Consider the following 72,089-nt stretch of genomic DNA (forward strand, 5'->3'; position numbering starts at 1 on the left):
TGAAAGATTAGACTCATCAAGGCACATTAAACGTAAACTACATCCAGGAGAAAGAAAATCTCATTATAAAGGTGTTTCCTTTCCTTGTGAAAAAATTATGTTCTTTTGCTGTTAAAGTGCGTTCTTCCCTCCTTTTACCCCCCACCGGATAATTGCGCTGCTGTTATCTCTCTATAGAAAAATGGCTTCAGATCACACTACCTCCACCTTGTAGTTTAGAGAAGGATTGTGATGAGTTTTTCTTTTTCTTAGGGAGGGTACAATCTCCACAACATTCAGTGATGGCCTGCCCACAGCCCACAAACAAAAGACAGCCCTGAGAACCAGCAATGAGTTTCCAAAGTATCATGGGTAATGTAGTTTCCATTTCCCCCTAGCTACACACGTCAGATGTAACGTGCACCATTTGACTAAATTCTCATCCCTAGAAGGTAGATACATACAATCTTCCATGATATTGTTAGTGAGACGACAGGAGAAGCTTACATGTCGTTTAATATTCAGCACACAATATTTCCGGAATTCCTGTAGAGCCTCCAAACAAGAGCACACGTTGCACATGTTCCTTGACCTCAGCAACTTGGGCCTTTCTCAGTTAGTCACTGAGGTGGTTACTTTGCATAGTGGGGACTGACAGGGTTCCCTGGGTTCAAGGAAATGTTTTCTCTGACTACCAAAGATAATTACAAGGCACATTGTGAAGGTAATCTTTTGCAGATTATGTTAGTTTTACATGTGTATACTGGTGCCAGGACCAGGCCCTTTATCTTGTACAAGAAGCAGGGTCACATTTTTTTTTTTTTTTGACAATAATGGTCTGGTGATAAGATCACTTTAAAACCCCTGTCAAGTATTTTTATTTGTCGCCATCTATGCCCCATTGGGGAGATTTCCCTTTACTTCCTGTCCTGAAGATAGACCAGGAAGTGAAAGGGAAATCTCCCCAAAGTGAGGGAAATCTCCACTTAGACCGTTGGCAAGGGACTAACTGCCCCAATTGGAAGATTCCTCTTCTATTCCTGTTCTGGAGATGATACAAAATTGCTGGGACGGCTGGGTCACAGACAGAATTTAAAAACCTGACAGTGGTTTTAACCCCTCCCTACTTTAGTCAGAACTAACTGCTTTGTCCTCTTTTTTTTAAGGGGATACTGTTGCCCCTTAACAAAACTAAACTGCTGGCACCCTGTAAAAAAAGATAAATACTTTTCCAATGATTGGGAAGACAAATGTTCATTTTTTTCTGCTATCTGCTATCCAATACCTCTGGGTGTGTCAGATAGCATGTCCCCTATTGGGTACTATGGTTCTTCCTACTAGCTGCTATGTCACTACAAGACACAGCCACTGGCAGGGGGAGCCTCAGTAGACAGTGGAAACCCCTAACTGACACACACTAGGAAACACTTTAAGAACATAGATTTGCCTTCCCACCTGCCTGATAGGTGAATATTTATTTGCTTCTTTCCTTCCCCCAACTCTGAGTGTCTGTGAAAATTTAAGATCAGCAATGTTATGCGAAGTAATACCACCTATGTGGTTCACAGTTCACATCCAACCCTACTCAGGCCTTTTTGTACTGTGCGGAGTATAGCAGGAAGATAATGTAATGAAAAAGTACAGGTAAGTACACTATCAATATCATATTACATTTAATGATCTTCTAAATGAATATACTGTGTAGCCAGTAGAAGTGTTTCTAAAGGCTCAAGGTTTTTTACCTTCGTGCAGTGGGAGCCACTGGCTTCTGCTGCTGTCATTCACAGCCAGTGAACCAATGAGGAGTGAGAGGGGGCAGGGCCAAGGTACTGCTTTGTGTGTGAATGGACATGCAGAACAGTGGCACAAGAGCAAGCCTTTTTAGGTGCCCCCATTGCAAGCTGCTTGCTCTAAAGACACCTGGCAGCATGGAGGGGCCAGGAGTGCTAGCAGGGGTCCAGGGAAGAGGAGGATTGGAGCTACTCTGTGCAAAAGAGCAGGTAAGTATAATATGTTTGTTAGTTTAAAAAAATCCTTTAATATCACTTTAAGTCTTTATTTATATGTTCTTGAAGTCTCAGCTAAACAAGCTATATAAGTTGTAAACTCATGGGAATCATGAAACTTATAAAAAGTTTATACAGTGCCTTGAAAAAGTATTCATACCCCTTGAAATTTTACACATTTTGTCATGTTACAACCAAAAAAGTAAATGTATTATATTGGTATTTTATGTGATAGACCAACACACAGCGGCACATAATTGTGAAGTGGAATGAAAATAATAAATGGTTTTAATTTTTTTTTACAAATAAATATCTGAATAGTGTGACGTGCATTTGTATTCAGCCCCCTTTACTCTGGTACCCCTAACTAAAATCTAGTGGAACCAATTGCCTTTGGTCCACCTGTGTGTAATTTATTCTCAGTATAAATAAAGCTGTTCTGTGAAGGCCTCAGAGGTTTGTTAGAGAACCTTAGTGAACAAACAGCATCATGAAGGCCAAGGAACACACCAGACAGGTCGGGGATAAAGTTGTGGAGAAGTTTAAAGCAGGGTTAGGTTATAGAAAAATATCCCAAGCTTTGAACATCTCACAAACCACTGTTGAATCCATCATCCAAAAATAGAAAGAGTATGGCACAACTGCAAACCTACCGAGACATGGCTGTCCACCTAAACTGACAGGCCTGGCAAGGAGAGCATTAATCAGAGAAGCAGCCAAGAGTCCCATGGTAACTCTGGAGGAGCTGCAGAGATCCACAGCTCAGGTGGGAGAATCTGTCCACAGGACAACTATTTGTTGTGCACTCCACAAATCTGGCCTTTATGGAAGAGTAGCAAGAAGAAAGCCATTGTTGGAAGAAAGCCATAAGAGGTTCCATTTGCAGTTTCAAAGAAGCCATGTGGGGGACACAGCAAACATGTGGAAGAAGGTGCTCTGGTCAGATGAGACCACAATTAAACTTTTTGGCCTAAAAGCAAAACACCATGGGATTGATTTACTAAAGGCAAAAAGACTTTCCAAAGTGCAGTTGCCCTCTGCAAGTGCAGTTGCTCCAGAGCTTAGTAAATGAGGTAAAGCTTCACTTTGCAAAGAGTACCCAATCACATGCAAGGAAAATAAAAAAAACAGCATTTTTGCTTGCACATGATTGGATGATTGAAGCCAGCAGAGCTTCTGCCTACTGACAAAGCTCTGGAGCAACTGCACTCGCAGAGTGTAACTGCACTTTGCAAAGTGCACAGTTTTCTTGCCTTTAGTAAATTAACCCCTATGTGTGGCAGAAAACTAACACTGCACATCACCCTGTACACACCATCCCCACTGTGAAACATGGTGGTGGCAGCATCATGTTGTGAGAATTCTTTTCCTCAGCAGGGACAGGCAAGCTGGTCAGAGTTGATGGGAAGATGGATGGAGCCAAAACACAGGGCAATCTTATAAGAAAACCTGTTAGAGTCTGCAAAAGACTTGAGACTAGAGTGGAGGTTCACCTTCCAGCAGGACAACGACCCTAACATACAGCCAGAGCTACAATGGAATGGTTTAGATCAAAGCATATTCATATGTTGGAATGGCCCAGTCAAAGTCCAGAACTAAATCCAATTGAGAATCTGTGGCAAGACTTGAAAATTGCTGTTCACAGATGCCCTCTATCCAATCTGACAGAGCTTGAGCTATTTTGCAAAGAAAATGGGCAAAAAATGTCACTCTATAGATGTGCAAAGCTGGTAGAGACATCCCAAAAAGACTTGCATCTGTAATTGCAGCGAAAGGTGGCTCTACAAAGTATTGACTCAGGGAGGGTGCTGTATACAAATGCACGCCACTCTTTTCACATATTTATTTGTAAAAAATTTTGAAAACCATTTATCATTTTCCTTCCATTTGAGAATCATGTGCCACTTTGTTTTGGTCTATCACATAAAATCCCAATAAAATACATTTACATTTTTGGTTGTAATATGACAAAATGTGGAAAATTTCAATGGGCTATGAATACTTTTTCAAGGCACTGTATATGCAGTCCTAACGTGATAAACATCAGTTTTTTTAGTGTAAATAAGACTAAAAGCTGTATTTTCCTGACATTACCATGGTAAAATATGCTCTTAAAATAGTTTTTACATAATGTCAATGCATTTGATCCAATTTTCAAGAAGGAATTTACAGGCTGTTACCATGTTTGTACTGATTTTGCTTTAAATGCCTAGTCCGCTTTTTGCAAAAATGTAATAAGTGTACTTAAATAAATAAAATAAAAAAATGTGTATTTATTAAATGTGCATTATTTATCACGGATGCAATGCATATTGCATTGCTCCTTCATTGTTTACATCCCAGTCCCAGGTGTGTACACAGGTACAGACCTTCTGTTATGGGGCTGTGAGTAATCTGTGAGTCCCTCCGCCATGGTTACAGATCCCTGCCAATGGATGATGTGGCAGTGTGACCATGAACAACTATGATAAATTAAAAACAAAAGGCAAAACACTGCATGGAAACGTACCCTGTGATTCAGGGTGAGTGGGAGAAGGTTGGTTTGAGGGTGGAGGGCTAGGATATTCCAACATGTTTCATGTTACACCCTAGATATGGATTAAGATGAAATATAGTCAAAAGTATCACATATGCCTTTGAACAAAACTTTTTCCTTACACTGACTAATTAGGGAGATTTCTTAATTCTTAGAAGATTTACCCCCCTTCATGACCAGGTCATTCTTTTCTATAAGGCACTGCATTACTTTAACTGCCAATTGCGCAGTCATGCAACGCTGTACTCAAATTAAATTTATGTAATATTTTTCCCATTTTTCTTTTGGTGGTATTTGAGCACCACTGTGTTTTTTATTTTTCGCGCTATAAACAAAAAAAGACTGACAATTTTGAAAAAAAAAAACACAATATTTTTTTCTTTCTGCTATAAAACTTATCCAATAAAAAAATAAAAATCCAATTTATTCATAAATTTAAGCCAATGTGTATTCTGCTACGTGTTTTTGGTTAAAAAAATATACCAATAAGCGTATATTGATTGGTTTACGTGAACGTTATAGTGTCTACAAACTATGGGATATATTTATGGATTTTTTTTTTATACTAGTAATGGCGGTGATCAGCGACTTATAGCAGGACTGCGATATTGCAGTGAACAATCGGACACTAAATGACACTTTGCGGGAACCAGTGACACTAATACAGTGATCAGTGCTAAAAATATGCACTGCCACTGTACTAATGACACTGGGAAACAGTTAAACATCTAGGGCGATCAAAGGGTTAAATATGTGCCTAGCCTGTATTTTGTGTATTGTGTTAGGTGCTTTTACTCAGGCAAGAGATTCATTTTGTTCCCTGTTTTGAAGGAACACAAAATCCATTCCTTGCCCCCTGTCAGAACTGAGATCTTCCTTGTTGACAAAGGCAGATCTCTGTTCTGCGTGTATTACCGACTATCAGTGGGTGCCGGCGGGCATTTAGTTCTGGCACCTGCAGATCGGCTTCTGCCATGAATAATCACAGCAAAGGTGGCCCACCAGTGACGTGCACGCACCCCCTGCAGGCAGAAGTACAGAATCATATGTATATATACAGTATCTCACAAGAGTGAGTACACCCCTCACATTTTTGTAAATATTTTTTTATATCTTTTCATGTGACATCACTGAAGAAATGACACTTTGCTACAATGTAAAGTAGTGAGTATACAGCTTGTATAACAGTGTAAATTTGCTGTCCCCTCAAAATAACTAAACACACAGCCATTAATGACTAACCCACTGGCAACAAAAGTGAGTATCCCCCTAAGTGAAAATGAACAAATTGGGCCCAATTGGCGATTTTCCCTCCCCGGTGCCATGTGACTGTTAGTGTTACCGTTAGTGTTACAAGGTCTCAGGTGTGAATAGGGAGCAGGCGTGTTAAATTTGTTGTTAGTGCTCTCACTCTCTCATACTGGTCACTGGAAGTTCAACATGGCACCACATGGCAAAGAACTCTCTTAGGATCTGAAAAAAAAATGTTGTTCTACATAAAGATGGCCTAGGCTATAAGAAGATTGCCAAGACCCTGAAACTGAGCTGCAGCACAGTGGCCAAGACCATACAGCGGTTTAACATGACAGGTTCAACTCAGAACAGGCCTCGCCATGGTCGACCAAAGACGTTGAGTGCACATGCTTAGCGTCCTATACAGAGGTTTTCTTTGGGAAATAGACGTATGAGTGCTGCCAGCATTGCTGCAGAGGTTGAAGGGGTAGGGGATCAGCCTGGCAGTGCTCAGACCATAAGCCCCACACTGCATGGCTGTTCTCCCAGAAGGAAGCCTCTTCTAAAGATGATGCACAAGAAAGACCGTAAACAGTTTGCTGAAGACTAGCAGACTAAGCACATGGATTACTGGAACCATGTCCTGTGGTCTGATGAGACCAAGATAAACTTATTTGTGTTCAGATGGTGTCAAGTGTGTGTGGCAGCAACCAGGTAAGGAGTACAAAGACAAGTGTGTCTTGCCTACAGTCAAGCATGGTGGTGGGAGTGTCATGATCTGGGGCTGCATGAGTGCTGCCGGCACCGGGGAGCTACTGTTCATTGCGGGAACCATGAATGCAAAAATGTACTGTGACATACTGAAGCAGAGCATGATCCCCTCCCTTCGGAGACTGGGCCACAGGGCAGTATTCCAACATGATAACAACCCCAAACACACCTCCAAGATGACTACTGCTTTGCTAAAGAAGCTGACGGTAACGGTGATGGACTGGCCAAACATTTTCTAGACCTAAACCCTAATGAGCATCTGTGGGGCATTTTCAAACGGAAGGTTGAGGAGCGCAAGGTCTCTAACATCCACCATCTCCATGATGTCGTCATGGAGGAGTGGAAGAGGACTCCAGTGGCAACCTGTGAAGCTCTGGTGAAATCCTTGCTCAAAAGGATTAAGGCAGTGCTGGAAAATAATGGTGGCCACACAAAACATTTACACTTTGGGCTCAAATTTGGACATTTTTACTTTGGGGCTTACCCACTTTTGTTGCCAACGGTTTAGACATTAATGGCTGTGTGTTGAGTTATTTTGAGGGGACAGCAAATTTACACTGTTAAGGCCCGTACACACGCTTTGATTTTCGGACATCAATTGTGTTACGACGACCGATCGTCCGCAAATCTTACTGTTAGTACGGTGCTTTTCGACAGCCGATTTCACTTTTTCGTCAGACAAAAGCTGAATGTGCAGACTATAAAATTTTTGTCGGATGTGACCTCAATGTCTGATTTTCATTTCATTAGTATGGTTTTCGTACGAAAAAAATCGTAAGAGCAAGACTATGCATGCTCAGAAACGAAAGAACACATATTGAACATGTTATGTCACTTCTGACGTTGTATTCTGTCAAACTAAAATTCTCGTATTTTTATTAACCTCTTCACTTTCAACATGAGACTAGCATGCCACAAAAATTGGACGTTCTGTCCTTTGAAAATCAAAGTGTGTGTATGAGGCTTTATACAAGCTGTACACTCACTACTTTACATTGTAGAAAGTGTAATTTTTTTCAGTGTTGTCACATGAAAAGATATAATAAAATATTTACAAAAATGTGAGTGGTGCACTCACTTTTGTGAGATACTGTATGTGATTCTGCACAGGAGAGCCGCCCTGTAGCATGGGGCAGACGGCAAGTGGTTAAGACTTGTAAAGCCTTGTACACATGGTTCGATTGTTGTACGACTGAGCATCTGATTTTTGTCAAAAGCGTGTGTGCAGAATTTTGTCTAGCATACTAACTATCCACAAATTGCCGTTCGACAAACACGAACGTAGTGACATACTATGAGAGTATAAAGAGGAAGTTCATTTCTCAAGCACCACCCTTTGGGCCCCTTTAGTTTGGTGAGCGTTGATTCACACTTTTTTTTGTTAAGTTATTTTTTATTGGATGGTAGATAGCATCTCTAAATTTAATTTCCGTTACACCCCAGTATACCTTCCCCTGAAACGTTTCAAATCTTTAAAGGCCCTTTTAAAGCGCTTTGTGTGGGGTGCCAGCAGACACAAATTAGCGTGGCAGACTCTTAAGAATCCAACTGACCTGGGAGGCACGGCTCTCCCTGACCTCAATTTATATTACATCGCATCACAGTTGTCACAGCTATTCCACATAGATAAGACGGATGGTGAGAGATTCCTTGCTCTCCTAAGTCCAAAGTGGGCACAACACACCAAAGACCCGATATACGCGATAGCATCGGGCTCAGGAGGGGTTGAACAAGAGGAAAATAGGCAAACCACACTATATAATTAGAGGAAAATATGGGACTTGGCTTCCTCTAAACTCGAAATTCCACGACATAACGATTACACACCAATATGGCACAACAAAAATTTACCAGAATTTACCAAAATACAGGACACAAGTGTATGGTCCAAGCAGGGAGTATTTTATCTACATCACATCCTAAAAGATGGACACCTCAAAACCTTCAATTCGCTCAGAGAAGAATTTCCGATCCAAAACTGAATGTTTTTTAGATTTTTACAACTCGACACAATCTCAATTTCCTGAATCCGTCCCACACCCTACACCCAATGTTATTATGGCAGTGATTAAGAACACAGACCCTCACAAACTAATCTCGGCATTTTACAATATGCTATCCACCCCCATCTCCACCAAAATAGCATATGATCTGAAACCCAGATGAGAGAGAGAAGTGGGCCCAATAGAGGATGAGGAGTGGGAGGAGGCACTGGGGTCCTGCAAGGCAGTATCCCCCAAATTATCTGATCGACTATCACAGCTTTATATTCTACATAGGGCATACCTTACACCCCTTAGAGTGGCAAGATACAAACTCACTCAATCTACAACATGTCTGATGTGTGGACTAGAGACAGGCACATTTTTTCACTTGATCTGGTCATGCCCCAAGATACAAGGCTTATGGAAGCAAATCATTTCTGCATGATACCATGGGCTCACTCATAACATTAGACCCAAAACAATGCCTTCTTGGAATACTACCTGATACAATTGATAAATATACAAAAATATTTCTTCACTAGACACTATTTTCAGCTAGGAAAATTATAGTCAAAAAATGGATGAGACAAACACCTCCCAAGATAGTGGAATGGAAACTGGAAGTAAATAATACCTTGCCATACAAGAAGTGTATATATGTCAACAGAGGTTGCCCCAACAAATATAACAAGGTATGGGACCACTGGCTTCAAGAGTCTGATACCTGTGTGTAGTAAAACCATATCAATTTGAAATGAATACTCAGGCAAATACCTCTTTATATAGTCTTTATTTGTAATATATACATTCATAGAACATATCCACATGGCAAGTTTAATGTACCTGTTTTCTTACTTGTAATATGGATAATGTGAAATGTAACAGTTATCAAGTTTATATGTAAAAGTCAACATAACATGTATGCAACGTTTGATTAATAAAAAACTTTGTTCAACGGAAAAAAAAAAATTTAATTTCCGTTGTTTTTTTAAAAAAAATTGTGCAGAATATTACTTGGCTATGTGTTTTTCTTCAAATGACAGTTTGGGAGTAGGCAGTTACATTAAAACTAGGGATGGGCGAACGGTTCGGTACGAGCATAAGTTCGGGCTGAACTTTCATTGTTCAGTTGTTCGGCAAACAGCTGAACAAACGGGTCGTTCGACTATTTGTGCGGCCCCCTGAACCTACCACAATGCATTGCGGTGCTGAACAGTGCATTGCAAGCCCTTATTAGCTGAAGCAGTGAAAGCTTCAGCCAGTCAGGGCACAGAGCACCGTCAGAGTCATTTGATTGCGTTACTGCCAGTTTAACACCATTTACTTCTGTGTGCGTTACTGCCAGTTTAGCGCCATATTGTTTTGTGTGGGTTACTGCCAGTTTAATGCCATATAGTTTTGCGTGCGTTACTGCCAGTTTAACGCAATATAGTTCTGTATGCGTTACTGCCAGTTTAATGCCATATAGTTTTACTAGTATTACTGCCAGTTTAATGCCATATCATTTTGCGTGCATTACTACCAGTTTAGCGCCATATAGTTCTTTGTGCGTTACTGCCAGTTTAACGCCATATAGTTCTGCTTGCGTTACTGTCAGTTTAATGCCATATAGTTTTGCATGCGTTAGTGCCAGTTTAACGCCATATAGTTATGTGTGTGTTACTGACAGTTAACGCCATATAGTATTGTGCATTACTGCCAGTTTAATGCCATTTACTTCTGTGTGCGTTACTGCCAGTTTAACGCCATATAGTTCTGTGCGTCACTGTATGTTTGGTGCATTATATTGCAGTATATTATAGTGTATCCGTGGAGTGTAACTGTGTAGTGTGAGTACTCAAATTAAAGTGCACCAATCACCTCTTTACATTGATTAAACTGCATCTACGTACAGATTTCAACTTCTTCTTTACATTGGCTTATAAGCATCGCCCCCTCCCTCCCAATAATGTCTGGGAGGACAACAAGGAGTGGCAGACATTCCCTTGGCACTGTAAGGGGGCCAGCAACAAATGTGGCCACAGGCAAAGGTGGACATGGATGGTGGTCAGTCCTCAGGCAGGGCATAATTTCCTCTGTTTAGTGAGTTTGCCTGTGGTATCAAGACACAGCATGCAGAGGAGGTGGTGGACTGGCTTACTAAACCTTCCTCATCCTCCTCATCCTCTGTCATGCAAGCAGAGACAAGTGTGCAGTTCCCTGCAGTTGCCAGAGTGAATAAACATGCCCCATTGTCCACATCATTCCAGCCAGTGGCGGCTGGTCCTCAGAATTTTTTGGGGGGGCGCAAACAAACTGAAAAATTCGGGAAAAAAAAACCCATCAATTGCAGTCTCACTGTGCACATCAAAACGCAGCCACTGTGCACATGAAATGCAGTTCTCTAAATGGCTGAATTCAGATTGCGCAGGCACAGTTCAGCAAAACAGACTTTTTTTTTTTCCCCAAAGTGTTTTACTGACAGCCATTTGTGAGTTGTGGTTGGCCAGGCTGGCAAGGGAGCCAGAAGTACTCGCTGCTTGCTTCCCCGCAGAAATCGCAAATAGTGCGGGTAGCAGGGCCAGAATTGGTGATGACAGGCCAGGCTACTGCTGAGCAAGACGGGTACTCTTAGGCTCAGTTCACACTGCAGCGATACGGGAACCCTGCGAATCCAGTACGGGTTCCTGCATCGCATACAACTCGCAGGCAGTTCACACTACCCTTTGCGAACTGCTGGGGGTGTCAATACAATGTTAATGACACCTCTAGTAAAGTTTGCATATCGCAGTGCGAACTGTGAATTTGGACAGGAGTCGGATCACATGGGTGTGAACACCCATGTGATCCGATTCTGGTGCGGATCAAAAAATGGGTCCTGTGTGAGTTTGGTCCGAATGCGATTTCAGCCATACCATCTGTATGGCTGAATTTGCATCACACAGACATCACATGAGATTTGCACAGCAGTGCGGTGCGAATCACATGTGATGTCTGACATCGCAGCAGTGTGAACTGGCCCTAAATGTGCCCCCTCTTCTACTGTGGTGTTTGAGGGAGCTCAGGGAGATTCACAGCAACCAGGCATGCAGAGAAAGCAGGGACGGGAGGTGTGCAGTCTGTGAGGCTGAAAAGGAGCCATTGCAGTGACCTCTGTTATCAAGCCTAAGTAGAGGAAGGGGAGAGCATGGGGGAGGATCAGAGAGGCACCGTGCAGTGGTTAACATTACAGATAGTAGCTGGCTGGAGGGGACTTCATTATCAAGCACAGGGAAAGGAGGGGGGAGCACGTGGGAAGGATCAGAGGCATCTGTTTTGCGGCTGCAGGGCTAGTGTTTTGTCAGAGACAGGCTGGATCAGTGTGATAGCAAGTGTACTCACTGACACGGCTCTGCTACTTGCTGTTATCCCAAAGTTAGTGCGGGAGGGAGAGCCAGTGTGCAGATCAGACCAGAGGAGTTCTCTATGTTTGCTCCGGATCTTTTGTAACACAGGCAGGGGCTGGCTCAAAGCTCTCAGAGAGAAACCCCCATGCCAAAATACATCTCACAGCAAGAACACCACAAAACCTCCAGCAGGTTTAAAAAATGTTAATACAGATCCCCCCAGCACAGCAGCGGCACTTACCTTGCTGAATGCTGACTGTGTTGTCCTCTGTTGTCCTCTCCTCTCCTCTCCTCCTTGTCCTCTCCTCTCCGGCGGTGTCTCCTTCCAGAAGCGATGAAGAGATCCGCTCTTCATACTTCCTCTTATCTCTTTCCCATTGCGCCCGGGACAGAGACAACAGGAAGTGACATCAAACCGCAGATGTCAATCAAACCGCCCGGCCATAGTAATAGTGCCGGGCGGAAGCTACTCAGCGCTTCAGAAAGCGCCCTAAGGTGGGACAAACGGCCGCAAATGAAGCGCCACGTCTGCAATCTCGTGATTGCATTGACGTGGCGCTTCCCATAGTGCACTGTGTCCGGCGCTCTAACACAGTGCACTATGTTAAAGGACTTTTTTTTTTTTTCTTAAAGGGGCAGTTTAAAATTTTTTTTTTTTGTGACTACACAGAAGGGGGGGGGGCACCCTATTCCATCAAATTCTGCAGCTGTTATCTCCTGGCCCACTCCCCAAAGCTCAGCTGTCTGGGCCTTTTTCAGCACATCTGCAGCAGATTTCACTGTTGCTATCTGAAAACTGTGTCTCAGGCACATCAAACAAGGCAAAAACATCAACCACTTGGGTACCACATACTAAACAAGGCATTTAAAGTCCAACCACTCAGCCCATTGGCAAGAGCACCTAAAAGCCACACAAAAGGGGCACAAATCTGTCCCTCCTCCTCCTTCTTACCCACTTTAGTCTGCCCCTGTGATACCAAGTCATTACCTTTCAGCAGCCTCCACTGACAGGGATGATGGTATAGCACAGGGTGTCCCAGGTCCAAGCAGCACATTTGCAGCACACCACCAGCTGTAGACTGTAGCCGACAAATTTCTCTGCCCCATCTGCTGCTGCCACCCACATGCCCAGCGTCTGAATGCAAGCTTGTCAAAGCTGTTGGCTCTCCAACTTCTGCCTTTCAGCCTGGTGGATTCTGCCCCCTTCCGTGTATTTGCACAATGTGCTGTACCACAAAAGCAGGTTCCCAGTCGCTACTACTTTTCACATAAGCCTGTTCCATCTCTCTACCATCACATGGAAGGGAATGTTCTGGCATTGTTGGGCAAGGCAGACAGCTTATCCACCTTACTGCTGACATGTGGTCCAGCAAGCATGGGCAGGGACAATATATTTCGTACACACACACTGAGTAACGCTGCTTGCAACTCGAAAGGATTGAGGACAGGGCTCGGTGCTGCAGCTTGTTGTGCCCCCACATCTCCATACTGCTGGTGGTAATGATGCCAGACCTGTGAGCTCTACCCCCTCCTCCTCCGCAACCTCCATGCCCTCCTCTGCAGAATTGTCCTATGAATATCTGGTACCCTCTAATCGTTCAAAGGACTATTCCCAGAGTCAGGCTAAAGGGTGCCATGCAGTGCTTCAGCTGGGGTGTTTAGGGGACAAGAACCACACCGGAGCAGAGATTCTTGCAGCTCTGCAGGGACAAGCCCAGAGGTGGTTCACACCACGCCAGCTAGAGTCAGGAATGGTGGTGTCCAATAATGGCTCAAACCTCCTGTCCACCCTTAGACAGGGAGAGTCTAAGGAAGGTCTCAAAACTCACCCCGTCCCCACAGATAATTCAGAAGAAAAAATCTCTTGAGGACACATTAAAGAGGATTTTATTGAATGTTTTTCTACTCCAGTAGGTTACAGTGTCATGGAAAACATAGTTTTAAGTCTTCTGTTGGTCAAGAGAGGAGCGTTGGAGAAGGCGTCTGCCTAAGTGAGGCATTTCAGATTTTTTTTAGTCCTCGCCACCCAGGGCTGTCAGCTTCCACATCCCATCGGCAGCGTCTGCATCACATGGTGGACGATTACCTCGGGGCCAAAACAGAGATGGTGAGTTGTCCAGCTGATGATCCACTGACTTACTGGGTCGTGAGAATAGACCACTGGCCAGAACTTGCCCAGTATGCTATTGAGTTGTTGGGCTGCCCTGCATCCAGCGTGCTTTCATAATGGGTATTCAGTGCTGCAGGAGGTTTCTTTACTGATCATAGAATGTGTCTGTCCACAGACTCCGTGGACTGTTTGACATTTATAAAAATTAATCATTCCTGGATTACCAGCTATGAAGCCCTTGATGCCAATGTCACTGATTAAGTCTTTTTGGGATGGGGAATCTCTGCAGGACTTCGAGGCTGCCCAGCTTTGAGGGTGTTCAATCATTTCACCTGAAAAAATGTTTTTGGTATAGGTTTCATGGGCATAATTAACCCAAAGACCAATTTTCAGCACCTGTTTGACAGGTGCATATCATTGCAATTTTTTACAGCAAGGCCAATTCTTGCTTTCATCAAGAGTACCTCTATAGGGTTAAGGTGGGAAGGCGCCCCCGACACCCAAAGAGTAATTTTTCTGCACCTGTTTGACAGGTGCATATCATTGCAATTTTTTACAGCAAGGTCAATTCTTGCTTTCATCAAGAGTACCTCTATAGGGTTATGGTGGGAAGGCACCACGACACCCAAAGACCAATTTTTACGCACCCGTTACTTGTATCCAAAGTCAAAGTGACACCAGAATGTATCCAAAAAATCTCTAGTCTTGTTCCCAGTGCACTACATTGCGGCCTCATCATCCACACTGGATCCCCAACTGTTTCTGAGCAAAATAAAGGCAGCTTGCAGGGAAAATGTCTTTTTTTGTCTTTATAAATGCAATTATTGCTGCAGCAGATTCCAGACATGGTACAGATCTGCCACTTTACAGGTAGACTAAGGGGACCCCCCAGGCACTATATTGGAAGGAATTTTTCATTTTTATGCTTTCACTTTAAAAATCAAAAAATCACTACTCATTTTTATTGATACATGTCCCCCAGGGCAAGACCCGGACCCCTATAACCATTGTATGCCCAATTACTTGCATATAATCCTTCAAAATGGGCACTATCGATTTTTGACGCTCGGGTCCCATTGACTTTAATGGGGTTCGTTATTTGGGTCCGAACTTTCGCTTTGTTCGAAAGTTCTGGTGCAAACCAAACAGGGGTCCATTCGGCCCATCCTTATTAAAAACAAAACAATGGGAAATTAACAAGGCACAGCAACATAGTTGTATCTTTGATCTTAAAAACTCAGGGATAATGGTGTGGTAACTTCCCCAAAAAATCAAACAACAACCATAATGTTAATATTATTTATATCACTACAAAACAAATGCCTTTTAAAATACGTCTGGCATAACTACATCAGTATCACCAGCAAAGCAGCTTCATTATTATCCCATTAAAGAAGATGAGAATGTGTGCTGCATTTCGACATTTCATTAATTGCTGCGTCACGAATGTTAATTCTCGATTACGGACAGTAGTTTACAAGATCAAACTCTTCCCGGTCGTTCCTTGATTCTGATCATGCGTGTTTGTGCTTTTGACTTTTGTGTAATGATTTCTGTACTGACCATCCAAAAATCAGACGTTGAGTTCACATCCAACAAAAATTTTATAGTCTGTACATCCAGCTTTTGTCTGACGAAAAAGTGAAATCAGCTGTCGAAAGCACCGTACTAATGCCGCGTACAGATGATCGTAATTTCCGACAACCAGACCGTGGATTTATTTCCGACAGATGTCGGCTGAAACTTGTCTTGCATACACACAGTCGCACAAATGTTTGGGGAAATTCCGATCGGCAAGAACGTGCTGACGTACAACACGTACAATGGGACTAGAAAAAGGAAGTTCAGTAGCCAGTGCGCCACCCTTTGGTCTCCTTCTGCTAATCTCGTGTTAGTAGAAGTTTGGTGAGAGACGATTCACGCTTTTCAGCCTCGTGCTTTTCAGATCGTTACTGCCCTTCAGTTTGTGTTTGTGGGTTCGTATCTGTTTTGCAGTGCGTGTAGTCAGTTCGTATCTGGTTTTCAGTGCGTTCTTTTATAGTTCGTATCTGTTTTTCAGTGCGCTCTTGTCTGCTCGTTTCTGATTTTCAGGTCGCTCTTCTCAGGCCTTTCTGATTTTCAGTGCGTTCTGTTAGTTCGTTCTGACCAGCCGACCGTTTTATAGCCATGTTGCGGGTACATACTCATCGTAGAGTTCGTGCTGTGTGGGGGCTTGGTGTTGGGGTTCTTACTTTGACCCAAACCCAGTCCATGAACAGGGCGGGGAGGAGTTCATGGACGAAGAATTGGTTACTCCAGCGTGACTTCTCACACATACCTTTGTTGCGGGAGATCCGTGAAAATAATCCTGATGATTTCAGGAATTATCTCTGGATGAAGGACCCCATTTTTCACCATTTGTTGGCTTTTCTGTCCCCTTATATTACGAAGTAGGACACCTACATGCGGCAAGCCATCACCCTGGAACAAAGGCTAGTCGCCACCTTGCGGTACTTGCCAACGGGGAGAAGTCTGCATGACATAAAGTTCTCGACAGGCATCTCCCCCCCAGGCTCTAGGGATCATTATTCCAGAAACCTGTTCTGCCATTATTCAGGTCCTGCAGAAGGACTATATTAAGGTAAGTTTTCTCCTTTAACATCACATTCTATGTATTTAATGTTTGCTAATGTATTGTATTTATTTCATCATTCCATAATTACCATGATTGTAATATGCTGTGAATGTCCACTTTGTACTCATCCATGCTGGAAGTTTTTAAAGTTCCTTTTTTGTCCGTCATGCATATTTGCCTTCACTAACCTCACAGCATGCTATCCTGGGCCCATACACGCCTAGCCTAGTCACTTAACAATGTATTTTGTCAGCTCCATTGTAGTGCTTTACCCTAAACACCCCCTAAAATGTGTCCAAATGTTATTTTTGTCCTTAAATTCAGCCAGAGTGCCAGAGGCTTTTTTTTTGGGGTCCCAAACTCATGTAGAACCCTCCCTCCCCCCAACCGCTAAGTCAACCGATACCAATCCTCTATCTGCTGACTTTGCCAAAACCATACACACTATACCTACCTCTTTTGTAGTCAGATTTATGGATGAATTCTCCAAAGCATGTATTACAAGGGCCTGCCTGAATACTTTCAAATGGTACTGTTTAAAGTTTTGTTCTCCTATTATCTTGATAGGTAATTGCAGAATGTAAAATTTGCTTCAATTTGTACAGTGTGTATTTATATTTTTGTAATATGACACTTCTTGTCTGTCCAGTGGGCTGCCAATAGTCTAAGTAAGGAGGGGCTGGCCAAAGTAACACACATTATGTATGCATTCAGCTCTCAATGAAGTGGAGAGGGTTACCTGTCCAAAACATCTCCCCCCTAAAATTTTTAATTGGGCCATCAGAGGGGTTGAGGAATCTGATAAGTGGACCTTACATTTTTGTCTTTAAATATTCCTTAAAATAAATGTTATATTGATGTTGGCGAAGAATGTTTGTGTCTAATCTGCTTGCAATGTTATGTGCAAAGGTACTATTTTTTTTTCTTGTTTGACTCCACAGTTTCCTTCAACGCCACAGGAATGGCAGGCTGTGGCATCCCACTTTGCCCAGCAGTGGGACTTTCCCAACTGTGGAGGGGCAATTGATGGGAAACATGTCCACATCATGCCACCCCCCAACTTGGGGTCATACTATTACAACTAGAAGGGGTTTAATGTATAGTGATGTTGGCGGTGGTGTCATGGGGAAGAATGGCCGGATGTCGGATGGTGGCTTGGGATTGCCACCTGCAGAAGACAACCTGGCTGGTCTACCATTCGTCTTTGTCGCTGATGAAGCACTTGGGCTTGGTGAACACCTGATGCGGCCATTCACCATGAAAACCCTCACACTGGACCAAAGGGTTTTTAACTTCCGGCTGGCCAGAGCCAGAAGAGTGGTGGAGAATGCTTTTGGCATAATGGCATAATTACTGATGTCAATTCACATGGTGGAATATAAAATAAAACATATCTTACTTGTATGCTGCATTATGCACAACTTTCTAAGGAGAAATGCTTCAAGCTATGTGGCCTCAGTTGGGCCAGAGGCCGGATTGCCAGATCAGTCAACCCCAATGTAATGCATTAATGCTAAAAAAAACACATCCTTTTCAGCACCATGAATTATTAATTGTTTTGAGTCCCGAAAATGGCCTGATTGTGGCAAATTTTAGAGCACTGTGGGGGTTATTTACTAAAGGCAAATCCACTTTGTGCTACAAGTGCACTGCAAGTGGAACTGCACTGAGACTGCAATGAAAGTGCACTTGTAGTGCAAAGTGGATTTGCCTTTAGTAAATAACCCCCATTGTCACTGTAAACACCAACTTACTCCAAAAACTGGTATTGAGAATTGAAAGAAGAAGCCACACATTGTTGAGTATAAAATATTTTACTCTGTGCACATTCACATGTGCGTTAGAAAAGTGTTTTTGAACAAACCAACATATTTGTTGTATAAGATTTTTAGGTTTGACAGTACAAATAGCCTTTTTTGGATTAAACAGGCATGTTTAAAACCATAAAACATACACAGCTCAGGAACTTACACAGTTCAACTTTGACAAAGTGAAGGCAATATCAGACATTAGTATGTCTAAACTGTGTTGATGTAGATTTCCCTCCTGATCCCATGCCTAATGTCAACATGCCTAATGTCATCAATGGACGTGTTTCAGGGGTGCAACCTCTTCCTTTCATCTACTTTAGTTGTGAGGAAGGGGTTGCACCCACAAAACGCGTACATTGATATCCCCTGCTGGCAGATAGCACATGTTGACACACTGTGTGCATCTTCAAAATTTGGCTTTTAAAATACTTTAAAAGAAAAAATTACACAACAAAACAGTACAATTTTTGTGTGTTTTAGATTCTGCCTAAAACATCAATGATGTTCTTCATTTTTTTGAACATCATTGATGTTTTCCTTTATCAGCTCTAATTCATGATTGCACACCATGATCTCCCCGATGAGGATGTGTGCACTTGCACTGGTGAAATGAGATTCTTCTACCACAACATCCACATCACCTAAAAAATAAAAAAACACACCATGTATTATAAATATGCAGGCATACATCTAGTACCTGAAGCTGCGTTCTCAGACACTCACCTGTTGTGGTCACTATTTCACCCACTTCATAAACCTCTCCTTCCTCCACATCCTGAGGTTGAGGTGTGGTGACTTCCCCTTCTTTAGGAGGTTGGGGGTCCCTGGTGTCCTCTGATGTCCCGAGTCTTTTCTCCCCTATGTGAATTAAAATATAGGTATACTTAGCACACAGATATTTGAGGACAGAATTAGGAATATGAAACATTGCTTGGAAGTGTCGTACAATTTTCTGTTTTGGCAGAGTTCTGAGCTGAAGACATTATTTTTTTCCATTTCTAAAGCTAGAATACTTACCTGTTTTGTGCAAGTTTCACACATGGAGACACCCCTAGTATCCACTGGAGCATCTGTGTGGAACACCCTAAAAAGGGTGTTCTGGTGTCCCACACTAGTGCTCCTGCGTCCAGATGTGTAAACAGCTGCTGAGTGTCCTCTCCTTACACTGGATCAAGTTTGTATTTCATTCTAGTTACAAACCCATCGACAACAAACTTATTTTAATACAAACAGGCATGAACAAATGTAGTTAACCTGCATCTGCCAAAAACATCATATTAGTGGGCGAACAAACGATGTTTACTACGAACTATTACTATGCCCACTAACTTGAAACTTGTCATTTTAAACTGTACAACAGTAAAAAAGCACATGGAGCAGCACAAAAGTAATAATAATAATAGGAACACACAAAATACTTACTTTTTTGCAGCACTCTCTTGATTCTTCTGTACTGATCCTGCTCCCTCAATTTGAGGTCTGACCGTTTCCTCAGTTGATCCTTGGATCGCCGTACCCCAAAATTCTTCTGCAGACTTTTCACAAATTTAGCCATGATCTTGGCCTTTCTCACATTTGGGTTTGGGTAAGGTCCATGCTTCCGATCATAGTTGACCCTCTTCAAGATGTCCACCATCTCCACCATCTCTACAAAGGACATATTTGAGGCCTTAAATCTCCTCCGGGATCGGGACGTTTGTGGCGCTGGGCTTTCGTCGTCCTTCTCGTTGCTGCTCTCCTCTGCATGCACTTGCTCTTTCTTCGCCATGTGCACTCCCACTGCGCCGAAAGAGAAGGGGCCAGAAATATACTAGAAAGAAGGTCAGGGGCGGGCGGAGTTTCACGCATGCGCAGTGTATATAAAGCATAACATGCGTGCGTTGTATGTAGAATCTGTGAGCGGAGGATGGAGTAGCGTAAGCGCCAATCGTGCTAACGAAGGTACAATTTTAACTTGGGGCATCAGTGGCCTATATTGCTTATAGATTGAGGCCTATATTGGGACAAGATTAGGAAAGTTTAGCCTGACATTAGGGTTTGTCTTGTGTTGTGTCTTGCAGATAAAATGGATAGATTCAATGATCATGACTTCCTCCCCAACTTCATTGATAAATACAGGGAGCTGCCCTGTCTGTGGCAGGTGAAACACCCTTTTTATAATAATAAAATAAAGAGGAAGGCAGTGCTGGATCAATTGCTGGAATTGGTGAAGCCGGTGATTCCCACGACAACCATCCCCTATTTGATGTGTAAAATTGGTGGCCTGAGGAGCATATATAATAGGGAGCGCAAGAAGGTCCAGGATTCCATGAGATAAGCAGCAGCAGATGACATTTATGTACCCAGGCTGTGGTACTACGACAGACTGCGGTTTTTGTCAGACCAGACTGAAATCAGGCCATCACTCTCCACCCTTCCCTTCCACTCTTCCTTCCACATCAGATGAGGCTTCTGACATACAACCTTGGCCTTCCACCCAGGAGGATGTGGAGGAGCCCAGCTTGAGCCAGGTATAGCATTGTTCAGCATATTTCTCGTCCAAAAATTGAATGATGTTAACTAGATGTTAGTATTGATCACTAATTTTGGAATTAACAAAGTGGTTTACATATCAATAGACAATAGTAGCCAAAAATGATTGGGACAAGAATGAAAAATGCTGGTGTCAGAATGATAGTCTTTTCTGTTTGTTAACATTCAATTTGCAACAGTCATGAGCTCAAAATTGTGCGTGATTGATGACCAAAAAACTAAAACTATGTCCCATTTTCATACACAGGAAAGTCTCAGCCAGGAGGAGGCTGTAGAAAGTCTCAGCCAGGAGGAGGCCATTGAAAGTCTCAGCCAGGAGGAGGTGGGGGTAAATGACAGCCAGGAGGTGGCCGGGCCCAGTAGCCTGACCGAATCCCAGGTTCCTCCCTTCCGCCTTCCAACAAAAAGTACCAGGAAGGGGGGGAACGTGGAAGAGTCAGCGCTTTCTTTGACTCGGGAGGCTACTGCGGCCCTCAGAACCACCCCCAATATTCAAGAGGCCTATGCCTGCATGGTTGCCAGCAAAATGCAGGAAATGGAGGTGGGCCAAAGCCTCATTTGTGAGGAAGTGACTTATAAGGCTCTAAATAAGGGGTTGAGGGGCAAACTCACAAGGAAAACCCACCTGTGTGAGTTGGACCATCCTCCTCCACCTCCTGCCACAACTCCAACACCAGAGCCACAGCCTGGAAGCAAGCGTGGAAGCAAGCGTGGAAGGAAGACAAGAGAGTGATGGCCTGGGTTCAGTGAGGTTAAAAAATACAAGATAATAATGGTGTTGTGGTAACTTGACACATGAAATGACAAAAATTTTATGGAGATCACTAGAAAAAAAAATCAGGAGATCTTGACCAAAAAAGAAAGTAGATCACTAGAAAAAAAAATATAAACATTATTCTGGAGATCTGACGACAAAAAAAAAAAGATTATTCATGAGATCACAAGAAATAATAAACAAATCAGTTTGTCAGAACTCTGTGTGAATATCAGCAGCAAAACAACTTCATAATTCTAGCATTATAATGAAGAAGAGAATGTGCTGCATTAAAAGATTAAAAACTTTGCTGCATGACGAATGTGCTATCTCCATTACGAACGCTAGTTTTACCAGACCGAGAGCTTCCGTCTCGTAATTGATTCAGAGCATGCGTGGAATTTTGTGCGTCAGAATTGTCTACACACGCTCGGAATTTACGACGTGTTACGACGTGTGTAGACGGATTTTGTTGTCGGAAAATTTGAGATCCAGCTCTCAAATTCCGACAGAAAATGTCCGATGGAGCCTACACACGGTCGGAATTTCCGACAACAAGCTCACATCGAACATTTGTTGTTGGAAATTCCGATCGTGTGTACGCGGCATAACGATCCGAAAATCCACAGACAGTTCATCTTACAAATTTTCCCTTCTTATTTTCATATTGTGTGTACAAGGCTTTAGGACTGGCAAGCTTCAATATAATACATTTTTATTTTTGGGTTTAATACTGCTCTAATGACAATACCAGACACAGACAATTTTGCACAGCATCTGATAATAAAGTTCATCACTTTTAGTCCATTTAACAAGCATTTGCTCTGGGTCTGTCTTACTGTATTTTTGGAGTGTTTTATAAGCTTCATGTGATAGAGCTAGCGTGATTCTTATTTATTAACAATGTGCAGCATCTTTCACGAGCATGAAAGATGTACTCTGCTCAGATGCGGCTTGGGTCTTTTATAATAAAAAAGAAAAAGAAACAATCTATCAACCCATCCCTATTTCAGCATGTTGGCATATTCAATGTAACAAAAAATTTAGTGATGTAGATGTGGCACTGTAAGTGTGTATGTGGCAAAAAATAAGCATTGCATTTCCTGTCAGATGAATGCAGAAAAGATTAATACATTTTTGTAATACATTTTTTCAAACTAATTGTTCTCCACCACGCTTGTGTGTCAGAAGAAAAAGTGCCTCATTCAGATACTGTATGGGCTGAACTGCTGCAGCTTAGAGTAGGGGATAGGAAATGTATTTTATTAACCACTTAAGCCCCGGAAGTATTTGCCCCCTTAATGACCAGGCCATTTTTTGCCATACTGCGCTGCGTCGTTTTAAGTGACAATTACGTGGCCGTGCGATGCTGTACTCAAACAAAATTGACATCCTTTTTTTCCCACAAATAGAGCTTTCCTTTGGTGGTATTTGATCACCTCTGCGGTTTTTATTTTTTGCGCTATAAACAAAAAAAGAGTGACAATTTTGAAAAAAAAAGCAATATTTTTTACTTCTTGCTATAATAAATGTCCCCCCAAAAAATATAAAAAAACACATTTCTTCCTCAGTTCAGGCCGATATGTATTCTTCTACATATTTTTGGTAAAAAAAATTGCAATAAGCATATATTGATTGGTTTGTGCAAAAGTTATAGCATCTACAAAATAGGGGATATATTTATGGCATTTTTATTATTATTTTTTTTACTAGTGATGGCAGTGATCTGTGATTTTTAGCAGGACTACGATATTGCGGCGGACGGATCGGAGCCTTTTGACAATTTTTTGGGGACCATTGACATTTATACAGTGATTAGAACTAAAAATCGCCACTGATTACTGTATAAATGTAATTGACAGGGAATGGGTTAACACTAGAGGCGATCAAGGGGTTAAATGTGTGTCCAAGGTGTGATTCTAACTGTGGGGGGATGGGACTGCTTGGAGGAGGAGACCGATCTGCTGTTCATATTTAGTATGAACAGTAGATCTGTCTCCTCTCTCCTGACAGAACAGGGATCTGTCTGTTCACATTGACAGATCTCCATTTTGTCTCTCTCAGGAGCGATCATGGGTGCCTGGCGGACATCGCGGGCCGCTAGGCATGCGCATTGGCTCCATCGCCACATCGCATGCACCCCCTAGTGGTCTTTAAGTGGCCGGCGTACAGCGACGGCGATTTGCCCAGGGGAGCCAAGCTGCTGCAGTATAACTGCGGTGGCTGATCCTCCAGTGGTTAAAGTAGAACTAAAGGCAAAAATTTTGTGTCATCTTGGATAGAGTAAGGGAGGGTTATAAACCCTGTTAATTTATTTTTTTTTTTTGCCATATACATTATGTCCCATTGGGGAGATTTACCTTCCCTCCCCGTCCCATAGCTAAACCAGGAAGTGAGAGGAAATCCCTTCAAAGTGAGGAAATCTTAGGTTGTCACCTTTGGAAGATTTTCTCTTTATGCCTGTTCTGGTATAAAACACAAAATGTTTCACTTTTAGTGATAATAGGTAAACAGGGCAAATATAGAGGTTAAATCTCTCTAACGGGGTTGACAGACAGCAACAAAAACCTGCCATGGGTTCCAATCCAGTGGTGGCTGGTGCTCCATTTTTTTGGTGGGGGGGGGGGCGAACAACTCCCCCCTGCCAGGTCCGCACTTACCCCATCCAGGTCGCGGCTTCCCCGGCTTCTCCTCCTGGCTAATCCGGTCTTAAGATCCTCCTCCTGTCCTGATTTGCCAGGAGGAGAAGTCGTAAGACAATAGTGAACATTATGTTCACAAGTGGGTGGGTTCAGGGCGCAGTGCCTTTGGCCAATCATGGCTCGGGGGGCTAAGTTCATGAATGTCACATTCACTCTAATCCCCTTAGTGCATACATGTTAAGATTTTCTAAACAATAATAAAATAATATTTGATGTGGTTATTTAATATGCATTGAAGTTCAAGTGTAATATTGTAACATTACAGTTTTTACAATCTACTTTTAAAGTTGTTTCCTGTAGTTCAGACCATGCAAATAATTCTTCATGAGTCAGATCTTCACTTCTCCATGTTCTGCACTATGTTCTGTTGTCATGGTATTCTCTTCAATGACTGCTTGTGTCCCAGAATGGTTGAATGCTGCCCCCATTGGCTAAAAGGGAAATGGACATGTAAGCATAAAATAGCTTAAAAAGGAAGTTTTCAAATCAGCTTTGCGGAATACTAAAAGTCAAAAAGTCAAGAGATAGACTTAAAGGACCAGTACAATGAAAAATATTGTATTTGTATAAATGTATAAAGGTAATTGTAGTTATATATTCAGAATAAGAATTCTTCAAGGCTGTGTTCATGTCAATCATTTAATAATGTGTAAGCAAAAATCTAAAATTTTTTTTTTTTAATTTTTCTTGCACCTAAACAGAGTATCACCTAAACTTATTGAATGTACACGTTGCTAATTTACAAATCTTTAATCCTTTATTTGGTTAACCCTTTCCCTTTTTGTTTAAGCCATAATCACTACTTTTAAAGTAGATGTAATCCCTAATTGAATGGAATTTCGTTTAGCAAATCACTGTGTATCCTCAGCGATGCTTTTTCTATAATAAAACAATTGTTTTCACCTTTTTCTTCTATATAACTTTGTTGCATTTTGTGCTGCTGATTCTGTCTATAAATCAGTGCATGTACTCCAGTGATTGGTAGCATGGTGTTGTTCAGAGAAGGTTTTCTAATTGTGATAACAGTGGAAAATGTAAGAAAACAGAAGTGCAGCGTTCTAACAAAAATGTAAAACTATAAAATTCTGCATACATTGCTAAATAATCAAATAAAGCAACATTTAAAATAAATCATCATTACAGTGCATAATTCATTAACCATACATCAACAAAACCTTATATGAAGTGCAAGTTAGTGAGAACCACATTCATGGTGCAATATACAGACCATACACAAATTTGACACAAATAGTAAACCACTATAAAGTGCATTGCTAGTAATCACAAGCATTACAGTATCTCACAAAAGTGAGTACACCCCTCACATTTTTTTAAATATTTTATTACATCTTTTCATGTGACAACACTGAAAAAATGACACTTTGCTACAATGTAAAGTAGTGAGTGTACAACTTGTATAACAATGTACATTTGCTGTCCCCTCAAAATAACTCAACACACAGCCATTAATGTCTAAACCACTGGCAGCAAAAGTGAGTACACCCCTAAGTGAAAATGACCAAATTGGGCCCAAAGTGTCAATATTTTGTGTGGCCACCATTGTTTTCCAGCACTGCCTTAAACCTCTTGGACATGGAGTTCACCAGAGCTTCACAGGTTGCCACTGGAGTCCTCTTCCACTCCTCCATGACGACATCATGGAGCTGGTGGATGTTAGAGACCTTGCACTCCTCCACCTTCCGTTTGAAAATGCCCCACAGATGCTCAGTAGGGTTTAGGTCTAGAACATGTTTGGCCAGTCCATCACCGTTACCCTCAGCTTCTTTAGCAAGGCAGTAGTCATCTTGGAGGTGTGTTTGGGGCTTTTATCATGTGGGAATACTGTCCTGCAGCCCAGTATCCAAAGGGAGGGGTCATGCTCTGCTTCAGTATGTCACAGTACATGTTGGCATTCATGGTTCCCTCAATGAACTGAGGCTCCCCAGTGCCGGCAGCACTCATGCAGCTCCAGACCATGACACTCCCATCACCATGATTGACTGTAGGCAACACACACTTGTCTTTGTACTCCTGACCTGGTTGCCGCCACACACGCTTGACACCTTCTGAACCAAATACGTTATCTTGGTCTCATCAGACCACAGGACATGGTTCCAGTAATCCATGTGCTTAGTCTGCTTGTCTTCAGCAAACTGTTTGCGGGCTTCCTTGTGCATCATCTTTAGAAGAGGCTTCCTTCTGGGACGACAGCCATGCAGACCAATTTGATGCAGTATGCGGCATATGATCTGAGCACTGACAGGCTGACCCCCCCCATCAACCTCTGCAGCAATACTGGCAGCACTCATACATCTTTTTCCCAAAGACAACCCCAGGATATGACGCTGAGCACGTGCAATCAACTTCTTTGGTCAACCACGGTCTTGGCCACCGTGCTGCACGGTCTCGGGGTTTTGACAAACTTCTTATAGGCTAGGCCATCTTTATGTAGAGCAACAATTATTTTTTTCAGATCCTCAGAGAGTTCTTTGCCATGAGGTGCCATGTTGAACTTCCAGTGACTAGCATGAGAGAGTGAGAGCGATAACACCAAATTTAACAACCCTGCTCCCCATTCACAGCTGAGATCTTGTAACACTAACGAGTCACATGACACCGGAGGAAAAATGGCTAATTGAGCCCAATTTGGACATTTTCACTTAGGGGTGTACTCACTTTTGTTGCCAGCAGTTTAGACATTAATGGCTGTGAGTTAAGGTATTTTGAGGGAACAGCAAATTTACACTGTTATACAAGCTGTACACTCACTACTTTACATTGTAGCAAAGTGTCATTTCTTCAGTGTTGTCACATGAAAAGATATAATAAATTATTTACAAAAATGTGAGGGGTGTACTCACTTTTGTGAGATACTGTATATCCTCAATATAGGTGTAATGTTCTCCTCAAGTGCAATATATAAAAGGTTCTCCAAATCTAGTATATATATATGTGTGAAATTGTAGGCAAATTTCATCCCAAAAGAATGATGAAATTTATGTGATTCCTGAAAGACCCCCAACTCCTCAAACGTCACCAGATGTCACAGACCCCTTATACAATAAGTAGAATGTCATGTAACAGGTGTGACCCGAGCTGCGTGGACAGCAACAGAGGAACAAACACAGGTAAGATGAAAATATGTGATTTATTAAAGATAAATGAATGCAACCACCTCCTATATCACTCAGTGCACAACAACCAATACCAGACAATACTGCGGCCCAAAGATACCAGCAGGAAAAAGCTCTTCTGACAGCTCCAAAATGCCAGGAGACACCGGCTGGTGGACCTCAGTACTGCACGCCAAATGATCGATATTACCAGCGGAGGGGGCCTTTCCTGACATAGAACGTGCTCTTATTACTCCTTTATGGATACTCTAGGTCCCATAGCAGATGCAAGAAACAAGAAAGAGCTCTCATAGCTTAACTGCTTCCTATCTAGCCACAGTACATAAACAGCTGGTCGGGAAGAGCACCGATGCGGGTGGATGTACCCGTCCATTCTCCCACATCCACCGTCTGTGTGAGCTCCCTGGAAGCGCACAGTAGTGCAGTCTGTGCCCACTGATAACTGTACCAGGCCACTGTGGGTGGCCCTGGTACCTTGTGATTGCTGTAGCTACTCAGCAATCACATGAATAGTAGTAAACAAGGGGGTTGATTTACTAAAACTGGAGAGTGCAAAATCTGGTGCAGCTCTGCACAGAAAGCAATCAGTTTCCAGGTTTTATTTTCAAAGCTTAATTGAACAAGTTGAAGTTAGAGGCTTATTCACAGCCCTGTACCATATGATAGCTGTGGCCAATCACAGTATTTCTCAATGCCTACAGGAATGCAGCCAGAGAGCGTGAGAAATGATTGATGATGATTTTTTTCCTTTTTTCAGGCCCCTGTACATGGCACTCCTGGGGGCCGCCACACACCAGTAGGCTAGATGTGCTTGGCTTATAGGAACTGGGACTGCTATAGGTGATGTTACATTAAGCTATTTTTCCTGACCATTGGTATAGAGGCAACTATTACAGTACATTGGTTTTAACCCAATTGGTTGATTTGTGTGATACCTAAAATACAATGTCAGGTACATAATCAGTCCAGACACTGAAAAAGTCTCACACATGTGGTATCATCTTTTTCAGGAGGAGTAGTAGAATCTATTTTGGAGTGTTATTCTAATTTTCTTTCCGCATGTTCCAAAAATCTTTGGCAAAAAAATAAAGCTTCAAAAGACTCACCATGCCTCTTGAAAAATATTTTGAGGTGTTTGAGCTAGCAAAATGTGGACATTTTATTGGCGTTTCCACTTTCCTGGTGCTCCAGGGCCTCCAAAAATGTGATAGGTATTCAGCAAATTAGATGCCTAATTTATACCCCTGGAACACCTGAAAGTGCTCCTTGGATTTTGGGTGCCGCTTTGCATCTAGGTTGTGAAAAGGTCTCACACATGTGGCATCCCAATCCTCAGGAGGCATAGCAGAATGTGTTTTGGGGTGTAATTACAAGTATGCCCCTGCTATGTGTAAGAAATTACTTATTTAAAATGACAACTTTGTGTAAAAAAACCCCAAAATATATTTTTACATTGTATTTTAAAAATACAAATCTAATTTCTTAATTTTCCAAAAAATTGTGACCAAAAAAATTACAACTTCAAAAAACTCACCATGCCTCTTACCAGTGGCGTATCATCCATGTGTGCAGGGTGTGCAGTGCACACGGGCCCCCAAGTTCAGGGGGCCCACTGTGCCCTGTCACACTCTACACATATGGAGTAACACAAATTCAATGTGCACACATGCGGCTTCAGCGGCCGATGCCCAGTCTATAGATCCGGCTGCCGCTGTCCACACCCACTGTGGTGCCTGACCAGTGGCGGAGTGATCTGCAGCCTTGTGTGCAGCGCCAGGGTCTGGCAGCCGGGACGTGTCTTCAGACAAGGGGAAATCCTGCCCACTGCCCCACCATGCAGCACGACATGCCGCCCAGACTCTGGACTCTGAAGAGGGGTGGTCAGGAGAACACCATTGTAAGGGGAGAGTGGGGAGGAGTGTATGGCAGCCAGGGAGTGAGTGTCGGGGGTGGAATGCTGTGCAATCTCCTCATGCTGTGTTTGGAGGACTGATGGCATCACGCTCTGCTGGGACTTCTAGTGCCCTCTGTGGGGGCTGAGATATGACAGCCTATGCTGGGACTTGTAATACCATAGACTGGGGGGACTGAGGCAGTGGCAGTGCATCCATACGGGTACCGCCCCCTCTCTCCAGTCACCCCTCTATGACCAATAGATAGAGCATGAATCTATCCATGGCCGCCGCTGCCACCGCCTATTCAGCCACCCGACCTCTTTTCAGGCGCCTGAATTACAGTAGCGGGGGATGTTTTTGAAGCACCTGATTAGAGCCAGGCTTCAAAATAGGTGAAACCAGGTGTGTTCGAAAAGCGAAAGAATAATCACTTTCCTAACACTGCACCACCTCTCCACCAATCAGGTGCTCGTGTTACCCATCACCTGATTGGCTGAAACGACAGGCGCTGTGATTGGATGCCTATTAGGAGGAGAGGATGTGAGGAGACGCATGGAGGACACCGCTCGCTGCCGTCACCCGCTGCCCCACCGAGACAGGGTAAGTGCCGGGCAGACGGCGGGCGGGGGGGTCACAGTGGCGCCATTTGATGGCACAGTGGCAACATTGAATGGCACAGTGGCAGCATTTGATGGGCATAGTGACAGAGTTTGATGGGCACAGTGGCAGCCTTTGATGGGCACAGTGGCAGTGTTTGATGGGCACAGTGGCAGAGTTTGATAGGCACAGTGGCAGAGTTTGATGGGCACAGTGGCTGCAATTGATGGGCACTGTGGCTGCAAATGATGGGCACAGTGAGGTTGCAATTGATTTTTCTTTTTAGAGTTTTTCAGTTTGTTTGTGCACCCCCAAAAATTTTGAGCACCAGCCGCCACTGGACTGAGCAATCCTCAGTCCCCCACAGAGGGCACTACAAGTCCCAGCAGAGTGGGCTGCCATTCTTCAGCCCCCTGTAGTCTAGGGCACTATAAGTCCCAGCACATCAGGCTGCTCTTACAGAACAGGAGAAGGAGCTGGGGGAGGGGATTTGTACTGGGAAGGGAGAGAAGGAGGCACAGGTTTGAGATGGGGAGGATTTTTGCTGAGAGTGAGGATTTATCCAGGAAGGGGAAGATGGAGAGGATTTGTGCTGAGGGGGGGGGTTATGCTGGGAGGGGGAGGATTTTTTTTCTAAGAGGGGGGATTAATGCTGGGAGGGGAAGATGGGAGAGGATTTAGGCTGAGAGGGAGGATTTATGCTGGGAGGGGGAGATGGGAGAAGATTTGTGCTGAGAGGGGGGATTTATGCTGGGAGAGGGAGATGGGGGAGGATCCTTGCTAAGAGGGGGGATTTGTGCTGGAATAGGGGAGGTGGAGGCAAGGGTTTGTGCTGAGAATGGGATTTGTACTGGAAGGGGTTATATGAGGGTGAGGATTTGTGCTGAAAGGGGGCATATGAGGATTTTTGCTGCTGGGGGGAGATGGAGGGGGCGGGGGTCCGTGCTGAGAGGGGGATTGAGGGTAAGAGAATTTGTCAATGGAGGGGTTTTAGTTGGAATTATGTTGTAAGGGGGATATAGGGAGTGAGGATTTGTGCTGAGGGGGAGATTTGTGCTAGAAGGGGGCATATGAGGGTGTGGAGTTTGCCATGTTTGCCTTGGGCAATGGATGGTCTTGTCTCGGCATTGGCGCACTCTACAAATTGCAGGGGTGGAGCTGTAAAGAGAGAGAGCCATGTGCCGACGTGAGGACTGGGTTGGAAGCTACACCAGCCTGTACAGCCTGTACTGACACAGTGACGACTGTGAATGGCAGACTCGTGAGCACTTGGTGGCCCTGCTGAGTGGAGTGGCACACACACACATATGTGTTTCTTTGGTAAGAGAGCCCCCCAGCTAGCTCAGGTGTACATAGTGGCAGTGGGAGTACCTGGGTCCTAGTCTTGATGATTGGAGTCACTCAGCAGGTCCAGGACCCCGGTACTCCCTATTTAACATTACTACATTCTGAAATATGTAAGTCATCTCAGACTTCGCACGCCGCAGCTTCTCCTTTCACACTGCGGGGGGGGGCCCACTTTCGATCTCGCACACAGACCCACTGTTTCCATAATATGCCCCTGCCTCTTACTAAATACCCTTTACTACCTGCTTTCCAAAAAGGGGTAATTTGGGGGGATATTTGTACTGTCATAGCATTTTTGGACCTTCAGAAATGAGATAGGCAGTCGGTACATTAATACTGATCAATTTTGAAATATACAGTATATACTGTATGCCTTACTTTGAAGACTCTATAACTTTAACACAGACTAAATAGAATACACTGATTTGGGTTATTTTAACCAAAAAAAATAGCAGAATACATGTTGGCCTAAATTTATGAAGTAGTAAGTAGTAGCAGTTTATCTGCAAAATTGTACAACAGAAACTAAGAAAAACATGAGTTTTTAATGGATTTCCTATTTGCAAATAAAATATTTTAATGTTTTGTGGTTTCCTAGCCAAACAAAATTCATAAACATTTTCTCAAATATCAAGCAACATAAAAGAAAATCAAGACTGCCATCTTTTTATGTGTCTTTTTAGTGTGTCTAAAAAAGTTTGGTGAATGGTATCTGAAAACAAACAAAACAGAACATACAAACAAATTACCTTTACTGGCTTTCAAAATAAATCGCCATCCTTCACAACACACTTTTTTGAACGTCCAATCTGGAAATTGTCAGCAAAGGCCTCCTTGTCACACATTCTTGGATTGCTGCCATGTTCGCCTTTCATGACGCTCTTCAGGTAGGGAAACAGAAAGATGTACACAGGTGCCAGATCCGGGAGTACGGTGGATGATCAAGAAAAGGTACACCTTACTGAGCCAAGAATTCCAGATCAAATCTTTGCGGACAATGGTGTGCACAGTGTCCTTGCTAATGCCCAATTCCTTTGCCATCAATCGTAGAGTCAGTCGGCGATCTCGTGCCAGCATTTGTCCCACTTGCTCAAGCATGTCTGGGGTCCTGCTTGTCGACGGCTGACCCGAACGTGGCCCACCCTCAGTCATTTCCTTCCCATCGTGAAAGCGTTTGAACCAGTCATAAACACATTTTCTGCTCATGGCTTTCGTCCCATACACTTGCACCAACATTTCATGTGTCTCCATCGCTGTTTTCCCCAATTTGTAGCAGAATTTGATGTTCACTAGTTGCTTCATTGCACTGTGACCCTCCATTGTGACCCTACCTCTCACACTGACTATGTTTGACTGCCTGCAGCGTATTTACCGTGACGGTCATGTGTACTTCACGCTAGGTGTCACCTCTCGATGTGTCTGTGGATAGCCATGTGCATGTGTGCGCACCTGGCCCATGTTGCCATTGAGATATCGGACCATTCACCAAACTTTTTAGCAGTGGCGGCCCGTCCAATAGGGGCACCCGGGCTCCTCCCCCTCTCTTCAGGCCACCTTCTCTATGCAATGGATAGATTCATGCATAGCATAAATCTATCCGCGGCCACCCCGTATTCATCCATCCGGCCCCTTTCAGAGCACCAGGCGCATGAAGTACAGTGGCCGGGTTTTTTTTTTTTAAGCACCTGATTAGAGCTAGAGGCTCTAATAGGCTTCAAAATAGGGTCGCAGAGAATGCGAACGAAGCCCACCCAGGTGTGTTACAACAGCAAATGAAGATTCGCTGCTGAAACACTGATCCTCAATCCGGCCAATCAGAAGCGGGTGCGAGACCTGTTTTCTGATTGGCCGAAAAGAGAAGACTCCCGATTGGCCGCCGAGGAGGGGAGAGGAAATGGAAGCTGCTGCCACCGTCGCCGTGATGACCTGTGGAGAGTAGGAGAATGGGAGGCCACAGCCGCCAAGCAGGGGAAGCCTCCGGTGATCGGGTAAGTGCTACTAACCGACCAGGGTGGGGGGTGGGGTGTGTGTGTGAAATACTGTTTGCCACCCCCCCCAAAAAAAAAAATTTACACCGGCTGGCTCTGCTTTTTAGACATACCCTGTATAGTGTGAATTTTAGCATGTGTGGGAAACATCGCTCCAGCAGACAAATGGTTACAAGCTGGCTGTGTGTTTCCCACATATATACATGAACAGGAAAAACATATGAATTGTACAATATAGTAAAAATGTTCTTCCATTGTCATGAAATGTCACCTAATAGCTTCTACATCTGGTGGCATTGACTGATAGAAAAACAGTCACATACACTGTTAAGTCCTTGTGAAAGCCAACAATGGATAGTAAACGAATGATAGAGTCTTGGGAAAACCAATAATGTATTCAAATTCAGCCATAGTTTTCATATCTCTCCCAGAGATTTTTCAGACAAAAATTTGTAAGATTATAGTTAACAAACCAAATGCAAACACACGGTTGGAATGACCCAGCTGAGTATACACAAATTAATCAATTCCCACACTAGTTTCTATGACTAATGCCGCGTACACACGGTCGGACTTTTCGTCTACAAAAGTCCGACAGCCTGTCCGACAGACTTCCGGCGGACTTCCGGCGGACTTTCGGCGGACTTGCAGCAGACTTTCTAACGAACGGACTTGCCTACACACGACCACACAAAAGTCCGACGGATTCGTACGTGATGACGTACACCGGACTAAAATAAGGAAGTTCATAGCCAGTAGCCAATAGCTGCCCTAGCATGGGTTTTTGTCCGTCGGACTAGCACACAGACGAGCGGATTTCGGGGTCCGTCGTAGTTACGACGTAAAGATTTGAAGCATGTTTCAAATCTAAAGTCCGTCGGATTTGAGGCTGAAAAAGTCTGCTGAAAGTCCGGAGAAGCCCACACACGATCGGATTACCAGCCAGCTTTAGTCCGTCAGCGTCCGTTGGACTTTTGTAGATGAAAAGTCCGACCGTGTGTACGCGGCATTAGACTCACACCTTCTTAGCCTAGTGCTGAAGGATTCCATGTCCTGTGTTATCTGAAAGACTCATTCTTCTTCTTTCTACAGAAAGTGGAATAACAAGAAATGACTGGTCTCCTTAACTCTAAATAAGACTGGCTTTAAGTCCATCCCTGGACAAAGATCATTTCTGGGCAAAGTTGTTTTAGTTTTAGAATAGGGAATTTTTAAAATCCATGTCAGGTTTTTTGTGATTGTTTGTGTCATGTTGGTGAATTTTTTGAATACTTTGATACACTACAAAAAGACAGTGCAGATCTTTCCAAAATGTCCCCAAGGAAGAGTACACCACAATTACTTTTCCAGTGACAACAAAAATGTGTGGCTTTTCTCTTACAGACAAACAGCAACAAAAAACTGACAGCGTTTCTATCTATTCCCGACTTCATACAAAATGTAAAAATAATTGTACTTAGATACAGTTTAGGTACTTTAACCCTTTCACTGCCAGGTCCATACATCATACGGACCTGACAGTGGGGTTATCACACACAATCCAGTGTGTGAAACTGACAGGCAGACTCCTGGCTGTCAGGTGAGAGCATTCGGGCGGCTCCACTGAAGCCCGATCGCTCACACACACCCCCGGTTCCGGCGCCCCGCCGCCACACCCCGCCATGCTTTCCAGTATCCGCTTGCCCATCGGCGGGCCCGGGATCTCCATGGCGGTTGCCAAGGGGTGGAGGTGAAGGAGACACATCAGCTCTCCTCCCCTTCTTTGTGTGACCCGGAAAGTGAAGTCTAAGGCATCACTTCAAGGTTAAGCTCTTGGTGTCCACGGCTCGCTTAGCCAGGAAAGGATGTTTTGCAATACGATCTGTGGAGCACAGGGGAGATGTGCAGAGTCTTTTAGACTCTGCATGTCTCAGTAAAGAGAACCTGTCACCTAAAAATCATCACATAGGGGACATTTTGGCCCTTAGGTAATGGAAAAGAAGTAAAGTAAAAAACGTATTCTATTTTTTATAAATAAATAATGTCATACACAAGCACAAACAATCCCCCCAAAGAATTTGAGGCCCCCCACCTCCACGTATACGCACAAACGAAAACGCATATGTGGGGGCTCCTACACATGTAAACATTGACTGCAATACACATGTTACATATCTCCGCTGCTTTTACCCTTTGCTCAGCCGGTGCCCTTTTGATTCTCTTCTCATGTTCATAAGGGATCCTCAACTCCTTTGAGGAGCTGCCGGTGACTGCATTTCTCCTGACAATCCCCCAGCTGTACATCCTGTCTTCCCACTTCGTATACAACATCTGACTTCTCATGGATTTTATGAACTCTATTTGCCCACCCGCATTATGGAGTAGCGCTGATCACTTGCTAATCATAGCTTGTTTTTTATGTGTTGAACTCCTTAACGCTGGCCATTTGCAGTGATTCAATAGCATAGAGGTCGGCCTGTGCTGCTTCCTATTTGCATCTATGTTTTCTGCTTGGAGCATGCTCAATCACGTACCCCCTGGAACAGTGACCATTCTGTCACCAACAGCTCCCAGCCACCCAGTGACAACGGAGAACAGATAGGATGGGCTCCTGATCACATGATCACTTTGACAGCCAGCCACATGATTGGGAAGCCCATGTTATGCCTCTAAAATGAAAAGTATCGCCAAGGCTCTTTTGCCCATACTTCTCCTGTGGGTCACAGGTGTGCACTCAGTTCTGCACTCCTGTGACCTATATTCAACTGACATTGGGCTAAAGTCTGCTGCCAGCTGACAACACAGAGCCAGTCCAGGCTTTGCAGGGATCCCAACAATTATGTTGGGATCCACCCAGATGCCCGACCGGCAGCTGGCTCAGCCTCTCAGTATGTCGCTGAGGGCCTGAGCCAGCTGCTCCCACCCCTCCACACTCTGGGGCTCCAGTGAGTGCAGGAGGGGTAGAATACAGAGTAGTGGCTGACAGCCACCACTCTTTGGTCAGAACAGAGCCGAGAACTGATTCATTAATGGTCTTTGATCACTCAGTGTAGAGCTGACAGGGGACAGCTGATGCATTGGATTTATGCTGCAGGCATCTAGGTGAGGGTGTATGTTTATTTTTTTTATTCCCGCATGTGGCAGATCCAACCGGAACAGGGGCTTTTGGAGGGGACTGCAGGGTAACCTCTTACCTACTGACTATGGGCCTTGGCATTTGAGGGAGCCACGAGCATTCAGGAAGATGTCCTGTTATATAAAGCAAGATGACATGTTATTACCACATTTAGCAGTCAAGAAAGCCATGGTGGTCTATGCCAACTTGAAACTCAGTGAGAAGATGGATGTAAAAAGAAAGCTGGTTAATGAGACTTGGACAGCCCTGGCTATTCTTGAATGCTGGGGACTGTCTGCAGTGGAGAATACCTATGACTGCTAGTCATACTGATAAGACTTGTCTAGGTGCCTATCTTTTAATTGGATCACTGTTTAATTAGATCACTGTTAGCTGGATTGCTGCTTGAAGTTTACATTGTTCATCTAGTGACTGCCCCTATTTTTAAGTGTATAAAAAAACTGTATTTCTATTCAATAAAGTGATTCCTTTGGATTTTACCTCAACATCGTGTCTGTGTACGATGCTTGGGGTAAAGGGCTGGTATTAGCTATCAGTCTGCTGGAAGGTTTTGCAGGGTAAGGCACTCTTTGGCGGAGGCACCCAGTCGGGGTGCCACGCAGTCCGTCTCACCACACTTGTCTTTTAGGATCTCTCAAAGTACTGGCGGGAAGGGTTTACTCTGGCTATATTTTTTCTTTTCTGGTTCTATTTCTTAACCCACATTGAAATCCTAATATAAATTTTAAATGTAACCTTTTTTATTTTCATTACATACCATATATTGGTCCCAATAATGTCATCACTGGCTCTCTGTAGTTTTCTATGAAATGCAGGTCGATCATAGCTGGTAAGGACCAGCCGGGTGCTGTAAATAGCTTCCATAACACATTGCAGCACTCGGTACTACTCTCAAGAGCCAACAGCCATGATGTAAGCAGTGGACTGGCTCTTGGGGGGGGGGGGGAGTTATGGAAATATAAAAAGGCCCTGATGGGTAGATGTGAGTCTAAAGGAATTTCAGGGAAGCAGTTTCATTACAGGGGAGGATCATGTACAACTGTGCAAGACCGAAGATAAGGCTGGAGTCAGCTTTAAAATATAAAATTAACATAAAGCTGGTAGAGCAGGAATCAAAAAATTCCTGCACACACTTTAATGACCACTGTTTTTGTCAATTCTTCGGTATGTTAAGGAATGCCGCCAACCCATTCAAAATAATGGGCTGCCTAAAACACACCTTAACCCCGCATTGACGCGTTTTCAGGAAGCTTTCTTTTGGACATTTCAGAAACTCATGAACTCTGGAGCATTCTGTATGCAATCCTCAATGTGAGGTCCAAGAGTTTTAGCATGCGTCTCCCACATCCATTAATATCATGTAGACACTTCAACAGCCATTAGAGAAGTGCACACATTACGTTATATTTTGCATATCCGAATTTTACCAGTACCAAAGTCAGGGCTATCACAAACAACTATCCAAGGAAAACATATAGCCCAAAAATTGTGGGTATTTTCAATAACTGTGCCATTACCTCTTCCATCCGCATCAAAGGGTTTCATTCATCAAACCATTCTGTCACAGTTAGGGAAGTTGTTGATTTCCAATGTCTGAGTATTACAGCTTATACTGCTATGGGGAAACAATGCTTTGTTGAGGATATGGAACCAAGAATCATAGATAGGATGGTTATCTGAGGGGTCTTATGGACTACAATTGAGGTCAAGTGTGTATATGTGCTAAAGACTACACCCCAAAAGTGTTTTAACTAAGGACATTCCCACCAAATATGGGACAGGGTGAGATCAACAGTGCCAGCAGACATCAGGGACATAAGGGAACATTTTCTGTAATAGGTGATGACAGCATAACCATCTGAAATTTGAGATTGTGTTCCTGAGCTATGCTGGCTATGCAGAGTTTATGTGTTAAAATACAGGGCTTGGATTTATTCTCTTCTGAGAAAGTGCACTCAAGCTCTTTCACTTATTCTGAGAAATATGAAGGGGAATGAATAGTAAATAAGAGGAGGCCATATATAATTAATACTGAATGTGGTGAGTTCTGCAAAGACAAAGGGCATCAAAATGAAGAAGGGCTTGAATTATATCTCCAGGCTGGAATAAAAGTCATGAAGCTGAAAGTAGCCCAGCCATTGACCTAGGAAATATATATGTCCTTCAGTGATTTTAGGTGGGTTGCCTAAAAGAGGTGTTATCTATGTCATGTTATGTACAGTATGTATGTATGTATGTATGTAATATTAAGGCGAGGGGGAATACATGGGGGGGGGGAGTCCGGGAGTGTGATTTTTTTTTTTTTAATGAAATACTTTATAATAAAAGAGATATATATATATATATATATATATATATATATATATATATATATATATATATATATATATATGTCCATGTGAAAAGAAAGCACATCCCATGAACATTATTGATTTTTGTTCACTATAATTACTTAGAATCTTAGATCCTTATTCAAACAGTACATACGGATAGGGATGATATACTTGAATAAAAGCACAATGTAAATTTGCCTTTCAATTATTTACTCAACAAAATCAATTTTTGTAGGTGTATTGCAGAGCTGCCCACCAACCACTGACATTGACTTAGTCAATTTTTTTTTTACCAGGTATGTGTAGGTTTCCTAGCATCAACTGCTTATTTCAAATCCCCTCCACAACATTTCAACTGCGATGTAACAATAAGCCTCCATTGACTCTTATTGAGACATCTCTTTAGGGATTTGCTAGTGTTCTGATAATTTCAGGTTCAATTAGCTAGTGTCCTTCTGATCATTTCAGGTTTAACTAAAACGTTCGGACAAAATGCCTCATATTTTCATTAAACACACTTTGATACAAAGTAGAATTCATAGTTGACTTGATGACTGCAAGCTTTCAGGGTCCTGAAGCAGCAAAGCGAACCCCAAACCATAACAATTTCATCACCATACTTCACAGTTGGCTCTTCTTTTGAAATGCTGTATTTGCTTTGTACCATATGTCTATTGCTACTGTGGCCAGTAGTAATAGACGGCTTGTTGTTCCAGAAGATGGCTTGTTGTTCCAGAAGGCTTGTTGTTCCAGAAGACCTGGTCTTTGCCTATATATTCAATGGAAAACTGGAGTCTTATCTTTTTTTTTTCAGAGTACAAAATGCTTTTTTCCTGGCATATCTCCTAAGCAGGTTCAATTAATTTTCTTATTGCACGTGCATGCATTTTGGCAATGTTACAGGAATTACTTACAGATGATTCAATAAAATGTTGGGGTTCTTGGAGACTTTCTTTAGTATCAAACAGCCAGCCTGTGGGCTGCATTTGCTGCCCGGTGTTCTATAGAATAGTGCTCTCTGTCGAAAAATGCCAGCTCCGGACTGCGCATGCACTTCAATACACTGATCAATACACTGAACCCACCCCCGCAAGCGCGAGGCAGAGTCGGGGAATAGCATTGTCCCTCGGCGCTTTGCAGATCATTTCTCCCTCGCCACTCATCAGAGTGTCGGATAGTGCCACCTACGATCTGCGCATGCGTCTTCCCGCCGTCACAACAGCTGATCGGGAAATCAGCTGTTGTGCCATTCCATACTGCGTATGCGCAGCCCGAAGTGGGCATTTTTCCACAGAGGTCACTATTCGATAGAACACCGGCCAGTCCTGAGCAAATTAGCAGTTGTTTTAAATCTTCTAGATTATTTCCTTACAGTTGAATGATAAGTTGAAATCATTTGGCAATCATTTTTCACTGGGCCACTGATAAGGCAGTACAGCTGGTTCTTGGTTCTCCTATACTGAGCCCGCACACCTGCCAAGCAGGAAGGCTGGCTGTACTCTCTTATTGCTGACACCGATCCTCATGTGGCTCCCCCTGCAGCGCTGCTGGTTTCTCCTCCTCTCCCTTCCTGCAGCTGCGCTGGATTGGGATTGACTCTAGTATCTGAGCCCCTGCCACCGCTCTGATCACCCCTACCCCCTTGCTGTCTGGGCCCCCCTGTGTGGCCTTTCCCTCAAAGCACTGCAGGCTTCTTTCCTCTCCCTTCCACTAGCAGCCGCTGAGAGCACACAGGGGGATAACTTCAAAATAGAGAGCGGAGAGCTGGTAAATTTATGCATACTGCCTCCTCTCTGCCTGCTTTAACCTTGCACTATCGTGTTTGCAGGGCACTTGCACAGCAGCAATATTTACTTGAATGGGTCTTGTTCGATGGGAGTATAATTTGTGCCATACCTGCGAAGCATAGCATCATGGCATGGCATGTGTGCATCCCTATCCACTGACTCTGTCGCTAAAGGGGGTAACGGCTTGGTGGACGGGCCCCCCAACCTCACGTTTTTATTAAGCCGTAGGGTGCTCTGTCTGTGTGAATAAGTGGATTGTTCATACAGAGAGAGACATGTGTTCCTCTAATGGGATGCAGTGGCTGTTTGACAAGTGTGCAAGTGTGGGCGAGTGGTCCCAAATACACACTGTCTGTGCTTGGGGCTGTATACCTGCACCCACATGCCTGTCATTGTCAATTTAGGACCTGCAACTATGTTTGCATATGTTTACATTCCCATAGCATAGCATAACATAGACTGCTTACACACAGCTCCAGGCAGCTCTTGTCACATAAACAACCACTGATTCACGCTGTACAGGCCACAGCACCCATGTTGAATGAGCCCCAAGACCTCATTCTCACACAGAACTTTATTAACTCAATACAGTTTGATCTTTTAGATTTAGCAGAAATTTCATTTTTTTTGTGTCCAATAATAATAATTTTAGTGTATTTGTACCAAAATTATAATTTGATATTTTCCAGGGGGCGAGGGGGAGGGGTCAGGGTGTTGTCAGGTAGGCTGTAAGGCCCCTTTCACACGGGTGGACCGTTCAGGTTTTTTAGGCTGACTGGAATGGACGCTCCATACAGGTCTATGGAGCGAAAGATGGCAGCAGTGACATGTCCGCTGACATCCGAACGCTTCGATCCGCTAAATTGTGACAGAGGGAAACCCTATTTTTCCATCAGTCTGGCGGATCGGATCAGATGAAAACGGACTCCACTGTCTGTCTTCATTCAATCCCCCATAGAGGAGAGCGGCGCTCTGACAGGTCGGTCCCTGCACAGTGTGCAGAGACCGACCTGTCATCTGCCTGCTCAGCAGGGATCGACGGAGTGATCCCCCGCTGAGCAAAGCGGAGCCCGTACACGGACACGTCCGTGTGAAAGGGCCCTAAGGGCCCTGTGATTTCACAGCAGCAGCCCTAACTACACACATAACAAATGAATAACAAAAAGAACACCAACCTCTAGATTAGGGATGGGCCGAACGGACCCCTGTTCGGTTCGGACCAGAACTTCCGCACACCGCGAACGTTCGGACCCGAACCATGCACCCAATTAAAGTTTATGGGACCCGAATGTCAAATATAAAATGTGCCCATTTTAAAGGCTTAAATGCAAGTAATTAGGCATACAACAGTTATAGGGGTCCAGGTCCTGCCCTGGGGTACATGGATCAATAAAAAAAACCGTTTGTGAAAAACTTAATTTTTAAATGAGCAGTGATTTTTTGATTTTTAAAGTGAAAGCCTAAAAATTAAAAAATCCTTCCAATATAGTGCCAGGGGGGTCCCCTTAGTCTAACTGTAAAGTGGCAGATCTGTACCATGTCTAGAATCTGCTGCAGCAATAATTGAATTTATAAAGCCAAAAAAAATGTCATTTTTCCTGCAAGCTGCCTTTATTTTGCTCAGCAACAGCTGGGGAGCCAGTGTGTATGATGAGGCCACAATGTAGTGCACTAGGAACAAGATTAGAGATTTTTTGGATACATTCTGGTGTCACTTTGACTTTGGCTAGAAGTAACGGGTGCGTTAAAGTTGGTCTTTGGGTGTTGGTGGCGCCTTCCCACCATAACCCTGTAGAGATGATCTTGATGAAAGCAAGAATTTGCCTTGCTGTAAAAAATTGAAATGATATGGGGTGGCACAGTGGTGTAGTGGATAGCACTTTCGTCTAGCAGTAAGAAGGGTCATTGATTCGAATCCCAACCACGACACTACCTGCCTGGAGTTTGCATGTTCTCCCTCTGCGTGCATGGGTTTCCTCTGGTTTCCTCCCACACTCCAAAGACATGCTGGTAGGTTAATTGGATCCTGTCTAAATTGTCCCTAGTATATATGAATGCGAGTTAGGGACCTTAGATTGTAAGCCCCTTGAGGGTAGGGACTGATGTCAATGTACAATGTATATGTAAAGCGCTGTGTAAATTGACAGCACTATATAAGTAACTGAAATAAAAAATATTCATCTGTCAAACAGGTGCAGAAAAATTGGTCTTTGGGTGTCGGGGGTGCCTTCCCACTGTAACCTTATAGAGGTACTCTTGATGAAAGCAAGAATTGGCCTTGCTGTAAAAAATTGCAATGATATGCACCTGTCAAACAGGTGCAGAAAAATTACTCTTTGGGTGTCGGGGCGCCTTCCTACCGTAACCCTATATAGGTGCCCTTGATGAAGGCAAAAAAATTTGCAATGATATGCATCTGTCAGAAAAATTGGTCTTTGAGTGTTAATTGTGCCCATGAAACTTATACCAAAAACATTCTTCCAGGTTAAATGACTGAACACAAAGCTAGGCAGCCTGCTAGCCCCCTTACAGTGCCAAGGGAATGTCTGCCTCTCCTTGTTGTTCTGCCAGACATTATTGGGAGGGAGGGGGCGGTGCTTATAAGCAAATGTAAAGAAGAAGTTGAAATCTGTACATAGATGCACTTTAATCAAGGTAAAGAGGTGTTTGGTGCTCTTTAATTTGAGTACTCACACTACACAGACACACTCCGCGGATACAATATAATATACTGCAATATAATGCGCCAAACGTACAGTGATGCACAGAACTGTATGGTGTTAAACTGGCAGTAACGCACACAGAAGTAAATGGTGTTAAACTGGCAGTAACGCACAAAACTATATGGCATTAAACTTGTAGTAACGCACACAGAACTATATGGCGTTAAAGTGGCAGTAACGCACGCAAAACAATATGGCGTTAAACTGGAAGTAATGCATGCAAAACGATAATGCGTTAAACTGGCAGTAACGCACGCAAAACTATAGGGCGTTAAACAGGCAGTAATGCACGCAAAACTATATGGTGTTAAACTGTCAGTAACGCACGCAAAACTATATGGCGTTAAACTGGCAGTAACGCACGTAATACAATATGGCGTTAAACTGGCAGTAACGCACTCAAAACTGTATGGCGTTGAACTGGCAGTAACGCAATCAAATTGACGGTGTTCAACCGTCACTGCACTGAAGCTATCTGAACTGTCCCTACTCTAGCTATATACTAATGTCAAGATTACTGACACGGTCTCACTACACTACACTGAAACTATCTGAGCTGTCCCTACTCTAGCTGCACACTATGTAAAGCTGAATGATGGTCCTCCTCACTACACTCACACTATCCTTAGACTGACACTAAACTAATATTCTACACTGACAATTGAAGCAAACTAGCACAGTATAGCACACTAACTAATAGCACTGAACAGAGACCTATTCTATCTCTCTCCACACCAAAATCACACTGAAAATGGCTGCTATTGAAAGAATACTTTTATACTGTGGGGCGGGAATGAGCCATGATTGGATAAAGTCATGATGACAGTGTCCAATCATGACTCTGACAGTACTCTGTGCCCTGATTGGCTGAAGCTTTCACTGCTTCAGCCAATCAGGGCTTGCAATGCACTGTTCAACGCCACAATGCATTGTGGTCGGTTCGGGGGGCCGAACAAACTGTCGAACGACCCGTTTGGTCGGTTCGGGGGGCCGAACAAACTGTCGAACGACCCGTTTGTTCGGCTGTTCTCCGAATGTCCGAACAACAAAAGTTCGTCCGGAACTAATGCTCGGGCCGAACCGTCTGCCCATCCCTACTCTAGATATCTGAGGTTTAAATAGGAAAAGTTCCACTTCCATACTCCATAAGAAGATTCTAATTAAAACTTAATCCTCAACACCTAAATCTAAATGCATGACTTTAAAATAATAGCAAAACATAAGGGCGTTCATACTTTTTCCAAATGACAAATCTGCATTTCTATTAATTTAGATTAGGAAAATAATTATACCATGTAAATTTTATGTGTTATTTGCTTAAAATATAACTAAAGGCAAAATCTTTTTTTTTCTCGTTGGATAGAGTGCAGAGTGATTCAGTTTTTATTGCTGTCTGTGCTCCCGTTAAGGAGATTCACCTTCTCTATCGTGTATACCAATATCATTAATCACTTACGGACCGCCCGCTGTTATTATACGTCAGTACTTTGAAGAGAGGTATCTTTGTTATGGCAGCAGCTAGCTGCCATAACCCCGGTATCCTCCTTCAGCGGGCGGTCCGCTTTCAGATAAAAGTGGTCTCTGCGGCGGATTCGCTGCAAGATCACTTTTATCAGCGGCAGAAGAGGCCCCCCGTCATGCTCACGCGCCCTCTGCTGCTTACCAGAGGTGCCGGTAGTGGTGGAGGTGATCGAGTCCTATGTCCTGTTAGGGTATGGAGACGAGTGAGGGGAAGATGACCCCCACCTGTCTCCATACCATTGCAGGGTGGAAGCAACATCAAAACGTCACTTTCGCCCATAGCTCTTAACTGCTTGCCGCCCGACGCCCGTCATATGATGGCCAGACAGCGCGGCTTTCGTTCTGGGTGGGTGTCATATGACGTCCATCCCCGTACCTTCGGTGGCGGCTTCTCACGGAGACACCGCTGGCCACCAAGGGGGGTGAACAGCCATTGGGCATGGCTGTTTACCACGTGATCGGCCGTGATGAAGTTATGGCTGATCACAGGTGGTACCGCCCCACTTTGCATGGTGCATTTGAGCAATCGCAAGCGTGCTGCGTGTGCACTGCTTGTCACTGACGCTGGTAAACAGCCATTGGCCGGCGGCTGTTTGTCACGTTATCTGCTGTGATCCTTTCACAGCCGATCACTAAATGTCAACAAACTGCGGAAATTAGAAGGAGATTGCGGTAACATCTCGTTACCACTTACAGTGTACACCAATCACACTGATTGCCCCCCCAATAAAGAGGACCTGTCACCACCCATCAAAGTACCTGTCACAGTTCATCTGAGTACTTGTCAGTCCATATGAGTTCCTGTCATAGTTCATCTGAGTACCCAAGTACCTGTCACAGTCCATCAAAGTACCCGAGTACCTGTCACAGTCCATCAGAGTACCCGAGTACCTGTCACAGTCCATCGGAGTACCCAAGTACCTGTCACAGTCCATTGGAGTACCCAAGTACCTGTCACAGTCCATCCGAGTACCCGAGTACCTGTCACAGTCCATCTGAGTACCTGAGAACCTGTCACAGTCCATCAGAGTACTCGAATACCTGTCACCAGCCCATCAGAGTACCCGAATACCTGTCACCAGGCCATCAGAGTACCCGAGTACCTGTCACCAGCCCATCAAAGTAACCGAGTACCTGTCACCAGCCCATCAGAGTACCCGAGTACCTGTCTGCAGCTCATCAAGTTACCCGAGTACCTGTCTCCAGCCCATCAGAGTACCCGAGTACCTATCTGCAGCCCATCAGAGTACCGAGTACCTATTTGCAGCCCATGCCTCATAAAATATACGTTGGGGTGTTTGCTTTCCAAAATGGGGTCATTTTGTGGGTAATTCCACTGGGCTGGTGCTCAAGGACCTTCAAAAGTGTGATAGGTAGGAATGAAATGAGATGTGTAATTTATGCTCCTAGAACGCTTGAAGGTACTTCTTCAACGTTGGGCCTCTGTATGTGGCTAGGCTGTGTAAAAGTCTCACACATGTGGTATCGCCATACTAGCAGAATGTATTTTGGGGTGTAATTTTTGCTATATATATGCTATGTGTATATAAATATCTTATAAATCGACAACTTTGTGTAAAAAAAAATGCGTTTTCATTTTTTTTCCAAATTTTCCAAAAACTTCTGGAAAAAAAATGAACCATTCAAAAGACTCATTATGCCTCATAGACTATACGTTGGGGTGTTTGCTTTCCAAAATTGGGTCATTTTGTGGGCAATTCCATTGCCCTGGTGCTCCGGGGCCTTCAAAAGTGTAATAGGCGGTTGAGAAATTAGATGTGTCATTTATGCTCGTAGAACGCCTGAAGGTGCTACTTCAATGTTGGTCCTTTGTATGTGGCCAGGCTGTGTAAAAGTCTCACACATGTGGTATCGCCATACTCAGGAAGAGTAGCAGAATGTATTTTGGGGTGTAATTTGTTGTATACATATGCTGTGTGTGAGAAATAACCTGATAATATGACAATTTTGTAAAAAAAAAAATCTTAATCTTGCAAAGAATTGTGGGAAAAAATTACAACTTAAAAAAACTCACCATGCTACTTACTTAATACCTTGGAATGTCTACTTTCTAAAAAGGGGTCATTTGGGGGGTATTTGTACTTTCCTGACTTGTTAGTGTCTCAAGAAATGAGATACAACTGATGTACTGAAGGCCTGATCAGATGTGATCAATTTTCATTGATTTGCACCATAGTTTGTAGACTCTATAACCTTCACAAAGACCAAATAATATACACTAATTTGGGTTATTTTACTAAAGTTATGTCGCAGTATAAATTGTGGCCAAAATATATGAAGAAAAATTACTAATTAGCAAAAATGTATGACAGAAACAAAGAAAAAGGCATTTTTTTCACAAAATTTACGGTCTTTTTTTATTTATAGCAAAAAAAATAAAAAACCCACTAGTGATTAAATACCACAAAAAGAAAGCTCTATTTGTGTGAAAAAAGGATGCAAGTTTCATATGGGTACAGTGTTGCATGACTGAGTAATTGTCATTCAAACTGTGAGAGCGCTGGAAGCTGAAAATTGGTCTGGGCAGGAAGGGGGTATAAGTGCACTGTATTGAGGTGGTTAAAGAGAAATTTTTTATATTTTATTTTTTTCAAATGACATTTAATTTAATTTTATTTTTTATTACATTTTAGTGTAAATATGAGATCTGAGGTCTTTTTGACCCCAGATCTCATATTAAAACAAAAGGTAAAATAAGTAAGAAAAAAAAATGGTTTAAACACGCCCCTGCCGAGCTCGCGTGCAGAAGCGAACGCATACATGAGCAGCGCCCGCATATGGAAACGGTGTTCAAACCACACATGTGAGGTATCGCTTGATCGTTAGAGTGAAAGCAATAATTCTAGCCCTAGACCTCCTCTGTAACTCAAAACATGCAACCTGTAGAATTTTTTAAATGGCTCCTATGGAGATTTTTAAGGGTAAAGTTTGTCGCCATTTCACAAGCGGGTGCAATTTTGAAGCGTGACATGTTGGGTATCAATTTACTTGGCATAATATTATCTTTCACAATGAAAAAAAAATTGGGCTAACTTTACTTTTGTCTTATTTTTAATTCAAAAAAGTGTATTTTTTCCAAAAAAAATGCACTTGTAAGACCACTGCGCAAATACGGTGTGACAGAAAGTATTGCAACAACCACCATTTTATTCTCTAGGGTGTTAGAAAAAAATATATATAATGTTTGGGGGTTCTAAGTAATTTTCTAGCAAAAAAAACTGTTTTTAACTTGTAAACACCAAATCTCAGAAAGAGGCTCAGTTCTTAAGTGGTTAATAGTGAAACTAAACGAAAATCCCACATTTTTGGGTTGTCCCCACAAAAGTAATAGGGGGGAACTTTTCCAATGGGGACAATAGTTCTGGTGACCTGGGGGTCCCCAAATAATTCCCTTAACCCCCCGGAAGATTTGGCTGATCAATGACAAGTCCATTTTTTGTGATACAGCACTGCATCTCTTTAACTGACAATTGCGCGGTCGTGCGATACTGTACCCAAACAAAATTGATGTCCTTTTTTCCCACAAATTTCTTTTGGTGGTATTTGATCAACAGTTTTTATTTTTTTCGCTAAAAACAAAAGAAGAGTGACAATTTTTTAAAAAAAAACAATATCTTTAACTTTTTGCTATAATAAATATCCCAAATTTAAAAAAAAAAACAAATTTTTTCCTCGGTTTAGGCCGATATGTATTCTTCTACATATTTTTGGTAAAAAAATTGCAATAAGTGTATATTGATTGGTTTGCGCAAAAGTTATACTGTCTACAAAATAAGGGATATATTTATAGCATTTTTATTATTATAATTTTTTTTACTAGTAATGGCAGCGATCAGCGATTTTTTTCGGGACTGCGATATTGCGGCGGACAAATCGGACACTGTTGACATATTTTTGGGACCAGTGACATTTATATGCGATCAGTGCTATAAAAATGCACTGATTACTGTATAAATGACACTGGCAGAATGGGTTAACATGCTTGTGGCCAGTGGCCGTGCTTGTGGCCGGTGGCCGTGATGTGTGATGGCCACCCACGATCATGGGCACGAGAACCAGAATGGGGATGTGTGTATGTAAACACACAGATCTCCGTTCTGACAGGGGAGGAGAGACAGATCTGCTGATCCTAGTGATTAGGAACAGCGATCAGTCTCCTCCTCCAGTCCGTCCCATCCCCTCCACAGTTAGAAACACACATGAGAGAACATATTTAACACCTTGATCGTCCTCTATTGTTAACCCCTTCCCTGCCATTGACATTTACATAGTAATCAGTGCATTTTTATAGCACTGTATAAATGTCAATGGTCCCAAAAATGTGTCAAAAATGTCTGATCTGTCTGCTGCAATGTCGCAGTCCCACTAAAAATTGCAGATAGCCACCATTACTAGTAAAAAAAAAATAAAACTAATAAAAATGCCATAAATCTTTCCCCTATTTTGTAGCCGCTATAACTTTTGCGCAAACCAATCAATATACGCTTATTGCGATTTTTTTTTTTTTTTTTTACAAAAAATATCAAAAAGTAAGAAAAATATGATTTTTTTCAAAATTGTCGCTCTTTTTTGTTTATAGTGCAAAAAATAAATACCGCAGAGGTGATACTACCAAAAGAAAGCTCTATTTGTGGGGAAAATAGGACATTCATTTTGTTTGGGTACAACGTTGCATGACCGCGCAATTGTCAGTTAAAGCGACGCAGTGCTGTATCGCAAAAAATGGCCTGGTCATTAAGGGGGCAAATCCTTCCGGTCCTTAAGTGGTTAAATACACACCCATTTCAGTTTGCATATTGCAGTGTGAACTGACATTTCAGACAGGAATCGGATTGCATGGGTGTGAACACCCATGCGATCTAATTCTGGTGCAGCCCAAAAAGAGGGTGGTCCAAATGCGATGCAATTCAGCCATACTATCTGTATGGCTGAAATTGCATCGCACAGACATCGCATGTGATTTGCACTGCAGTGTAGTGCGAATTACATGCGATCTCGCACAGAGCACCAGTGTGAACCCAGCCTTAAACTATCCAAAAAAAAAAAAAAGTTTTGTCTATAGTTCTACTTTAAGTCTAGGTTCCCATCGATGCGGCTGTGTTTGATGCATTTTTCAGGCACGTTTTTCAGTGCATTTTGTGTTTTTGCATGCAGTTTTCATGCATTTTGCACTTTACGTTTTTTTTTGTCTCTTTAATTGCACTGTATAACACACTGTATATAGCTGGTTGCTAAGGAGGGGGCCAGGAAGCCGGCCACAGTGTCCTTAGCAACCAATGATGCGTCAGTTGTCAGCGGGGATCCCCACTGAAAGCTGAATGTAAAAGTAAAAAATTGTCCGGCAAATTTTAAAACGGCGTGGAGTTCCCTCCCAGGTCCATACCAGGCCCTTCAGGTCTAGTATAGATTTGGAGGGGACCCCCATGCCAAAATAAAAAAAGTCTTGGGGGGGCCCCCAAAATCCATACCAGACCCTTTGTAAGAGAAGTCTGGTCAACGAGCACACCTGCTGGTGTGCCCAAACAAAAATGTGGATTGGCGCATGCATGAGCGCAAGCAGGTGCTCATGTGCACACACGTGCACGTACTGGCACCAGACAGCCTAATTAAACTGAGCAATGACACCTACACGTGGCTGAGTGGTCTTTCAGCTTGTCCCGGTTACCTGTGCTTTGATCTGTTCCAGTTTATTTGTGTTTGAACCGGTTTCACCTGTACCTTCCTCTGGACATCCACCTGCCTACCTGTGACCTTGGCTTATGTTTGACTCTGCTCCTGTCTCAGGCTCCTGTACCTTGCTGCCCAATTGTGTACCCAACCTGGCTTGTATCCTGTCTTGGATCTAGTCTCAAGTTTCTTTGCCTGCTCTGCCCGGCTGTGAACGACCGCCTGGCTTATGTTTTGGCTACGCCTCTGGTTGCTGATCCAGCGACATGGAATTCCACTTCCCAGTGTCTATGATCTACGGCCATCAGGTTCCTGTCAAGCCTCAGCTGGTGCCACCTGCTATACCGGCCCTCGTGCCACTCTATGTCCTACACTCCCTGTGATCTCTATCAGGGGCGTTGGACAGGAAGTGCAAGAGAAGCCCTCTCTGCAGCCCAATCTCCACCAGGTACGTGACAGTACCACTCAGCCAGATATCAGAAATCTAGAGAGGGGCTTCTCCTCGGGAGGCGCTATGCCAGCAACTTGCCTCTCTTACCCAGGCAGTCAGCACCCTGCAAGAAAGCTACCTCCAGCTAGAGGGTAACATCCAGTCCATGAACTCTGCCTCAGTAACCTCTGAACCTGCTACAGCACCTGGCCACTTCACATCTGAACAGACCTTACCCGCATCCACAGGAACTATACCTCAACCAGAACCCCAAGTTCCTGCACCAGAGCGATTTTCAGGTGATCGGCACAAGTTCTGGGCCTTTAAGAACTCTTGTGAACTTTACTTTGCCCTGCAACAAAGAACTTTTTCACTTGAAACCACCAAGGTGGGTTTTGCCATATCCATGCTTCTCGGAGAACCAGTCATGGGCCCATCAGCTCCTGGAACGGAACAGCACAATCTCGGACTCCCTCTCTTCATTTTTCAAAGCAATGGCTCAGCTCTACGATGACCCCCACTGCAGAGTCTACCCTCCATACCCTACGGTAAGGTCACTGACCCGTTGAGGACTATGTTGCAGAATTCCGCCTGTGGGCCTCTGTTACGGGTTGGAATGGCAGCCCTACGGCATAAATTCCACCTTGGCCTGTCTGAAGGGCTCAAAGATGAACTTGCTCGAGTGGGGGCCCCCAGTTCCCTCGATAGCCTCATTGGTCTTGCTATCCAGCTTGATCATAGGTTCAGAGAAAGGAGAACAGAAAGAGCTGGCATAACTACTATACTCACGAATGCACGGGCAAAGCCCATGCAACTCTCCCCTGCGGGCGCTGGAAACTTCTTTGTAGAAAAAAGGACCATACCCTGTGTCCCTGTGTTGATTACCAGGTATTAAATAAAGTAACCGTCAAGAACAGATATCCTTTGCCCCTTTACTCACTAGTGAAGAAAAGCTGCGAAGACGCCAGAAAAACTTGTGTCTATATTGTGGGGTAGCAGGACATTACCTTCAAAACTGCCCTGTGAGGCGCACAAAGACCAAGACTGTTCCCTCTACTTATCTTGCTAACTGTTCTGTGGGAAAGGGATCTGCTCATATCACCCTGTTCCTGTCACTTCAGATCCCCGGAAAAAACATCCAAGTACCAGCGATCATCGATTCCGGAGCTTGCAGCTGCTTCATGGACAAGGACTTTTCCCAACACCATAAAGTCCCTTTGCAAGCAATGACGCACCAGTTATCCATCCATCTGGCCGATGGATCCCATCTCAGGTCTGGGCCTATAACGCACGAGACTTGCCCACTGCTGGCTGTATCTAAAACCGGTCACCAGGAATACTTACGCTTGGACATTATTCGTTCTCCTCTGTTTCCCGTTATCCTGGGCATCCCCTGGTTACAAGCCAATAATCCGCAGATAAACTGGGGATCAGAGGAAATTACTTTTCCATCCACCTACTGCCAGCAGTCCTGCCTTCGCCCCATCCCCCTGTTGGGGGTACATACGGACTCTCCTGTGTCACAGCTCATACCTGCAGCTTATCATGAATTCCTGGAGGTCTTTGATAAACAGAAAGCTGACATCAAGCCACCTCACCGTTCATATGATTGCCCAATTAAACTTTTGCCAGGCGCTGAAATACCTTTCAGGCGCATCTTTCCCCTCTCCAAACTGGAACTTAAAGCATTACGTCAGTATATTGATGAAAGCTTGGGGAAGGGCTTCATCTGGCCTTCCACGTCCCCTGCGGGCTCTGGAATCTTCTTTGTAGAAAAAAAGGACCATACCCTGCGTCCCTGTGTTGATTACCAGGTATTAAATAAAGTAACCGTCAAGAACAGATATCCTTTGCCCCTGGTTACTATTTCAATGTTTCAAAACATTTACGAGGCACATGTAACCTAGTGCAGATCCGCGAAGGGGATGAATGAAAGACGGCCTTCCGCACTAGATTCGGACATTATGAATACCTCGTTATCCCCTTTGGGTTGTGCAATGCTCCAGGTACATTCCAGCATTTCGTCAATAATATTTTCGGAGACTTCCTTGATCTATTCCTGATTGTATACCTAGACAACATCCTTATCTTTTCCAATTCCATCTCAGCACACCGTGAACACTTGAAAAAGGTTCTCGGCCCATTAAGAGACCATGGACTGTCTCTTAATGGGCCGAGAAATGTTAATTTGAAAAAGAAACAATCCAATTCTTGGGACTTATCATTTCCACTTCAGGCATCTCCATGGATCCCCGAAAAGTCAAATCTATCCTCGAATGGCCCACTCCTACAGACAGAACGAGCACACAGAGGTTCATAGGATTTGTCAACTTTTATCGCAAGTTTATTAAAAATTTCTCTGCCATCATCTCTCCTGTTACCCAGCTGACAAAACAGAATACCTGTTTTCAGTGGACACCTGCACCAAAAGCAGCATTTGATCAGTTAAAGACTCTGTTTACCACAGGACCGATTCTGCAACATCCAGATCCTGTATGGCCATACGTCCTCGAGGTGGATGCTTCGGAGAATGCCGTGGGTTCCATACTGTCACAGCACCAGGGAATAAGTCTCTGTTACAACCCATTGCCTTCTTTTCTGCAAAACTCAGCCCCGCAGAAGGAAATTACGATGTGGAGACCGGGAGTTTTTGGCCATAAAGACATCCCTAGAAGAATGGTGTTACTTGCTGGAAGGAGCAGCTCACCCTATTTTGATTTTTATTCATCACAAAAATCTCGAAGAACAGCCAAACGATTGAGACCTCATCATGCCAGGTGGGCACTATTCTTTTCCCGTTTCTTCTTCCATATCACCTACAGACCAGGTTCCAAGAATGGCAAGCCTGATGCGTTATCTCCCATTTACCCAGAAGAAGAAGAACATCACGAAGCAGACACAATCCTGCCTGACCAAAGTTTTCCGCTACTACACGTAGATCTGATCACCCAGCTGAAGGGATGTTTTACCACCAGGTGTTTGCTTCCAGGAACAAGAGGGGTTATTCCTGCACAACCAAAAGGTGTTTGTACCTCAGAGTCTGAGCCTCAAGATCCTTAGCCTCTGTCATGACCATCCCTTGGCAGGACATTTTGGGGTAACCAAGACAGTGGAACTAGTGATCCTTTTGGTGGCCAGGTTTAAGGTCCGATTGCAAGGATTATGTTGATACCTGTGGGGTCTGCACACAAAACAAGAATGATAAAACCAAATCCTGGAGTCAGTTAAGACCTTTACCTATTCCCAAGAGACCCTGTGAAATTATCTATATGGACTTTATCGTTTAGCTTCCGCCATCTGAAAGATTCACTACCATGTTTGTGATCGTTGACAGATTAACGAAGATGACCTATTTCGTTCCTATGTTAGGAACCCCCTCAGCAACAGAGACCGCTTGTACCTTCATCAAGGAAGTGGTTAGACTCCAAGGGGTACACGCCAAGATCCATCAAAATTCTTATTTAATAGACGAACATCCCAAGTGTTGCAAACAGTTCAAATGGTAGACCCATTTCACACACTAACTGGTGCGCTTATTCATTACAAAGAATTATTTGGCCATTCAATCCATCTACTTATTTATTAAATACGAGTCTCTCCTATAGATTACAGAAGGCATAGGGACTATATTAAACTTGGGCCGTATTTTTACCGCCCACATTGTTCCATATATATATAAACTTTTACTCTATCTATCTAGTTAGGATCGACCAGGTTACTGAGGTCATACGGAACGGATAACCAATGGTTGTCTTTGCCCCGTATGAACCATATACCCTCGATCGATTTGGTCTTTTTTGTCTCGTCCTATACTCCTCCTTTTTCCATATTTATACCTTGATAGCTTCCCCATGTTTGTGATCAATGTTTTTTTGTGGGGTTAGTTATAATAATACATATGTATTTACATATATATTTACAAAGGTTTAATGGAGTATAGGAAACATACATTTATTTTTAACCATTAAGATATAAATAGGTTATAATGTTTTTAAAATTGGTACGCTTCCTCTTTTCTATATACACATTTATATATACACTTTTTATACATATTCCATATGTACACACTGTTTCCTATTTTCTAATAGCACATGGAATGTCTATATTGGTATATCTTCATTACTACTATTCATTTTATCTTTAATAGATATCCAAATATGTGCAAGTTTTATGTCTATGTCTTTCTCTTTCTTATTAATGTTTATGTGAATCACATGTGGCTAAAAAGAAGTCTGCAATTTAATGATCTGTATCACCTGTTACTATACTAGATAGGTGTACATAAGGAAAGCAATGCTGACTTATCTTTGTAATGAATAAGCGCACCTGTTAGTGTGTGAAGCGCGTCTACCATTTGAACTGTTTGTAACACTTGGAATGTTTGTCTATTAACCACTTGAGCCCCGGACCATTATGCTGCCTAAGGACCAGAGGTCTTTTTCCAATTTGGCACTGCGTCGCTTTAACTGCTAATTGCGCGGTCATGCAATGCTGTACCCAAACAAAATTTGTGTCCTTTTCTTCCCACAAATAGAGCTTTCTTTTGATGGTATTTGATCACCTCTGCCGTTTTTATTTTTTGCGCTATAAACGGAAAAAGACCGAAAATTTTGAAAAAAAGCGATATTTTCTACTTTTTGTTATAAAAAAAATCCAATAAACTAAATTTTAGTCATACATTTAGGCCAAAATGTATTCGGCAACATGTCTTTGGTAAAAAAAATGTCAATAAGCGTATATTTATTGGTTTGCGCAAAAGTTATAGCGTCTATAAACTAGGGTACATTTTCTGTAATTTACACAGCTTTTAGTTTATGACTGCCTATGTCATTTCTTGAGGTGCTAAAATGGCAGGGCAGTACAAAACCCCCCCAAATGACCCCATTTTGGAAAGTAGACACCCCAAGGAAATTGCTGAGAGGCATGTTGAACCCATTGAATATTTTTTTTTTTTGTCCCAAGTGATTGAATAATGACAAAAAAAAAAAATAAATATTTACAAAAAGTTGTCACTAAATGATATATTGCTCACACAAGCCATGGGCCTATGTGGAATTGCACCCCAAAATACATTCAGCTGCTTCTCCTGAGTATGGGGATACCACATGTGTGGGACTTTTTGGGAGCTTAGCCGCGTACGGGGCCCCGAAAACCAAGCACCGCCTTCAGGATTTCTAAGGGTGTAAATTTTTTATTTCACTCTTCACTGCCTATCACAGTTTCGGAGGCCATGGAATGCCCAGGTGGCACAAAACCCCCCCAAATGACCCCATTTTGGAAAGTAGACACCCCAAGCTATTTGCTGAGAGGCATATTGAGTCCATGGAATATTTTATATTTTGACACAAGTTGCGGGAAAGTGACACTTTTTTTTTTTTTGCACAAAGTTGTCACTAAATGATATATTGCTCACACAGGCCATGGGCATATGTGGAATTGCACCCCAAAATACATTTAGCTGCTTCTCCTGAGTATGGGGATACCACATGTGTGGGACTTTTTGGGAGCCTAGCCGCGTACGGGGCCCCAAAATCCAATCACCGCCTTCAGGATTTCTAAGGATGAAAATTTTTGATTTCACTCTTCACTGCCTATCACAGTTTCGGAGGCCATGGAATGCCCAGGTGGCACAAAACCCCCCCAAATGACCCCATTTTGGAAAGTAGACACCCCAAGCTATTTGCTGAGAGGCATGGTGAGTATTTTGCAGCTCTCATTTGTTTTTGAAAATGAAGAAAGACAAGAAAAAACATTTTTTTTTCTTTTTTCAATTTTCAAAACTTTGTGACAAAAAGTGAGGTCTGCAAAATACTCACTATACCTCTCAGCAAATAGCTTTGGGTGTCTACTTTCCAAAATGGGGTCATTTGGGGGGGTTTTGTGCCACCTGGGCTTTCCATGGCCTCCGAAACTGTGATAGGCAGTGAAGAGTAAAATCAAAAATTCACGCCCTTAGAAAGCCTGAAGGCGGTGCTTGGTTTTCGGGGTCCCGTACGCGGCTAGGCTCCCAAAAAGTCTCACACATGTGGTATCCCCGTACTCAGGAGAAGCAGCAGAATGTATTTTGGGGTGTAATTTCACATATTCCCATGGAATGTTTGAGCAATATATCATTTAGTGACAACTTTGTGCAAAAAAAAAAAAATTTGTCTCTTTCCCGCAACTTGTGTCGCAATATAAAATATTCCATGGACTCGACATGCCTCTCAGCAAATAGCTTGGGGTGTCTACTTTCCAAAATGGGGTCATTTGGGGGGGTTTTGAACTGTCCTGGCATTTTACGCACAACATTTAGAAGCTTATGTCACACATCACTCACTCTTCTAACCACTTGAAGACAAAGCCCTTTCTGACACTCATTGTTTACATGAAAAAGTTATTTTTTTTTGCAAAAAAATTACTTTGAACCCCCAAACATTATATATTTTTTTTAAAGCAAATACCCTACAGATTAAAATGGTGGGTGTTTCATTTTTTTTTTCACACAGTATTTGCGCAGCAATTTTTAAAACGCATTTTTTGGGGAAAAAACACACTTTTTTAAATTTTAATGCACTAAAACACACTATATTGCCCAAATGTTTGATGACATAAAAAAGATGATCTTAGGCCGAGTACATGGATACCAAACATGACATGCTTTAAAATTGTGCACAAACGTGCAGTGGCAACAAAATAAATACATTTTTAAAAGCCTTTAAAAGCCTTTACAGGTTACCACTTTAGATTTACAGAGGAGGTCTACTGCAAAAATTACTGCCCTTGATCTGACCTTCGCGGCGATACCTCACATGCATGGTGCAATTGCTGTTTACGTTTGACGACAGACCACCGCTTGCGTTCGCCTTAGCGCGATAGCAGGGGGCGACAGGGGTGCTTTTTTTTTTTTTCTTTTCTTTATTATTTTTTTGCTTTTTTATCTTATTTTTAAACTGTTCCTTTCATTATTTTTTTTTTAATCATTTTTATTGTTATCTCGGGGAATGTAAATATCCCCTATGATAGCAATAGGTAGTGACAGGTACTCTTTTTTGAAAAAATTGGGGTCTATTAGACCCTAGATTTCTCCTCTGCCCTCAAAGCATCTGACGACACCAAGATCGGTGTGATAAAATGCTTCCCCAATTTCCCAATGGCGCTATTTACATCCGGTGAAATCTAAGTCATAAAATGCTCGTAGCTTCCAGTTTCTTAGGCCATAGAGATGTTTGGAGCCACTCTGGTCTCTGATCAGCTCTATGGTCAGCTGGCTGAATCACCGGCTGCATTCTCAGGTTCCCTGTTGAGACAGGAGAGCCAGAGAAAAACACGGAAGACGGGGGGGGGGGGGGGGGCATTCCCTCCCACGGCTTGTAAAAGCAGTCTAGAGGCTAATTAGCCGCTAGGATTGCTTTTACATGAAAGCCGACCGCTGGCTGAAAAGAGTGATACCAAGATGATACCTAAACCTGCAGGCATCATTCTGGTATAACCATTCAAAGTAGTAAATGGCGTACCTGAAGACAAAAAAATGGTTAACAATAAAGCACAGTAAACGGTAAAGTATAAAAAATTGCATACCTGAAAAGCAAACATGATAAAACATAATAACAATAAAACATTGCAGAATAAAATACAGTAAAAAAGAGCAGAACAATAGAGAATAGAGAGAGAGAGAACAATGAAACGACAACTATTTTTTTTTATTTTATATATTTTTTTTTTTTTACACTTTTTTTGTAACTAACTTTTATAACTGTAACCGGTTCCAGGTTCGGGTCTCTCAAAATGTGATGGCATCTTGGGAGACCCTGTGAAAGTGTGCCTAGTCTGTGCAATGCTGTACCCTACGCTAATACTCAACTAGTGAATGGTAGCGTTCAAAACATTCACAAATGCAAAGACCAGGATTGTCAGGACAGGAGGGACAATAATAGCGGGTGTCACGCCTATATCCGCGCTTGCTGCAGACACAACATCTTTTTTGGGGGGGTTCGTTGGGTAGGGGTACTCGGGAGGACATAAAGAAAATGCCTCTCATGAAGCCGACTGCATTTGGTTGGGGATGTGAATGGGGGAAGTACGGGCGCTGCAGAAGCGGTGGGTTCCCAATTAGGATTGGCGAATGCAGCAGGAAGGGCATTATGGGCACGACGGGCCTGTGTTTGTCTTTTTGGTGGCAGCGGGACACTACTTGTGCTTGCCACCTCACCAGCTTGAACTGCACTTATGGGACTCGCCACGTCACCAAGTGTTACTGCAGTGCTGGTTTGACTACGACCGGGGTGTACTAGGCCGCTGGCGCTTGCCAGTTCAATAAAAAGCTACCAAAAAAACTGTTAGCGATCGCAGGGATCAGGCCTGACTCTGCGAACGCTGCAGTTATGCGTTTAGTGTTTTGTAAGTGACAGTGATCGATCGATACTGCACTTGGGTGGGCTGGGCCGGGCGGAGGGGCAAAATGCAGGTGCTAGCAGGTATCTGGGCTGATCCCGCTAACACTGCGTTTTTGGGAACCCTAAACTGCTGGGGACGCCAGTATAGATCTGATCGGATCAGATATTGATCCGTTCAGATACTATACCACTAAGGGAGGCGTATGCTGCGTGCGTGGGTGTTAGCGGTACTGGCGCTAATCTGACGCTGCTTGGGGCTGGTGCTTGCCAGTTCACCAAAATACTACCAAAAAAACTGTTAGCGATCGCAGGGATTAGGCCTGACTCTGCGAACGCTGCAGTTATGCGTTTAGTGTTTTGTAAGTGTCAGTGATCGATCGATACTGCACTTGGGTGGGCTGGGCTGGGTCGGGCGGAGGGGCAAAACGCAGGTGCTAGCAGGTATCTGGGCTGATCCCGCTAACACTGCGTTTTTGGGAACCCTAAACTGCTGGGGACGCTAGTATAGATCTGATCGGACCAGATATTGATCCGTTCAGATACTATACCACTAAGGGAGCTGTACGGTGCGTGCGTGGGTGTTAGCGCTACTGGCGCTAACCTGACGCTGCCTGGGGCTGGTGCTTGCCAGTTCACCAAAATGCTACCAAAAAAACTGTTAGCGATCGCAGGGATCAGGCCTGACTCTGCGAACGCTGCAGTTATGCGTTTAGTGTTTTGTAAGTGACAGTGATCGATCAATACTACACTTGGGTGGGCTGGGCGGAGGGGCAAAACGCAGGTGCTGGCAGGTATCTGGGCTGATCCCGCTAACTCTGCGTTTTTGGGAACCCTAAACTGCTGGGGACTCTAGTATAGATCTGATCGGATCAGATATTGATCCGATCAGATACTATACCACTAAGGGAGGCGTATGTTGCGTGCGTGGGTGTTAGCGGTACTGGCGCTAATCTGACGCTGCCTGGGGCGACGCATATCACCGCCGGGCGATCAGGGGGCTAAACCTTTATTCGGTAATAAACGGCGGGTGCCCTGACACTATAAAAAATAAACAAACTAACCAGCGTCATCCGTAACAGTTATACGGTGATCAGTGGTGAAAGGGTTAACTAGGGGGCCATCAAGGGGTTAAAACATTTATTTGGTAGTATATGGGGGTCCCTGTCGCTATAAAACGCTGACGGCGAACCTAAATATTTAGGTCCCTAACTAACGTCACCAGTGACACTAATACAGCGATCAGAAAAATGATCGCTTAGCGACACTGGTGACAGGGGTTGATCAAGGGGTTAAAACTTTATTAGGGGGGGTTTGGGGGGTATCCTAGACCTACAGGGGGCTAATACTAACTGTCCCAACACTGTAACTGTCACAAACTGACACCAATGCAGTAATCAGAAAAAAAAAAACTGCTGGTGTCAGTTTGTGACAGGGGGGGGTAATTGAGGGGGGATCGGGGGGCGATCGGGGGGGGATCGGGGTGTTTTGTGTGCCTGGCATGTTCTACTGTGTGTGTGTAGTGTTGTGCACTCACATACCTGTCTTCTCTCCTCGGGCCGGAACGGAAATTACCGAGCCGAGGAGAGATGATTCGATTGGCCGGCGGCGATAGCGAGGGGGGGGCCACGAACGGATGGCCTCCCCCTCACCTCCGATCGCCGTGGGACAAAAGACGACCGCCTCAGGCACCACCCGCGGAAGGCAAATCACGTACATGTACGTGATTTTGCCTGTCCGTGCCACCTTGCCGACGTACATCGGCGTGAGGCGGTCGTCAAGTGGTTAAATAAGAATTTTGATGGATCTTGGAGTGCAGCCATTTCGTCAGTGTGGATCGTATGCGGAGGCGAGCCGAGGCGGGCACCTGTGATATCATTAGGCTTCCTGTCTCACCTGGAGCAGCGAGTTTTTTTGTTTGGATAGACCCCATGGGGTACCGAGCAGCATCACCTCCGATCGAGGGGTACAATTTACCTCCAGATTCTGGAAAGATCTTTGCGGGATACTGAAGATCAAAACTTGTTTCTCGTCAGCCTATCACCCACAGACTAATGGCCAAACAGAATGAAAAAATCAGACTCTAGAACAATACCTTCGGTGCTTCTCATCCTTTGCCCAAGATGACTGGGCATCACTTTTACCCCTGGCAGAATTTGCATACAATGATGCAGTTCACTCGGCTAAAGGACAACCCCCGTTTTTTGAAAATTATGGGTACTTCTCAGTCTTCCTACCAAACATCTTGCCTGATTCCTCGGTTCCTGCAGTGCAAGAAAGTATAAGTGCTCTTCAGTCTAACAACAAGGTATTGCAAGATTCCATTTCTAAAGCACAACAAGGCAATAATAAATTATTTGACAGAAAAAGAAGAGGAGATCTAAAACTTCAAGTAGGAGACAAGGTCTGGTTATCCACTGCCAATTTAAAATTGTCATGTCCATCCAAGAAGCTCGGACCTAGATATATCGGTTCATTCCTATGAACTTTTACTCCCAGAGACTTACAAATTTCACCCTGTCCTTCACCACAAAGTTAGACCCATTCCCTGGTTGAAATGTTTAATTTTTTTTTACATTCAGCTGTCAGCGGGGAACCCCACTGACAGCTGATGACTCATCGTTTGCTAAGGAGGTGGCAGCCCACTTCCTGGCCCCCTGCTTAGCAACCAGCTATATAAAGTAAAATAAGAACCGGAACACACATCAAAAATCGTTGCGTTTCTGGTGCGTATCCTTGCTAAAAACTGCAAAGTTAGACCCATTCCCTGGTCGTGAGTCAGATCCACCAGCACCTGCAATAAATCGATGGCAACGAGGAGTATGAGGTCGAGACAATTGTGGATTGTAGAAAGAGAAGGGACACTATCCAGTTTTTAATTGAATGGAAAGGCTACGGACCAGAAAACAACTCTTGGGAACCAGAATCCAATCTGCATGCCAAGAGATCGATACGGGCATTCTTCCAGGCTCACCCCCAAAAGAGGTTACAAATGGAGGTTGCCCATTGGGGGGTAATGTAAGAGAAGTCCGGTCAAACGCGCATTGGTGTGCAGTGTGCACAAAGAGAAACATGTATTGGCGCATTCAGCTTACAGCGGGGAACCTCACTGACAGCTGATGACTCATCGTTTGCTAAGGATGCTGCAGCCGCATTCCCAGCCCCCTGCATAGAAACCAGCTATATACAGTAGTAAAATAAGACCCGCAAAACACATCAAAAATCTATTAGCCGCAAATCGTGGGAAAAAAGTCCCTGACCTTTTCCAAAAACGCACCGGCTGCAAAACGCATAGATGTGAACTAGTACCATAGAAAACCATGTTAAATGGACTGTTGTACATTTCTGTAAACTGCAAAATGCACAAAAAAAGCATAGGTGTGAACGTAGGTTTAGTATACCACTCTTATCTGTAGACACTGTTTGAATGAAGGTCTGTTCAATTATGTTAAAAACTTTAAGGATTTTCATGGGTGTACTTACTATATACTTTCACATTATTGTTTGTGTATATATATATATATATATATACATATATATATATATATATATATATATATATATATATATATATATATATATATATATATATATATATTAATTATACATGTAGAGAATAGTTGGCCACTATGGGTTAAAATCTCAGGTGTTCTAGTAAGTGATATTGGCAATTACAGTTTAATTATATGGTTTCCATTTGCTGGAGTTATTTTGGTGGTGCCTATTGTTTCCTACACAGATTTATAAAAACATATACGGTATTCCTGTATGTGTGGTAAAATGCAGGATATTTGCAGAGGTTAAAGCTCCGTTTGCTTCATTAGAAATGTCATAGCAGTTTTTCAAAGGTTAGACAGGTGAGGTTTTGTAACAAATTAATTCCATTATGTGCTTTTCACATTATACTGAATCTCTGTTATTAATTATTGTTCAACACTTTCCAAACACGGCGGGAAACATGTATTAATGCATCTGCGTCTTAAATCATTTGTTCAAATGTGTAATTTTCATGCAAATATGTTAGCATTCTTTTTGAAACCAGTGACACTGCAACTGTTTTTTACGATTGTGCCTCAACTGTGGCCACTTACTTAGTAAGGTAATTCAACCTCACATCTGTCACTGAACTTACAAGTGCCAAGGAGTTCATTTTCACTGCCACTAATTTACTACCCACAATATGTACAAGTTATATATCTGGCCCTTAATTGCATTTAAAATAAAACAAGTGACAGATTAACAGCCCCTAACACAGAGCCAGTTCTCATAAATGGCTCCCAGAATGTGTTCCCAATTTAGTTAGTACAATACATTGCAGTTTTAGGGAAAATGGTTATTTTCTTCTTTACTAGTAAACTGAAAAAAAGAAAAAACAGCATGAAAGAGGAAGACGATGGACTGGCTTGGACTTTATGATGTGGCTTGTTAAACAATGCAAATACAGTAGGTAAATACTTGGTTAGCGGATGAATAAACTGTGTCATTAAGTTCCAAATAGCCCAGTCTAGTAATAAAACCAAAGCTAATGGGCATTGCTATCCAAGTAATTACCATAGCGGAATTGTAAAAATATCACTCATGGGCAATGAAAGGATTAGAACATGTCCCAGGATGCTTGTTCTGATGGCTAGATCAATGGGTTGCCTAAAATAGGGAACAATCTATTAAAGCCCAACTCCAGCCAAACCTTTTTATTTTTTGGTTGTGGAAAGGGTGAAGAATGCTTAGAAACTGTGTTGGGTTTTATTGTTGTCTGTGACTCTACTTTACACAAGTTATAACTCTTACCTCTTCTTCTAAAACACTATTTTGTTGTTGCTTCATTCCCCATTTTCTGTCCCTGTGACACCCTGTTTTAGGAGTGAGGAGAATTCTTTCCAGCAGGAACACAGACTCAAATAAAATCCTGGCACAAGTTCTATTTTCTCCATGCTCTGTCCAAAACATGGTCTTTAAAGTGTTACTAAACCCAGAACCCGCATTCACTATATCTGGTCTCCCACAGTACACAGAACATGGAAATGCAACTCTAAAGGTAAATCCGCTTTGCACTGCTAGTGCACTTGGAAGTGCAGTTGCTCTAAATCTAAGGGGTAGATTTTAAATGAGGGGAAGCTCTGCTGATTTTATCATCCAATCCTGTGCAAGCTAAAATGCTGTTTTTTATTTTCCTTGCATGTCCCCCTCAGATCTACAGCGACTTTACTTCCAAGTGCATTTGCAGTGCAAAGTGGATTTTCCTTTAGTAAATAACCCCTATAAACTGATAAATACATTTTCATATCAGCAGTATTTAGCAGGCTTGTGACTTCTGTCAGTTTCTAGTAAAGCTTGTGGGAGGAGCTTTCATTCTCCCCTGATCCTCTGTCTGGACAGTGCTGATTGGCCCTGTGATGATCACATGCACCCTCTCAATAAAAAATAAACTCTCTAGCAATACACACCAAACTGAGAATATGCAGGCCACCCCCTTGCTCTATAAATATCAGGTTTAACACTTTAACCAATTTTCCTATATTTTAAGTACTACATTAATTATAATAAAAATAATTATTTAATAGATTTAAAGTATAACTAAATGCAAAACTTTTGTTTCAGTTTTATATATAGTGGAGAGGGGTTTGAGCTTCTGTCAGGTTTTGATTGCTGTTTGTGCCCCTGTTAGCTCCAGTTCACACCGGAGCGACTTTTTCATGCGAGTTGACAGATCCAATCGCATGACAAGTCGCACCCTATTGTTGGCAATGACAGTGTTTAAATCAGTGCGATGCCGACTTTGTGGTGCCGCATTGATTTGAAAAAGTCGCTCCTGCACTATTTTTGCTGATTTCAGGTGCGACTTGCAAAGACGTGTGCATGAAGCCGCACAGATGTCTTCCAAGGCGCACTTGAAGTCGCGCTAATAAGCGGCTTTGAAATTGTGCATTTTCAGATGAAGTTGCACAATTTCAAAGCAGTATTCAATTTAAACGAGGGCTTATTGAAAGTCACCCTCTCTATTTGTCCTGTTTACTGTGATCAACGAATGTAAAAGAAAATCCCAAATTTTGGGTTATCACGACAATAGGAATAGAGGGGAAATCTTACGGGGGGGGGGCATTATTTCTAGTAACCCTGCTGACAATCAGGAATTCCCTTGCTTTGGATAGATTTCCACTTCCTGTTTTGGCTATAGGACAGGAAGTGAAGGAAAATGTCCCAATGGGTGCCAAAAAAAAAAAAAAAAAAACTGATATGAGTTATAGCCCCCCCACCTTAATCTAAAATGATAAAAGAAAAGTTATGCCTTTAGCTCTACTTTAAGAAAGTGCTTGTCTGTGCAGGCATGATCTGACCACTCTCACAGGAGTGGAAGATAGCTATGGGGACCTACAAGCTTGGTCAGGAGGGGAGGCAAAGCAGGGAGAGGGGGCTGTGTTTGGATGGTATTAGCAATCAGGGTCAGGGAACATCCAGAGACATGAGATATCTATGGGTTTCCACAGGCCCTAGTCAGACAGCTAGTAAGCACCTACAATATCTGGGCGGAGCGACATGCTGACATCATCGCATGGTCGAATTCCCAGAAGTGCGGGTGCTATGTTCGTGTTTGGCCGGCGAAGAATATATTGTATAGTGCTATGATCGTCACCTTGATTTATGTGCGATTTTATTTATAATAAATTCAGTAGTAAGGTTTTACACTATTGGAGCGTTTCTTTTTATGTCCTGATGATAAACTTTAAGAGATGATGCTGACAACTATTTTATAAGCATCTACCTCTGAGGAGAACCTTTGGAAATGCTCTCTGATGATCCAAGCTGGGCTGTTCATTCTAAGCTCTGATAACCTTTCTTTAATTAGAGGGTCATATATAGTAGTGTTAGGCGAATGGTTTGGGCTGAGCAGAAGTTCGGGCCTGAACATCGCCTGTTCACCCATTCGGCGAACACCACCGAACGCCCTACAATGCACTGCATAGTGCATTCTAGGGCTCTAATTGGATGAAGCCTGTGGTCCAGTACAAGGCTTTGCCAATTAGGGCACAGAGAACTGTCAGAGCCCTGATTGGACAAAGTGATGATGACTTTGTCGAATCACGGCTCAGTGCTCGAAGTCCCACCCCACACTATAAAATATTCCTTCCCATAGGAACCTTTTGACATTTTGCAGTGTGTTGGAGTGGAGATAGATGGAGCAGAGCTCAATTTGCTACTAACGAGTTAGTGTGTTCACTTATTGTGACTCTGAGTGTAGAGTGTAATGCCCCGTACACACGGTCGGACTTTGTTCGGACATTCCGACAACAAAATCCTAGGATTTTTTCCGACAGATGTTGGCTCAAACTTGTTTTGCCTACACACGGTCGCACAAAGTTGTCGGAATTTCCGATCGACAACCACGCGGTCACGTACACCACGTACGTCGAGACTAGAAAAGGCCGGTTCAGAACCAAGCGCGGCACCCTTTGGGCTCCTTTTGCTAATCTCGTGTTAGTAAAAGTTTGGTGAGAGACGATTCGCGCTTTTTCAGACTCGTGGCTTTCAGATCGTTTTCTGCCGTTCAGTTTGTGCTTGTGGGTTTGTATCTGCTCTTCAGTGTGTGCAGCAAGTTCCGCGTGACTTTAAGTAGTCATTGTATTCTTGTTCGTTCGTTACTGGTTTTCAGGTCGCTCTTCACAGGCCTTGCTGTTCTTCAGTGCGTTCTGTTACTTCGTTCTGAGCAGCCGACTGTTTTCTAGCCATGTTTCGTATGCGTACTCCTCGTAGAGTTCGTGCTGTGCGGGGGCTTGGTGTTGGGGTCCTGACCTTGACACAAGTCCAGTCCATGAACAGGGTGAGGAGGAGTTCATGGACCAAGAATTGGTTGCTTCAGCGTGACCAGTTCTGTCATATGCCTTTGCTCCATGAGATCCGTGAGAATAATCCTGATGATTTCAGGAACTTTCTCAGGATGACGGACCCCGTATTTCACCGTTTGTTGGCTTCGCTGACCCCCTATATTAGCAGGCAGGATACCTGCATGAGGCAAGCCATCACTCCGGAGCAGAGGTTGGTCGCTACCTTGCGGTATTTGGCCACAGGGAGAAGCCTGCAGGACCTCAAGTTCTCAACAGGCATCTCCCCCCAGGCTCTGGGGATCATTATCCCAGAGACCTGTTCTGCCATCATACAGGTCCTGCAGAAGGAGTATATGAAGGTAAGATTTTTATCCTTTTATATCACATTTTATTGTATTGAATGTTTGCTAATATATTGTATTTCTTCCCTCATTCCCTAATTACCATGATTGTAATATGCTGTGAATGTCCCCTTTGTTCTCATGCATGCTGGATTTTTATGTAATTATTATTTTATGTCCTTCATACATATTTGCCCTTCAATAACCTCCCCAGCATGGTGTCTCCTGGCCTATATTCACCTCATGTAGTCACTTAACAATGTATTTTATCAGCTCCATAGTAGTGCTTTACCCCAAACACCCCCTAAAATGTTTGGAAATGTTATTTTTGATTTAAATTCAGGCAGAGTGCCAGAGGGTTTTTTTTGTGGTGTCCCCAAATTTTTTGTAACCCTCCCTCCCCCAACTGCTAAGTCAGCTGATCCCAATTCTCTATCCTCAATCAACTATCTGCTGACTTTGCTAAACCCATACACACTATACCCACCTCTTTACTGGTCAGATTTATGGATGAATTCCCCAAAGCATGTAGTGCAAGGGCCTGCCTGTATACTTTCCAATGGTACTGTTTAAAGTTTTTGTATCCTATTATTATCTTGATAGGTAATATCAGAATGTTCAAATGTGCTCAAATGTGTACATTTGAGCACTTCTTACCTGTCCAGTGGTCTGCCAATAGTGTAACTAAGGAGGGGCTGTTCCAAGTAATACCCTGTATTTAGGCATTCATCTCTCAATGAAGTGAAGAGGGTTACCAGTCCAAGAGTCCCCCCCCTATAATGTTAGAAATGGCCCATGAGAGGGGGGGAGGGGGAATATGATAGGTGTACCTTATACTTTGTTGTTGTTAAATTCCCCTTAGTAAATGCTATCTGGAAGTTGCCCCATAATGTTTGTGTATAATCTGCTTGCCATGTATCTTTGAAAAAATAGTAATGTTTATTGTTTTTTCCTCAACAGTTTCCTTCAACGCCACAGGAATGGCAGACTGTGGCCTCCCACTTTGCCCAGCGGTGGGACTTTCCTAACTGCGGAGGGGCAATTGATGGGAAACACGTCCACATCGTCCCACCACCCAACTCGGGGTCGTACTATTATAATTACAAGGGGTTTAATAGTATAGTGATGTTGGCGGTGGTGTCGGCTAATTACGAGTTCTTGTATGTGGACGTGGGGAAGAATGGCCGGATGTCCGATGGTGGAGTCATCGCCCAGACGGAGTTCTACAGGCGTCTCCAGAATGGCAGCTTGGACTTGCCAGCTCCAGAGGACAATGTGGAAGGACTCCCATTTGTGTTCGTTGCTGATGAAGCATTTGCGCTGGGGGACCACCTGATGCGGCCATTCCCGATGAGGACCCTCACCCCGGAACAGAGGGTTTTTAATTACCGGCTGGCCAGAGCCCGAAGAGTGGTGGAGAACACATTTGGAATCCTGGCCAGCCAGTTCCGATTATTTCTGACACCCATCCATATGGCGGAGTATAAACTGAACCATATAATACTTGCCTGCTGTGTTCTCCTTAATTTTTTAAGAAAACATTCAGCCAACTATGCTGGCTCAGTTGGGCCTGAGGCCGGAATCCCAAATCCATCAACACTGATGGCGCTTGAAAGTGGCCGTCCTGGCTTGCCCTCCCTGAATGCTCGTGATGTCCGGTTACGCTACCTGGAGTTCTTTGCGGATAGGGGGGCTATCAATATGCCAGACAATCTGTGACACCTTTTTCAAATAAAAAACAACCAAAAGAAATTCTTTGTGGACATTTACTGCTTGTGTTTGTTTTAACTGACCCTGACAGAAATGTGTTGAGTGCAGAAAATGTCGTGATTGGGTAACCTTATAAAAAACACTGTTGGCTGGTACTTCCTAAATGCAAAAACACATTTCACTACAAGTGCACTTGCAACTGCACTGAACCTGCACTTGTAGTGCAAAGTGTATTTGCCCTTAGGAAATAACCCCCATTTTTGCATAAAACAGCAATTACATCACCCCAAAAGTGTTGTAGTGTTGAGACAATAATCCACACATTCTTGAGTAAGGCACTTTTTTATACCTGCTCAATCACATGTGCATTTACCAAAGGTTTTTAAAACAAACCAACATGTTTGTTGTATAACAATGTTTGCAGTAGCATTCTCAAAAATCAAAATATCCATTTCAGATAAAACAGGCCTGTGTAAAACCAACAAGAAAGCCAAAAAACTTGAACTTGCAAAGTTCACATATGGTAAAACCTGAAGGCTATATCAGACATCAGTATTTAGGAACTGGGTTTGATATAGCGTTCAGGTGGGGGGAAATCACCCCTGGAAAAGCCAAATTTGGAAGATGCACACCAATTTACGAATGTCAACATGTGCTATCTGCCATCAGGGGGGATCAAGGGACGTGTTTTGGGGGAGCAAGCCCTTCCTCAACGCTACTTTATAATTGAGGAAGGGGTTGCACCCCCAAAACGCGTCCATTGATCTCCCGTGATGGCAGATAGCACATGTTGGCACACTGTGTGCATCCTCCAAATTTGGCTTTTCTAAACATTGAAAAAATTTTGGTAAGATTGGACCACGATAAAACAGGTGATTTTGTGGGGTTTAAATTCGCCCCAAAACATCAATGATGTTATTATTTTTTTTAATAACATCACTGATTTGTTGCTGGATGTTTTGCAATTGGAGATTACACCCCATGATCTCCCCGATCAGTATCTGGGCACTTTCAGATGTAAAGCGTTCTGGATCACGATCACCTAAAAAGAGATAAAGAACAAAAAAAAGGTCTCAAAAATCTGCCACCATCCTTCTCTTTTACCTGAGCCTGTGGTCGCAGACACTCACCTGTTGTGGTGCCAATCTCCACCACATCTTCTTCTTCCTCCTGCTCAGCTTCTTGGGTTGGGATTTCCCCTTCTTCCAGGGGGGGGGGTCTCTGGTCTCCTCGGATGAGGGGTGTCCTAGTCTTTTCTCCCCTATGTAAAACAAAAATGGTATAATTAGCACACAGATATTTGATGGCAGAACTAGAAATAGGAAACATTGCTTGGAAGTGGGGTACAATTGTCTATTTTAGCCGAGTTCCAAGATGTATATTTTTTATTGCTCTTTGTCAAGCTGCAATACTTTACCTGTTTAGTACAAGCTTCACAGATGTAGCCCCCCCTATAGTATACACTGGAGCATCAGTGTGCCCCCCCTAATAAAAATGGTGTTCTTGTGTCCCACACTAGTGCTCCAGTGTCCAGATGTGAAAACAGCTGCTCAGTGTCCTCTCCTTACACACAATCTAGTTTGCATTTCATTCTAGTAACAAACCCATCTACACAAACAAATATTTGGCATCCAAGTAGGCCCCCAAAAATGTGTGAAAATGCATATGGCCTAAACAATGGTGTTCTAGAGACCGAAAGAAAAATGTTTGATACGAACGAATAATGGGCCCATGAACATTAAAGTTGACCTTTTTAAACGTTACAATTAATAAAAGCATATGGAGCAGAACGAACGTAATAAAGACAGAAAGAATAGGAACACAGCACAACTACTTACTTTTTTGCAGCACTCTCCGGATCTTTCGGTACTGCTCTGGCTCTCTCAATTTCAGGTCCGACCACCGCTTCCTCAGCTGATCTTTAGATCTTCGTACCCCGAAATTCCGCTCAAGACTCCTGACCACTTTCGCCATGATTTTGGCCTTTCGGATGTTGGGGTTGGGGTAAGGCCCATATTTTCCGTCATAGCCGGACTTCCTCATGATGTGGACCATCTCCAACATCTCCCCAAACGACATATTTGTGGCCTTAAAACGTCTCCTTCTGGATCGGGACGTGCCTGGATCCGGGCATTCCTCCTCCTCCTCGTTGCTAGAATTAGCACGCACCTGTTGTAACTCCGCCATCATGCTCTTCCCCCACTGCGCCGAACGAAAAGGGGCGGGGAATACACTAGAAAGAACGTCAGGGGCGGGCGGAGTTACACGCATGCGCAGTGTGTATAAAGCTTAACACGCGTGCGTATTACGTACGATCTGTGAGCGGAGGAAGGAGCATTGGACGCGCCGATCGTAAGAACGAAGGTAAGAGACAAACTTGTGCCTATACTGCTTCTAGATTGAGGCCTATATTGTAACAAGATTAGGAGAGTTTTGTCTGACATTAGGCTTTGTCTTGTGTTGTGTCTTGCAGTGAACATGGATATCTTAATGAAAGACAATGACTTCATGTCAGTATTCGTAGAGATGCTAAGTGAGCTGCCCTGTCTGTGGGAGATTACCCACCCCCATTTCAAGAACCAAACAAAGAGGAAGGCAGCACTGGAGCAATTGTGTGAAATTGTGAAGCAGGTGATCCCCACGGCAGACATCACTTATTTAAAGATTTTCATTGGTGGCCTGAGGAGCACATATATGAGGGAGCGCAAGAAAGTCCTGGATTCACAGAGATCCGGAGCAGCAGATAACATCTATGTCCCCAGGATGTTGTACTATGACAGGCTGCACTTTCTGCCAGGCCAGACTGAACCCAGGTCATCACTCTCCAGTCTTCCTTCCACGCTTCCTTCCCCCCTGGCTGAGGCTTCTGACGCCCAACCTGGGCCTTCCA

Source organism: Aquarana catesbeiana, linkage group LG05, assembly GCF_042186555.1.
Source record: "Aquarana catesbeiana isolate 2022-GZ linkage group LG05, ASM4218655v1, whole genome shotgun sequence".
In the NCBI taxonomy this organism is placed as follows: Eukaryota; Metazoa; Chordata; class Amphibia; order Anura; family Ranidae; genus Aquarana; species Aquarana catesbeiana.